The sequence below is a fragment of the Hypanus sabinus genome, chromosome 27, assembly GCF_030144855.1.
Source record: "Hypanus sabinus isolate sHypSab1 chromosome 27, sHypSab1.hap1, whole genome shotgun sequence".
In the NCBI taxonomy this organism is placed as follows: domain Eukaryota; kingdom Metazoa; phylum Chordata; class Chondrichthyes; order Myliobatiformes; family Dasyatidae; genus Hypanus; species Hypanus sabinus.
This window is the reverse complement of record NC_082732.1, coordinates 24,843,300-24,906,121: the sequence shown is the minus strand read 5'-3', so window position 1 is coordinate 24,906,121 and position 62,822 is coordinate 24,843,300. Positions and strand designations below refer to the sequence as shown.

The following is a 62,822-nucleotide window of genomic DNA, read 5'->3' as shown; positions in this document are numbered from 1 at the left end:
GGCACAAATAGATGCAAATATCATGGCAACAAAATTTCAGTTCAGTTTATGCAACAGCAACTCATCTGAGAGTCAGGATTTCTCTCTTTTGGGAACTCAGACTTTAGAACAGGCGTTAGACACTAGAAGAAAGAAACCAAAGTGTCTGAAAAAAAAAACTACTTCAGAATGGCTTAAAGAAACAGTATTGTGTTATTGAGGTCAGTTATCAATATTTGAGTGTGGATGTATACAGGCAAATATGCATATCATCTCAATATGTGACAAGAATCCAGCAACACTTTCGAAATTTAATTACGTAGAACAGTACAACAAGAACAGGCTCTTCAGCCCACAATGGTCTGCCAAACTAATCTAATCTCTTCTGCTGGCACATGATCCATATAGTTTAATTCACTGCATAAACATGTCTCTTAAACACCTTTATCATATCTGCCTCCACCATCACCCCGGCAGCACATTCCATGCATCTACCTCCGAACCTACCTCTCTCGCCTTAAATAAGTGCTCTCTTGTATTAGTCTTTTTGACCCTAGGGGAAAGAAAAGATACTGGCTGTCTATCAATTTTATTGACTTGACTAATCTGCTGGAGTTTTTCGAGGATGTAACCAGGAAGTTAGACGGGGGAGATCCAGTGGATGTAGTGTACCCCGATTTTCAGAAGACATTTGATAAGGTCCCACATAGAAGATTGGTGGGTAAAATCAAAGCTCAGGGCATCGGGGGGAAGACATTGACATGGATAGAAAACTGGTTGGCAGATAGAAAGCAAAGGGTAGCGGTGAATGGGTGTTTCTCAGAATGGCAGGTGGTGACTAGTGGGGTGCCACAGGGCTCGGTATTGGGACCACAGCTGGTTACCATTTACGTTAACGATTTGGATGAAGGCATAGAAAATAAAATCAGCAAATTTGCTGATGATTCTAAGCTGGGTGGCAGTGTGACATGTGATGAGGAGGTTAGGAGAATTCAGGGTGACATGGATAGGCTGGGTGAGTGGGCAGATACTTGGCAGATGGTGTTTAATGTGAATAAGTGTGAGGTTATCCATTTTGGGAGTAAGAACAGGAAGGCAGATTATTATCTGAACAGTGTCGAGTTGGGTAAGGGAGAAATACAAAGAGATCTTGGAGTCCTTGTTCATCAGTCACTGAAGGTGAATGAGCAAGTGCAGCAGGCAGTGAAGAAGGCTAATGGAATGTTGGCCTTTATTACAAAGGGAATTGAGTACAAGAGCAAGGAAATCCTCTTGCATTTGTACAGAGCCCTGGTGAGACCACACCTGGAGTATTGTGTACAGTTTTGGTCTCCAGGGTTAAGGAAGGACATCCTGGCTGTAGAGGAAGTGCAGCGTAGATTCACAAGGTTAATTCCTGGGATGTCTGGACTGTCTTATGCAGAGAGGTTAGAGAGACTGGGCTTGTACACACTGGAATTAAGGAGATTGAGAGGGGATCTGATTGAAACATATAAGATTATTAAGGGATTGGACAAGATAGAGGCAGGAAATATGTTCCAGATGCTGGGCGAGTCCAGTACCAGAGGGCATGGTTTGAGAATAAGGGGTAGGTTGTTTAGGACAGAGTTAAGGAAAAACTTCTTCTCCCAGAGAGTTGTGGGGGTCTGGAATGCACTGCTTCGGAAGGTAGTGGAGGCCAATTCTCTGGATGCTTTCAAGAAGGAGCTAGATAGGTATCTTATGGATAGGGGAATCAAGGGATATGGGGACAAGGCAGGAACCGGGTATTGATAGTAGATGATCAGCCATGATCTCAAAATGGCGGTGCAGGCTCAAAGGGCCGAATGGTCTACTTCTGCACCTATTGTCTATTTCCTTCCATTAGGTCTCCGCTCAGTTTCTGCCAATCCACAGGAAGCGACCCTAGTTTGTCCACCCTCTCCAAAGCCTTGACATCTTCCCTATAACGGGGTAAATGCATAGCTCCTGATGTGGCCTCACCAGAGTTTTACAAGTAAGGGAACATAATTCCCTACTCTTGAGCCCAGTGCCTCAAGTGATAAAGACATGCCTTCTTTACCACCCTGTGACTTGTGTACCCTTATTAATTAGGCACGGATGATGATCAGCTCATCTGCTGAGGGTGTTTGAAATAACAAGTAACACCTCATGTTATTGTCAAAAGTCAATAATAATGGATTTTGGTCATTGGTGTGGTAGGAGTTAACCTTGGGTCAAGATGAAACTAACCGACTCCATGTGCCTCACTGCTGTAGCTGTGCCATAATGCACAACTTGTGACTGGGACCGAACCTCAGACAGAAGATACTAAAGCCCTTCCCCAACTGCCCTGTGTTTTTTTTAAAAAGACATTGTCAAAGTCTTTAAGAAATTTTCATTGCCTCTAAAAACAACTCAGAGAGCAATTAAATTACAAAACTTAAAGATTTATCACTTTGTCATCCTAGAGTTCAGGAAGATCAAGGAAAGAATAAAATGAATCACTTAAATGTACTTAAGTTAAACAAATGACAATACTATCTCATAAACATGCTGGGTGGCTAATTCAAGACTGCTTTTAATAGGAATGGTATAATGCTTGATGATAGCAGTACACTTCCAGGCCAGAAGTTGCAGATTCTGTTCCTTGGACATAATCCAAAATGAGAAAGCATATTCATGTTGGAAAGTGCTTCACACAAGTATGACATTATTCCATGTCATCCACTGGAACAATACAAGAAAGTTAGAACTTCTCAGCAAATAAGATTGTAACATACTGCTTTCTTACTGCCTGTCGAGACAGGAATGAGCTAGTGATGATGTGGACGTGCTGCTCCAATGCTGGACTCAGGAGGTGTGTGATACCAATGCCAAATCTTCTATTTCAGGATACTTTAATACCAAGATCATAGTAAACTGCAAGATTCAAGGCATTACTGGTAGCAGTTCCAAAACTAGGGTGTATATTGGAAGAACTCCTTCAATACATCCAATTAAGCAAGCATGCCATTCAAATTGTACAAGAGGGAGGGGTTACTAACTTAAAAAAATGTTATTTGACCTTCTGAGAATTGACCACTTAAGTCAATTCTTAGTACTTAAGTGTTTACATGCTAAATTTTTAGTACTTTTCTTTTACTTTTGATAATTTAACCCTTTTGAGCTACTTTTGTCTTTGACCAAACTGTTCCCAAGCCTTTGATGGGAACTAGTTCAAGGTACATTTATTATCAAAATATGTATACATTACACAACCCTGAGATTCATCTCCTTACATACAGGCAGCCACAAAACAAGGAACCCATTAAAAAAAAAGACCATTAAACACAATGTTCAGAAGGAAAAAAAAACAAATCATGCAAACAATGAAAGCAACCAAATAGTTTTCTGAACTGAGGCCCACAAAGAAGGTCCATCCACAGAGCCCCAGTTCAGCGCAGAGCTGAGTAATCGTCGTGGAGTGCAAGCAGGACTGGCCTGTCCCTCGCCTCGGGCCCCGACACCTGGACATTTTCCATCAGGCCCAATGCCCAAGTCGTTGCTTAACCATTGGGCTCAGTCACTTCAATATGCTCCAAGGCTTGGGCCCCACATCAGTAGTCCTGGGACACTACCTTTAGGATCTGCTGTCTCCTTTATAAACTGGATTAGACCACTGCATTTTATAGGACATCCATACATCAAGGCCTTGTACATCAAGTCCCGCAGAGCCATAGGTATTCAACAATAGCAAGACAGTTTGAAACCAGTTCAGTACACAAGCATTTTGCCACATCATCTCTATGAAGTAGAAAGGGAGACTAAAATAAATGGTGAATTACTTAAAATGCTGCCTTTCAGGCACAAGTTACAATGAATTCCAAAAGCAGCAACCAATGAAACATGCACTTCATTAAAGAGGCGAAAGTCCTTATGTAAAGGTAAACAATGCAAGTTGCATTATTCTGCAATGGCATCTACACAGGAGTCCCTTCATGAGTACAAGAGGTCCTGGGAAACCAGAGCAACACACACACACACACAATACTGGAAGAACTCAGCAGGGAACCACTGCCTTTTTAAAAAAAAATACTTTTTATAAGATTTGTACTTTTTAAATAAACTCAGCATTTTTCACACACTGGCAGAATCGGTATAGCAGCTAAACTAACTGTTTATCACCTTTCTCATTTTTCATTGGCTATTAGCACATTACCCACATAATGTAATTGCTTAATTATGTAGCCTATTAATTTGTTCATTCCTACCCAAGGAATTTCTCTTATCCGATCTGTAAGTGGTAAGATTTTTCAGAAGTGCCATCTTTATTCCTTTGTCTTATACCGCCTAACATTAATTCCCCTCTTAGCTTCTCAGCTCTTTGTTTAGTTTGCTCAGTATTTGTATGTTTGTTTGTACTCTAAAATAAACTGAAACTTTGGAATTACAACTGCTCGCTATTTTGACTCAGAATGGGGAAATGATAAAGAGAAGGTGGGAGAGGAAAAGTATTACTGGAAGTTGGAGAGATCAATGTTCATGCCATCAGGTTGGAGGCTACCGAGACAGAATATAAGGTGTTGCTCCTCAACATGAGAGAGACTTCATTGTGTCAGAAGAGGAGGCCATGGATTGACATGTCAGAATGGGAATGGGGATAGGAATTGAAATGTTTGGCCACTGGAAAATTGTCTAAAACTTTTGTGGATGGAGCAGAGGTGTACAAAGTGGTTCCCCAACCTATATTGGGTCTCACCAATGTAGAGGAGGCCATATTTGAAGCATCAGATACAGAAGACGACCTAGACAAATTTACAGGGGAAGCGTTGCCTCACTTGGAAGGACTGTTTGGGGTCCTGAATGGATGTGAAGGAGGTGGTGAATCGGCAGATGTAGCACTTCTTCTGCTTGCAGGGATAAGTGCCAGGGATAAATGGAGAGGGATGAATGGGAGGAATGATTACTACAAAATGCGGAGATTGGGGGCAGGGGAGGTAAAGATCTGTTTGGTGGCAGGGTCCTGATGAAGATTGCAGAAGTTACGGAGAATGATGTATTGGATGTAGAGGCTCATTAGGTGGTAGGTGAGGACAAGAGGAAATCTATCCTTATTAACGTGGGGGGAAGATGGGGTGAGTGTTGATGTCTGGGCATTGGAGGAGAGGCAGGTGGGGGCAGCATCAATGGTGGAGGAAGGAAAACCCTATTCTTTGGAGGGGGACATCTCTGATGTCCTGGAAAGGAAAGTTTCATCCAAGGAACAGATGCACTGAAGGCATCCCACTCACACAATAATGGCCATGGGCTAATCACACTGCCAATGTGATCTGAACTACAGGGAATTAGGTGGTAATACATAAACACAAGAGATTCTGCTAATGCTGAAAATCTTAGGTAACACGCACACAATGCTGGCGGACCTCAGCAAGTCGGGCGGTAACTGAGGAGTGAAATAAACAGTGGGTGTTTCAGGCTGAGGCCTTGTTCAGGAATGGAAAGGAAGGGGGCAGAAGCCAGAATGAAGGGCCGGGGGAAGGAAGGAAGTAGTAAAACCTGGCAAGTGATAGGAGAGTGATGAGGAAAAGTGGGCAGTTGGTTGAGGGGTGATGAAGAGAGGAGGGAATAGATGGAACTAGTAAAGGGTTGAAGGAGGAATCGAATAGGAGAGGTCAGTGAACTATTGAAGAAAGGGAAGGAGAACTAGAAGGTGGTGATAGGTAGGTGATGAGAACAGTTGAGAGGGTAATCAGAATGGGAAGTGGAAAAAGAGAAGGGAGAAGAAATTTCCAACTCCAGGTACATTTCTTCTCCTCAAAGTTCAAAGTTTCTTTTCCCCGAAGTACATATGCCAAGTCCGAGATTTGTTTTCTTTCAGGCATTCACAGTAAATCCAAACACAATAGAATCCATGAAAAACTTCACACAGCAAGACAGATGTACAACCAATGTGCAAAATACAACAAAACTGTGCAAGTGCAATACATAAAAAATAAATAAGCAAAATAAATATCAAGAACATGAGATAAAGAGTCCTTGAAAGTGAGTCCATAGGTTGAGGGAACAGTTCAGTGAAGAGGCGAGTGATGATATCCCCTTTCATTCAAGATGGTTGAAGGGTGACAACTGTGGTGTGGGTCCTGAGGCTCCTATACCTCCTTCCTGATGGCAGCAGGCCTGGATGGTGGTGTCCTTGATGATGGATAGTGCATTCCTATGACAGCACTCTTTGTGGTTGTGCTCAACGGTGGGGAGGGCTTTACCAGGAAGGACTGGTCTGTATCCACTATTTTTTGTGGACTTTTCCATTCAAGGGCATTGATGTTTCAATACCAGGCTGTGATGCAACCAGTCAGAATACTCTTCACTGCACATCTATAAAAGTTTGTCAAAGTTTTAGATGACATGTCGAATCTTTGCAAACTTCTGAGGAGACATTGCTGTGCTTCCTTTGTAGTGGCACTTACGTATTGGACACAGGACAGATCCTATGAAATGACACCACCAAGGAATTTAAAATTGCTGACCCTCTCTACCTCTGATCCCCGGATAAGTACTGGCTCATGGACCTCTGTCTGTAGTCAATAATCAGCTCCTTGGTCTTGCTGACCTTGAGTGAGAGGCTGTTGTATCACCCCTCAACCAGATTTTCAATCTCCCTCCTATATGCTGATTCACCACCAGATGTGGTTTGGCCAATGACAGTGGTGCACCTTTGCTGAAGGAGATTGGGGAAATGTTTTCAACCAGAACTGACTGGGGTCTGCAAGTGAGGAAATTGAAGATCCAGTTGCACAAGGAGGCATTGAGGCCTAGATGTTGGAGCTTGTTGATTAATTTTACAGTTATGATAGTCTTAACTGCAGAACTGAGTCAATGAAAAGCATCCTGATGTATGTACCTTCACTGGCCAGATGTTCCAGTTCCGGGGTTGAGTGAAGTGCCAATGAAATGGCATCTGCTGTTGACCTGTTTTGACAGTAGGCAAACCTGAGTGGATCCAAGTCACTTTGCAGGCGGGAGTTGACATTTCATCACCAAACACTAGAAGCACTTCATCTCACTAGGGATGTTAATGCTTCTGGTACAAGAACCTCAGGACCCACACTACCATATTTTGGAGCAATTATTATCCTGCAACCATCAGGCTCTTGAATCAGAGGGGACAACTTCACTCACCCCATTTCTGAACCGTTTCTATAACATATGGACTCACTTCTAAGGACTCTTCATCTCGTGCTCAATATTTATTATTCATTTTAAATTTTGTATTTCAAGATTCAAAGTACATTATCAAAGTATGCACAAATTAAACTCCTTAAGATTTGTTTACTTACAGGCAGCCACAAAGGAAGAAACCTGAAGAACCCTATTTAAAAAAAAAGCCATAAGCATTGCAGAGAGAGAGAGAGAGAGAGAGAGAGAGAGAAAGGGAAAAAACACACACACACAAACACCACGCAAACAACAGCATTCTGAACCAGACTGTTCCCTTAGATCCACTCACTGGAAGAGCTAGAGTAGGCCCAAGCCTCAATATCAGTTTATCGTATCAGCTGGGCAAAAAAACGCCACGAAATTTGCAGAGACGACAGCCGCCATTTGGCAGTTTGCTGTCTTTGCATATTGGTTGTCTGTCCGTCCTGTCAGTCTTTCATTGATTCTATTGAGCTTCCTGGATTTTACTGCGCATGCCCACAAGAAAATGAATCTCAGGGTTGTACATGGTGACATACATGTCCTTTGATAATAAACTTACTTTGAAAGTTCTATTTTGTTTGCTGCAGTCCCTTCTCATTAAGAACTTCAGTATAGTCACTATTAAACATTTGACATACACATTTCCCTTCTAAATCTGCTGCTATACCCTTCTTTGTCTATGGTCAACATTCCTCTCAAATTTTAAACTCTCAATTTGCCGTGCCACTTATTTGGTTACTTGAACAAACCAGATTAATTTCCTCAGCCCATATTCAGCACCTAGTATATGGTAAATACGAGCTCAGAACACAAGATCTTGGGAGACATGACGACTTTCCTTCTAACAATCTGAGGTGCCCAACAATCTTTGCTCATTGCTTCATGTCATCCGATAACAGTAACAAAGACTGATTGGTGAAAAATTTGGCATAAAAATGGAACAGTTGCATTTATAGTTTTGTGTGATAAAAGAATTTATTGATTTTACAAACTGAAACACAGATCAGAACATAAACCTACCATATACTGAAGTCAACTTTTTTTTTTGAAGTTCTATATAGATCTTTCCTGGCAAGGCTCATTAATGATTTCTAGATATTTATGTTGGGGGCTTTTAGCTTTAAAAGGAAAATATCCATAAATTCATATTAATAGTTGTATGAATTAGGTAGAGGCCTTGCAAAGTATGCTTGTCAGTTTAATTAACTTGCACCATCTTTCTATTGTTCTGTTTCAATAATTCCAAAATATAGTCACCAACACTTTCTCAATTCCAGAGCAGCTTTCAAAAAACACTTTCCAAAGACTTGACAGATATTTTGCACATTATAAGGTAGAACCATAGAAACTTTATATGACAAACATTTCCCTACTCGATACTTTCAGAATAAAATCATGGACTTTACACTTACAATAACACCAATCTTGTTAGGAAATTAACTATGATTTCTGGAAGATTTTTAGGCTCTCTTCGGGTCTCTACGTATTAAAGACAAATGATACCACTAATATATTCTGTAATTTTAATTAGTCGTCATTTATAACATGGTTGCTGCAATTATGCATAACCTGCTCAATAGAGCAGAGTAGGACAGGTATATATCAATATCCAGGGGATTACATGAATTTGACAAAATTGCACTGTTCTTCAACCAAGTGAAAAATCTAATCTAATTTCTATTGCTTGCTAGAGATGAAATTTAAAATTCCAAATATCCTATTTTAACATCTAATGCCACTCATGAAAATGGAACAAGACATTTCAAAGGCTTGTCTCATTAAACTAGTAAATTGCAATTAAATCTCTAAATATTAAGCCCAGTAAAAATTCTGTGCAGGTTGTTTTGAAAAACTGTATTGCTAAATTCCAAAGGTGGTGTAGTGAGGAAAAAACATAACTATCTTCCAGAAATAACTGATTAAATAATTATTTCCATTACAGCATCATTTTCAGCAACACAAATAGTGCATTGAGCATTTCAGGAAATCAATTACAAAAATGATGGCTTCCCTGACAGTTTAGGGAAGGATTATCCATTAAACTTAATGAAGAAAAGCTTCTAATTTGCTTGTAGGAATGTGCATAAGGTCTTGATCTCTCAGGCGGCCACTTATTTTGCACTGGACGACCACAATTGCCTTTCATCATTTTATTAAAATAAAAAGTAACTATTTTAAAACTACTTAAGTTCATACCCAGTTTTACTTTGCTCAGCATTCACTTTTTATATTGTATTATCCCAGAAATACTTCCAGTATAGTCTAAATACAACAGTAATATAAATACATTAAAAAGTCATTTACGCTGGGGTAGATATCTTTAATCATTGAAGTAAACAATTAAAATCTGAAAATGTCGCTGCAAAACATGCCCCTTTTCAAAATAATGCTAGTTTGACAATCATAATTAGAGGCATACTATTGGTCACCCACTGTAAAGTACACATGACCAGCGCAGTAAATCCGAACCTTCTGCATATTCTTGAATTATTTGTTAGCTTCATTGATCCATTCACTTGAAAGAAAACCACAGGCTCTGGTTGGTCATATTTTGTACATATACAAATGTAATTTTAATTACATCACTCTAGCGCAGTCTTAGTCTTTCCTCTTCTGCAAAGTTTCCCCAAAAGGGGATAGATTTGCTTGCAAGTTTGGTCACATCGCCAGCTTTATTCTTGTGCTATGCTTCGTAACACATATTTCACTGTGTAGGCAAATGCTGCAAAACCAACAATGACGAACAAGTTTGCTAAAGCTCCCCCTAGGAGTCCATGGTTTCGGTTGGCCTGTTGAAGGCCTTGATGGTTGGCAGCTGGTAGTACTGCATGCCCATTAAGAAGTGGCATACCATTCTGGTGCATTTCTCCATCAGGGATAACATCAGGTAAAGGCAGAGCCTGCGCTCTGTTACTTAGTTCTTGTGCCCGTTGCTTTTCTTTTATTTCCTGGAGGCATAAAGATATATGTTATGCAATGATTTGGAAGCTCCTGGGTTCTTTTCATTGGTACTTCGTCCCTTGAACCATAATCTCATCCTAGAAAAATGTTGAGCAAGATTCTCTACCACCATGCATTGGCCCAAAACCAACTTTCAAGTGTGACAAACTATAGTATACCTTGGGAGAAGAAAAAACAAACAAAAACTATTGATTACAAATTATGCTCAAACACCACCCTACTTCTAAACTAGTTCCTTCAAAAAAAAATTGAAACTTTCAATGTTTAGTCTCATCATAACCTTTCATACTTGGAATCGGCTTCAAGCATTTCATAACACATTGCTAGGCTTGATTTCAAAATAATTATCAGCATTCATGTTTTCCCAGATGACAATTACAATCACCAGACTGTGTCCAGGATTACAGAATGACAACTGCCTCCCTTTGATTCTTCTTCCCAAAGGAAGGACGAGTGGAGAGTTGGCTATTGGTTACCCACCAAATGTTAGAAACTCTGCATTTGCCAGATCACCCCAAATGTGGAGTTACTAATATTTCCTAACAACATGCTCCATCCTACTATTAAAGTCATCTGTTATTTTTTTTATAACTTTCCTATACACCAGTTCCAATTCAACATTCTGATTTTTACTTCTATTAAGCCTGGATCATTCTCATAAACTTTTTCTGGACCTTAACTTCAGCACATTCATCCTTAGATGCGGGACTCAAAATGCCTCTCATACTCCAAAAGTAATCAAATTATTGTGGTCAGCATCACACCCTTGCTTTTACACTTGAGTTCTCTCAAAATGAATGCAAATGTTGCATTTGCCTTCCTTAAAATACCGACACAATCTACATGTTAACATTTAGGGAACCTTATTATTAGCTAGCTTACCTTCATACACGTCTTCATTTCTCACATCGTTACTTTTTTAGTTGCCCTAACTTCCCCGACTACAAGTTCTTTACAGATTGACATAAAATGTGTGTGCAATGAATTAAAGTATTTAAATACTTCAAAATTAAGCCATTAAGAATATTACCATTCTTAATATGATTTCTGAAACAACATTTTGTCTATATCACGATTGACTAGTTCATTTTAAAACATTTTATACATGCAAAGTCCCAAGATTAACGATACATTTAGTGCTTTAATTCTAAAGTTCCATGAATTCTCACCTCCACTAAGTCTGGGAAGAGCTCACAAAACACTTTATCCTTTAGATTAAAGGCACTGCTCTGGGCAGCAAGTTGTCTTTTCTGCCAAAAAGAAATCAAAATTAGTTCAAGGATGAGTTATGATTGCTGCTAGAAATTCTTAAAAATTGTTCCCCCCCCCCCCCAAATTAAAGCACATCAGCATTAGAGTTCTGTCATAAATAACCTTTGTAAAGAAGAACAAAACATTGGAAGCATCTCACCACTCGCCAGGCATTCACTACTGTTACCATCTACAAAAAGTAATGGATTTAAAAAAAACTTTAAATGACACTACACATCAGGCAGCAGGGCCTTCTGAATACAACATTGTCTCACACAAAGCCCAAATTCAATCCAGAGGTTTTCCCTGCTTCAGCCGTGCACATTTTATCAAATAATTCCATCTAAACATCCCTCTATTCAAACTTCACCCTTACACTCAAATAAGTACATTTTGACACTAATCTGCATCCCATGACAGATTTGAATTTCAGTTCCAATTTTTCTTCCCAGAGAATTTGACAAAAAAACTTTTCAGCACACATTGCAACTACACTCTTCGTTGTAGGGCCACACTCTGGTCTTCATATTTGATCTCCCTCCACAGAGTAAAATATTGGGACAATAAAATATTGGGTCTTCATTCCATGCCTTCCTTTCTGCAACCTATGACCAGTCTTCTCTCCTTCCCCTTGCTCATCAAAAGTACTTGACCCAAAAGAAAATTCTAACCGGTTTGATCCAGGTATGTGGATCTAGCATCATATAATATTCAGAGTTCATAATATCTAAATAAGTGGGTTCAGAAAGTGGGTTTTACTTTTAAAATTGCAATAGAATGCAGTTTGGCTAGCAAAACCTCATGACATATAGCATGCCTCAAGCTTCACAGCAGGGTTTATTGTACTTATTGAATACATTGTAGAGATCCTGCTAACTGAAATACTTTTGTTTCACAGATTTTAAACATTACGTTGATTGGAGCAAAATAAATTATAACAAACATTTACAGAAATACAATCAAAACCAAAAAACCTTCACTTAGCACTTAAAAATTAGCACAAGGTAATGGCTACTATCATAACTAGGCAACTTAGGTACAAATTAGCTTGCTTTCCCCCACTCCCACCCCATGTCTTAACAAATGAACAGGCTGCTTTAAGTTGTAATGTTTTAAGAAAACAGTGAAAAGTAACAATGTTAATTTGGTACTAATCTTGTGATTTTTAGAACTATCACATATTAATAAGCCCTTACTAAAATGGATATTAGAGAAACCTGCAAAAAAAACTCATTTACCCATCTATACCACTCAAAAGCTTTACTTTGCATAACTATGGCAGTTGAATCCTTGAATTCAGAACACTAAATGGTTTATTACAGTTCCATGTGGGCCCATTACTTTTAGTCAGTGAGATGCCAGTTACAAGAAGAACAAAAAAAATATCAAATTAAATTGCACTTTCTATCTGGGGAGAAATTTCATCTAAATTAACAAAGAAAACTAGGCAAGATTCTATTTGGAATGTCATGAAGGCCCACTACAGAGTTCAAAATGTATGAACTCAAAATCTTGAGAATATTAAGAACTCACTGTATATTCTGAAGTTTCGATACTGCCCAGTGTAGGGCCTTTCTCCACCATGAAGCTAAGGAGACCCGTCAGGATTGTGGAAACAGACCAGGCTGGGTTCCAAGTATCTGGATGGAAATCAGTGATTGAAAGACATAACCTGCAAAGAAAAATTGTTTGCTAAAGTTTATTCTTTTTCAATTTGTGCTACGTAGCTTCTCAAATCAGAAGTTTCCTTTGGCATTCTTAATCTGTAGAATCTAAAGTTTTTTTTAAATAAAAGAAAATATGTACATAACTAGCTACTTGAGGTAATAAAGTACAGTGTAAAACTTCCTATGACCAGTTAAAGCAAAATGAGCTACAAAAGCTCTTTTAATAAACAGTGCTCTGGTTTTGGAGTGAAGGTAAGGTGATGGAAAATAAATAATCTGAGAGTTTAATGAACACAAGTTTTATTCTAGAGATGTTAGAAAACTATAAATTCTGCAACAGCCTATTTCAAAAGATGTACAAGAACTAAGATGTGTGCCTGAGTCTGCATAAAAGTAATGGGAAACAGAGGTGTCTCAACAGACTGAAATCCAAATAGCTGACAAAGAGGGGAAGTTAAAAGCATTACTAGAAATCCAAATATGAAACAATGCAGCCACAGAGTATTCCTAATGACTATTATGTGGAAGACTGCATGAAACCTAGGATTTTAATTTTGTAATGAGCATTAATTGTGAATTTATAGATGGAAACTTGTAGCTATTATTTCTTCCATATATATGGAAAATATATAAACCCTTCCATATAATGCAAAACCAAAAACACTTTTTAAAACATCTAGATAAGAAGGTAATTTGTTCATATTAAAAATAAAATGAAATCATACCGCTGCAATTAAAAACATTGACTTCAGCTTTAAGTTTGGCCAAAATTCCAAACATCCAAGTTGAAAATGACAAATGGATCCACAAAACTCTTTGCAAAATTCTTTTCAATTTCATCTTAATGTTTTACCAAATTTATTATTAAGCTGAAACACACATCTGCAAAAATAACCATAACCTTGTAAAACATTAATATACAGTGGGCTCTACAAACCTCAGCTCAGTTTTGCAAAAAAAAACACCTAAAATTCTGAAGCTCCTTGCATTATTTACTTTTCTCTCCCCACCTTTAGATATTCTTCCAATCACTAGCCAAAGATGAAATAAGACCATAAGATATAGGAGCAGAATTAGGCCATTTGGTCCGTTCAGATGACTCTGCCATTTCATCATGTCTGATCCAATTTTCCTCTCAGCCCAATCTCCTGTCTTCATATCCCTTCATACCCTGACCAATCAGGAATCTCTCAACCTGTCTTAAATATACACAAAGACTGGTCCTCCATAGCCCCCTGAGACAAAGAATTCCAGATTCATCACCCTCTGGCTAAAGAAATTCCCCCTCATCTCCATTTTAAAAGGACTCTCCTCTATTCTGAGGCTGTGACCTCTGGTTTTAGACTCTCTCACCACAGGAAATATCCTCCCCACATCCACTCTATCAGACCTTTCACCATACGAGAGATTTCAATGAGGTCGCCCCTCATTCTTCTGAATTTAGTGAATACAGACCCAGAGCCATCAAACACTCTTCATATGACAAACCATTCAATCCTGGAATCACTTTTTGTGAATCTCCTTTGAACCTAGTTTCAGCACATACTTTCCGAGTTAAGGGGCTCAAAGCTGCTCTCAATACTCCAAGTGGGGCCTCACCAGAGCTTTATAAAGTTTCAACATTACTTCCTTGGTTTTATATTCTAGTCCTCTTGAAACGAATGCTAACATGGTATTTCCTTCCTCACCACAGACATTAACCTTTAGTGAATCTTGCACAAGGGCTCCCAAATCCCTTTGCACCTCAGCTTTTTTGTATTTTCTCCCCATTTAGAAAATAGTCAACCCTTTCATTTCTTCTACCAAAACGCATGACCATACACTTCCTGGCATTGCACTCCATCTGCCACTTCTTTACCCATTTTCCTAATCTGTCCAAGTCCTTCTGTAGCCTCTCTACTTCCTCAAAACTACCTGCCCCTCCACCTATCTTCATGTCATCTGCAAACTTTGCAACAAAGCCCTCAATTCCATCATCCAAATCATCGACATATAACATAAAAAGAATTGGTCCCATCACACACCACTGTGGAATACTACTGGTCACTGGCAGCCTGTCAGAAAAGGCTCCCTTTATTCCCACACTTTCCTCCTTCCAATCAGTCACTGCTTTATCCAAGCTAGAATCTTTCTGTAATACCATGGGCTCATAGATTGTTAGCAGCCTCGTGTGGCACCTTGTTAAAGGCCTTCTGAAAATCCAAATACACAATATTAACAAATTCCCCTTTGTCTATCCTGATTGTCATTTCTTCAAATAATTCCAACAGATTCGTCAGGCAAGATTTTCCCTCCAGGAAACCAGGCTGACTATAGCACATTTTATCATGTGCCTCTAAGTACCGAGACTCTGTCCCTAATAATCGACTCCAACATCTTCCCAACCACTGAGGTCAGACACTACTGGCCTATGGTTCCCTTCCTTCTGTCTCTCTCCATTCTTGAAGAGTGGAGTAACATTTGCAATTTTCCAGTCTTCCAGAATCTGGTGATTCTTGAAAGATTGTTACTAATGTCTCCATGATCTCTCCAGCAACTTCCTTCAGAACTCTGGGGTGTACACCACCTGGTCCGAGTGACGTATCTACCTTCAGACCTTTCAGTTTTCCAAGAACTTTCTCTCTCGACACCTGGAACTTTCACTATACTACTACTGTCTTCCACAGTGAATACTGATGCAAAGTACTTATTCAGTTTGTCCACTATTTCATTGTTCCCCATTACTACCTCTCCAACATAATTTTCTAGTGGTCCGATATCCACTCTCGCCTCTTTTACACTTAATGTTTCTGATGAAACTTTTGCTATCCTCTTTAATACTATTGGCTACTACATATTTCATCTTTACCTTCTTAATGACTTTTGAGATGCCTCTTCTCAAATTTCAGGGTGAAACTGATCATATTATGATCACTTGCCCCCAGGGGTTGTTTTACCTTGGTCCCTAATTAATTTTGGCTTACTGCAGAACACCCAATCCAGAATAGCTGATCCTCTGGTGCCCTCAACACGAGCTGCTCCAAAAAGCCAACTTGTTGATACTGTAGAAATTCTCCCTCCTGTAATCCAACACCAATCTGATTTCCCCAGACTTGCATATTGAAGTACCCCAATGACTATTGTAACACTGTCCTTTTGGCATGCATTTTCCTTCTCCCGTTGCAACTTGTAGGTCATATCCTTATTACCGTTTGGGGGAAAAATGAACAAGCCCAGGGCTCTCATTTACAAGCCCAGGAATGCCTTCATCTCATGTATCCTTACTTCCTATCAGGGAAAAATAAACTTACCTACATTCTGCATCCCTCAAAAGTTTAATATTTAGAACAGCAAGTTATGAATAAATTGAAAATTAAATAAAAGATAAAAATTCTGATTAACAATGAAGGAATCTTAGTAATATTCATTGGGATTCTGGTAGCTGGGGAGCTGATGACTTCACTAACTGTAACCAGCCAGTAGTAAAACTTCAATGGACAAGTTATTCAGGCACATTTATAAACAATAGATAAGGATATTAAAGTTGTTTATAGGTTGCAGGAAGCAGCTAATTGTTTTAGCTAGGGGCCTTTTAGGGTTTATCATTTCATATTGGAAACTTGTTTTGTTTCAGGTGGTAAAATACCTTTTAGTGAAAATCTGTCAGGCAGACTATTGATCTACCCGACGTTTTACATCCCAAGTATGAAAATACTTGATTTTCCAATTATTCATTTAGGCCCAAGAGAAGCTCAAGTGAAAAATGCTTTGAAAATTAATATCTTCATTGCCAAGCTTGTGCTAGTTAAACACCAAATGTTTAGTTAAAACATTTCCTTGATAGGTTTCCTAAATTATGAACATTAATAATGCTTTAAAATATTTATGATCCAACAGATCGGTGATGCATGAAAGATTTTAATGTAAACTGGTTAAATGTTTGCTTCCCCTTGTTTTACTTACAAATATATAGTATGGAAAACATAACTGGCCAGATAGATCAGAAGAGCACAGAGCAACTTTCTTTCTGCATTTCCAGTTAGTCTACCAGGCAGAATACGAGTTTATCAGCATACATATGCTGCAAGATTCTTTTCACACAGGAATAATTCTAGCTAACTTGAAGTCGGAGCTTACCAATGAAGTACCTTTATGCATTGAATGTTGGGAAAGAATCCTTGGAGAAAACTCTAATTAACAGAAAACAGCCTCAATGGCCGACGATGCACAAAAGAAATGTTTGGTAAGACTCTTTACCTTAATAAAAATTACATAGCCTTCTGGACATGCAATAGAAATAAAAACACATGTCCTTCCAGCAATACTAGAAAATGATTAAGGCTCAGTTTTGGGCCTATTTGGAAAACACAAACACCATTTTTATAATAAAAAATAACAGGTTTAATGTATATTGCAAACTACAGAGGAAAGAACAGAAACCATTGAAATGTTTTATTTTTATGTTTTATGTTAAAAAGAACTCAAGTTTCTTTTAGTTTCATGCAACTAGTGAAAACCTCAAGACTTTATACATTGTTCCTTACCGGGTATTACACTTGAATCTTCCATTAGGTGTAATCATATAAATACTAGGTGGTTTGAATGGAAATTCTCTTGGGAAAACTAGCTTCCCATGATAAAGACCACCTAGATTTGAAAGAAACAAAAGCATCATGAGACTACTGAATCCATGCATTCTAAAAGTAAAATTTATGCAACAAAATCTTGAAGGCACCATCTTCGATGAGGAAAGAGCAGAGCAGAAAACAGCAATTCAGAAGAAAATTGCACAAAGCTGTAGCTGGTTGAGTGAGAACTGCAATTTTTTTCCCTCAGATTTGGAAATTAATGCTTGCTTTAGAACTGGTTTGGAAACGTGATGGTTACAATAAAAAGAGACATTTCTGAAGTATTTTTCAAAATGACCCATCCATTACAAGTGAATGCTGTGCTTTTTTCTCATGTAGAAATATACTTGAGAACTTTCCCAAGAACTCATTTCCACTAAGACAGTAGCTGACATTTTAACCATTCAATATCAGACACTCATCAAGATTAATGTCCTTAATATACAGTATATTGGCAGTAGCGGAATTAATGCTTGCTAGATTTTTACATTCATATACACGCTTGGTTTCTTTACTCTCCATCTGCAACCAAGCACCCATATTCACTTGAAATATTTCAAAAAATCACTATTAAAAGAAAACAGTATCAATATAAGATTAATTCCCCTCTCCCCCCCCAAATTCAGAGCTTAAATCACAATCAGACCCAATTAATTTTTGTCAACATCCTGGTGATACGACCCCGGCATCTAATTATTTATCAGATTAGTTAAGATGGTGGACTTGAGTTAAAATTAAACTGGAGAAGCTGTGGCTATCTTCCATGTGATAAAGCAACAGTTAAAGGAGATTAGATGGATATATACGTCATCTTAATATGCCAGCCAGTATCAATACATACCCTCATACGGTGTTTTCTCAGGGCCTCGTACCACATAATGCCTACCAAGAGAAGATAACTATTAAACCATGGCTTCTCATTCTGAATAAACCCCTTCAATTTAGCACAGCCATTGCAAAGTCCAACTCAATACAACAAGCTACAATCAACGGTTTCAGAAACTCCATTATTGGGAATGTTTTAAAAGTTTAAGCAACATTTTTATACACAAAAATTCCAGAAAACAAACCCACAGAGTAGAATTAAAATACTGAATCAAAAATCTCTAAATTACAGTATTTTAATTCAATAGACCAAAGAGCAGAAACAATATGACATCACTTAGATGTGCTAAGTATACAATTGTGTCATATGAAAAGATGTAACCACAAATATGGCTATCTGGAGAAGACAAATCTCAAGTTGTATTCTGATTGATAATAAAATGAACTTTTGAATTAATTTACACAAAAATAAAGGGTTTCAAATTCCCAAATGCTCATGCAAACTCCAATAAGCTTCCAAAACAAAGCGACTTTCACAAACCATAGTGGAGAATTTATATAAATTCAGTGTGTCCAAAAGTTAATGATTAGTCATGTCTAGCTAATTTTGATCACAAAAGATGAGCTGATAGACTCATCTGGTCATGTAATCTAAAGTCATGTTTGCACACCTTGTGCACATGCCCTTTAATCTTGTTAGTTAAGTATACATCAACTATATTCACCTTTATGTCAAACGCTATTGGTTTTTACTAGAATGATTGCGCACAGTTACATCCATGCCACTAAAAAGCAAAGTCCCAAACCAGGGTCTGTACATTCACCCTTTCTGGATTCCTTAATTAAATCCCTACTTAAGTCTCTTTTGTTCTTAGGAGAGTAACCATACCTTAGTCTGTAAGGTAAGGGAGGGTGGGTAAGAAATTTCCAAAACATCCACCTTCCTTTGGTGAGGAATAGCTCCAATGTACTGAATATTATCCTCCCTTTGACTACTGCATTATTATGGTTAATTGAAGCCACATACTCATCATTGCATTGATGTCAAAGGCAGTCAAGCTTGCCCCATCTTTGGAATTTAGCACTTTTTCCATATTTGAACTACAGTCGTAAAATGAAATGCATTCTCCTAACAAGACCACAAGACAGCAGAACAGAATTAGGCCATTCAGCCCATCGAGTTTGCTTCACAATTCTATCATGGCTGATTTATTCTTCTTCTCAACCCCATGCTTCAGCCTTCTTCTCACAATCTTTGATTGTCCTTATTAATCAAGAGCCATGAACTTCCAATTTAAATATACCCCAATGACTTTGCCTCCACAGCCATCTGTGGCAATGACTTCCATGGGTTCACCACCCTCTGGGCTAAAGAGATTTCTCGTCTCTGTCCTGATGGGCTATCCTTTATTCTGAGACTGTGCCATCTGGTCCTAGTGCCCCCATTTTAGGAAACATCCTTTATATGTCCACTCTATCTAGGTCTTTTAATATTCAATAGGTTTCAGTGAAGTTTGCCCTCATTCTTCTCATCTCCGATGAGTACAGGCCCAAAGGCATCAAAAACCCCTCAGACATTAACACTTTAATTCCCAAGATTTTCTTTGTGATCCTCCTCTGGAGCCTCTCCATTGCAGGCACAAGCACATCTTTTCTTAGATAAGGGGCCAAAAACTACTCACAATACTCCAATTGTGGCCTGAGCAACATCTTCTAAAGCCTCATCATTAATCCTCTTTTATATTCCAGTCCTCTCCAAAAGAATGTTAACATTGCATTTACCTTCCTTATCACCAACTCAACTTGCAAGTTAGCCTTTACAGAATACTGCATGAAGATTTCTGAATATGCTCCCTGATTAGAACATAGTCTATACCTTTATTCTTCTACCAAAGTGCATGACCATATACTGTGTCCCATCTACCACTTCTTTGCCCAGCCTCCCAATCCGTCCAAGTCCTTTTGCAGACTTCCTGCTTCAACACTACCTGCCCCTCCAACTATCTTTGTGTCATTCACGAACTTGGCACAAAGGGGTCCCAACACTGATCCTTGACAGCCAAACAGAAAAGGCCCCTTTATGTCCAAATATTTGCCTCCTGCCAGTCAGCCAATCATCTATCCATGTTGGTATCTTTCCTGTAATACCATGGGCTAACATCTTGTTTAGCAGGCTCACATGCAGCACCTTGTTAAAGGGTTTATAAAAATACAAGTAAACATCATCCGAAGACTCCCATGTGTCCATCCTGCCTGTTATTTCCTCAAAGAATTCCAATAAATTTGTCAGGCAAGATTTCCCCTTTAAGGAAACCATGCTGGCTTCAGTCTATTTTATCACTGCCTCCAAGTAACCCTGAAGTCTCATCCCAAATAACGAACTCCAACATCTTCCTATTTCCCTTTAGATCTTTCAGCTTCCCAAGGACCTTCTCTCTAGCAATAGTGACTACACTCACTTCTGCCCTCTGACACTCTCGAATTTCTGGCACGCTGCTGTTGTCTTCCACAGTGAAGACTGACACAAAAACCTTAAGCTCACCTGCTATATCCTTGTCCTCCATTACTACTGTTCCAGCACCATTTTCCAGCGGATATCCACACTTGCCTCTCTTTTACTCTTTAGACATTTGGGAAAAAAACTTGTGCTACCCTTTAACATTATTGGCTAGCTTACCTTCACAATCTCCTTACTGCTCCCCCCACCTCCCAAAAGTTGCCTTGTTGCTTTTTAGAATTTTTCCAATCCTCTAGTTTCCCACCAACCTTTTGCAATGTTATATGTCCTCTTTGGCTTTTATGCTGTTTTTGACTTCCCTGGTCAGCCATGGTTACCTCATCCTCCCTTTAGAATACCACTATTTCTTAATAATGAATTTAACTTGCATCTTCCAAACTGCTCCCAGAAACTCCAGCCACTGTTGCCCTGCAGTTCTGCAAAGAGTTCACCCTAGCACACGGGCAAGACATTAAACGTACAGGAAGGCAATACAGGAAAATATTTAAAATTAAACAGAATTAAACATAGGGGGCACATTATTAAGAAAAAGACAAATTTAGAGTTGACAGTTCTTCATGGGTTATCAATATACATGTAATAATTTGTAGTGAAAACATACAAATCAGTTGAGTCACTGAATGCATTGAACACAATTTCAAGATCATTCTGCTTGAACGGTTACCAAGGTATGTAAAATATACAGTAACTGGCCGATCGTTTGTACTGCTGTAAACTCACTTACCATTCAAGAATATTAGATGGGAGAGGTTCAGCACAGATATAAGGCACTGGGTCTTTCTTTATTCGAAGATAGTCCTGTTTAAGTCTCTGCGTTGCTGTTGTTGGAGCTCGTTTGTTACTGTTGCTGCTCATCTATTTATGACAGGAAGAACAATTTTAAAAATCAAATAATTTGAGAACTAGCTCAGACTCCAAGAACAGTTACAAATCTAATAAAACCATCAAGCCATTTCTCACAAAGACCTGCTTGGGTAGCAACCCATGAGAATGGCGGCATACTGTTCAGTTTGCTGAAAGCAGGTCATTTCCTGTTATGGATGTGTTTTGTCCCAAACTCTTCATAGCCTGAATAGTTTGCAAGATGAGAATGTGACTGTGAACTTTGCTCCCAGGTGGCAGAAGATGCCTACAGCCCCACAGCAGCTGGCAAATCCATCCTGCCAATTCCAAAATCCTCATAGAAAAGGATTATACAATTGTAATCTGGGGAAGACCTGCAATCAGATTATTGGTCCAGGAGTGCAAGGTCAAATTCAACCATGGCAATTGAGCTAATAGCAATTAAGTAAATTGGATAAAAAGATAACATCAAAAATGACAAAACTGTCATAAAAACCCATTACATCTCATGGATAAATTTTCACCATCTTACTCAGACTGGACTATACACAACTCCAGAGAAACCAATGTGGTTGACTCAGAGCCTAACCCACCCAATCAATTAGGGAATAAATGACAGCAAATAAACAGAACCAATACAAATGCTTCAACATTTACAAAATTCAAAAACTAAAACTCAATCATTTCAATGTCAATTATTCTTTTTAATCCCACCATTTCACTTCAAATTCTGCACAAGCTCTGCAAATAATCACAAAGCTGACGGCACAGGAGACCTTGGGGCTTATCAAGACTGCAGTGGTTCTGTGCAAGTGCAAACCAGACAGCAATCCTCATATGTCCCCTTTATCCTGCCCAATGGCAGGTTATTAATGTGTGGTAATGGATGTGGTGGTAAAAACCATGAATCAGTTCCCAAAATGATGTTCCTCCACATTGAAGCAACTATGAAACATCAATTAAATCCACCTGCACTGCTTGCCCTGATAGTGGATTCCAGATTTTCAATGCCTACTGTGGGGAAAGGCCACAGTAAGAGTAAGATGGTAACATCACTGGTTCCTTGGCAAATCTTCCATCCACTGACCTCTGGTTATTCACTGTCACTAGTGGGACCAGTTCCCTTAGTATTTATTATCCCCACACCCCTGCCAGATCCCCTCTCATAGGTCAGAGTTAATTTATTATTAAAGTACATATATGTCACCATATATAACCGAGATTCATTCTCTTGCTGGCAATCCACAGTAAACACGCAAAACACAACAGAATCAATGAAAGACAACACCCAACAAGACAAACAACCAATGTGCAAAAGTCAAACCGTGCAAACACAAAAAAAAACAATAAATATCGAGAATATGAGATGAAGAATCCTTGAAAGTGAGTCCAAAAGTTGTGGGAACAGTTCAGTGATGGTGACAAGTGAAGTTAACCCCTCTGGTTCAAGAGGCTGATGGTTGGGGGGTAGTAATTGCTCCTGAACCTGGTGATCTGGATCCTGAGGTGCCTGTACCTTCCTACTGATGGCAGCAGCAAGAAGAGAGCATCGCCCGAGTGGTGGGAGCCCTTGATGATGGATGCTGCTTCTGCATAGGGGAGATGCTGTTGCCAATCAGAAGTGACTGGGGCTTGCAAGTGAGGAAATCAAGGATCCAGCTGCACATGAAGGCATTGAGGCCTAGGTCTTGAAGTTTACTGATTAGTTTTGAGGGGATGATGGTATTGAATAAATGCAATGGCGAGCACCCTGATGTATGAACCTGTGCTGTCTAGATGTTCCGAGGTTGAGCGAAGAGCCAATAAAATGGCATCTGCTGTTGACTTGTTGTGACAGTAGGCAAACTGGAGTAGATCCAAGTTGCTTCTCAGCCAGGAGTTTGTAGGTTTCATCAGCAACCTCTCAAAGCACTTCATCACAGTGGATGCAAGTGCTACTGGATGATAGTCACTGAGGCAGGTTACCATGTTCTTCTTGTATAATTGAAGCCCACTTGAAGCAGGTGGGTACCTTAGACTGCCGAAACGAAGGGTTAAAGATATTGGTGGAACACTCCAGCCAGGTGGTCAGCAGAGGACTTTACTCGGCCAGGTTTCCCGTCTTGGCTGGATGTTTTCTGGTGGTTCACCCTCTTTAAGATGCTCTTACGTAGGCCTCAAACACTGAAATCACTGGGCCAACAGACTGTGGAAGCTCATGAAGGTGTTTCTGTGCTTTGATGGTCAAAAAGAGCATAAAGGTATTGAGCTCACCTGGGAGTGTAATCTTGTCGTCACCTGTGCTGCCCGGTTTCACCTTATGATGGCATTCAATCTCTGCCACAGCTGTCCAGCAACCTTCAGTGATTCAAGTTGAGTCCAGAGTTGCTACACGTGCAAGGTAGCTTTCCAGAGATTTTTCCTGGACCACTTGTACTTTACTTGGTCGCCAGACCTGAATGTCATTGACTTGGCTCTCAGCAGACTGGGGATCTCATGGTTTATCCAGGGCTTCTGGTTAGGTAAGACCAAATGATCTTTCGAGGACACACTCACTTACAACTGTCTTATAAACGCCGTGACAGCTTTGGTGTCCTCATTCAGTTCTTCCAATGAGTCCTTGAACACAGCCTAGTCCTCTGACTTGAAGCAATCCTGCAACCTCCCCTCTGCCTCCTGTGACCACTTCATTGGCATCCCTATCTCTGGAGCCTTGCCCTGTCCTCTGCCTGTATGCAGGCAGGAGGAAGACAGCCAAGTTATCAGATTTCCTAATATGCAATGTAGGCATGGAGCAGTAGGCACTTGTAATCATAATATAGCAATGGTCGAGTGTGCTGTGACCTCTGGTGCTACAGATGATATGTTGATGATAATTGGGCAGAGATTTCTTCAACAACCCTGATTAAAGTCTCTCAACTTCCTATATTCCAAGAACAGCAAATCCAGCTTCTCTATGTAAATAAAGTCCTTTACATCACTGGAATCATTCTGATAAAGCTCTTTGGCATCTTCTCAAAGGTTTTCATATAATATGAAACTCTATATTGATCCCAAGTGGGAAATTCTTTCGTTACAGCAGCAACATTTAAAAACACACTTAATAATAAAGTACAGAATAATATACAGTCGGCCCTCCTTACCCGCGGATTCCACATGCGCGGATTGGGAAAACCCAGAAGTTCTCTCTCCAGCATTCGTTGTTTGAGCATGTACAGACTACTTTTTCTTGTCATTATTCCCTAAATAATACAGTATAACAACTATCTACATTGTATTACGTACTATAAGTAATCTAGAGATGATTTAGAAGTACAGGCAATCTCCGGGTTATGAACGAATACCATTCCTGAGTCTGTCTTTAAGTCGGATTTGATGTCAGAACAGGTACTTCCGGTATTATTTAGCGTTAGTCAGTCAACCATTTGTCTTTATATATAGTACATATTTTACCTTTCTATGCAAATAAAACACAAGAAACATATGTATTTCAATAATTAAACCACTGCGTTGTTTAGTTATAATTGTAGCTTTTACCAGGGCAGGGCCTTTCACGTGCTCTATTAAAATTGTTCTGATCATTGACCGACTGTAACCTAACGCTTTTCACCTCTTTCCGATTGCCTTATTACTTCTACTTTATTTTAAAATAGTGATCGTGATTATTTTTGTGAACAGAAACACTGTGGATTCAGAGCTGCGCTGGGTCCTAAAGTCCACTCGACTGAGACGAGTTAAATAAGGTCCAGGGTTCCGCTGGGTCCTAAAGACCACTGCACTGAGACAGGTTAAATAAGGGACTTGAGCATCCGCGGTGGGGGGTCGTCCCAGAACCAATCGCCCGCAGATAAAGAGGGCCAACTGTACACAATTATTACCAATGTGTCACAATAATGTACAAAATAATAAAACAGATTGTACCATGATGTGTGTTCTCTTGCACACAGATGAACTGATATATATGCTTATTGCATTTGTAAAGATTTTTTCTGTAACGAGAGCAGAGCTGAATGAGCCTGTTTGAAAGGGTGCTCCACTGCTTATTCAGTCAGTCATGGAGAGGACGTGCCTGATTGTCCATAATGGATAACAGCTTGTTTAGTGACCTCCTCTCCACCACTAACTCAAAAGAGTTATCTTCCCTAAAATGTTTACCCAGATCCAGTACCAGAATTGAAGGCAAACCCATGCTTTTATGAAAAGCTCATCATGATTTCATTGTTAATGCTTTGATTTATACAGCTCTGGATCTAAATTTAATTAAATATCTTCAATGATTTATAGACACATACCCATCAATTGCTCAGTTCCTGTCATTAGTTGTGCTCCACAATTTATACTGCCTCTCTTTGCTCTGCCCACTGAAGTGCCACTCTTCACCTTTTATTCTGTGATCATTTCAGCTACCCTGCCGTCTCCCCTCCTCAACGACATACCTGAAGTCATCTTCTACCCTCCTCACACTTATGCTTCCAAGTTTCACACTGCCTTGAAGTTTGAAAACTGTATCCTGTACATTAGAGTCCACATCTGGACAGTGGAAAGAATAAGCTCAAGGTAAAATTAATGAGCAGAGGGACTGCACTGTGAGCTGGCATAGGCCTGATGGACTGAAATAAAAACCTGCCCATGTCATCAGGAAATATAAAACTTGGAATTAAGCAAACTCAGTTTGGTTTTATGACATGGAAACTGCTTAGCAAATTTACTAAGAGTTCTTCAAACTTTGCTAGCAAGACAGGTGCAGTGTATTTGGATTTCCAATAGGAGCCTCACAAAAGATTACCACATAAAATTATTACTGAAGATATCAGCTGAGATAAAGGATTGGCTACCAAAAAGGGGGGGGGGGGGGGGGGGAAATCAGTACAAGTAGGGAAATCTGAAATTGGGGCAGTGGCTTCCTCGTATTAACAATTAGATTAAAAAAACAGTGCCACATAGCTAAACTTGCCAAAATTGTAAAGTCAGAAAGCAAGTATGATGATTTTGTTGGACCAGAAAAGTTTGGCCCGTGGTCTTAAATGAAATGCGAGGTTATTCACTTTGTGAGGAAGAACAGAAACACAGAATTAAGTTTGCATGGAGGACACAAAGCTGACGTTGAGACAGATGGGCGTGCATGTATAAGTAACACAAAATTAGCATGCAGATTAGATTCTACAGTAATTGAAATAAAAATGGAATTTTGGTTTTATTGAAAGATAAAAATTAGCTTTGTTACATGTACATCAAAGCATACAGTGAAATGGGTCACTTGCACTAATAACCAACACAGTCCGAGTATGTGCTGGGGGCAGCTTGAAAGTGATGCCATACGTCCAGCACCAACGTAACACAGCCACAACTTACAAATCTGTATGCCTTAGGAATGTGGGAGAGTTATGCACTCTTTGCATATGTACAAACTCCTTACAGAGTGCAGTGGGAATTAAAACCCAATCATTGGCATTGTTACATTAGCCATTATGATGGGAAACTAGTGAGTTTACTGCACCAGAATACTACAAAGAGCTTTGGTCTGTTTATGTAAGGATATACTTGTTGGCATTTCACGTAGCTTCACTGGGGTGATTGCAGGAATGAGGGGGCTGCCTTAAAAGGAACAACTGAGCAGGCTGACCCATTTTCACTGACGCTTAGAAGAAACAGAGTCAACTTTATGGAAATGTGTAAGCTCCCGGGAGCGATACGTCTCAGGGCAGATGCCCTATGTTTCCCATTGTGGAGAAATCTAGAAAAAGGGAGTCCAGTTTTGGAAAAAGGCTTAGCAATTTAATGTGGAGAGAAAGAAGAATTTCACAGCCAGCCATGAATCGTTGGAATTTTCTATCCTAAAGGCTCAGTTGTTTTATACAATCAAAGACATGATGGACAGTTATTTGGAATACAAAGGAGTCAAAAGGATTGGGAACAGGCAAGGAAGTGGGGCTCATGCCTACATTAGACTAGCCATGATCCTACAGAAAAAACGGAACAGGCTCAAGAGACATGTGATCTCCTTCTGGCTTCATTCTCGCAACATTTCCCCCCAGTTTGAACAAATTCCTTATGCCAGTTGGTTACACTTCAGAAGTTCAGCACATTTGTATTATATTTCTTTATTTAGAGATACAGCACGATTACAGGCCTTTCTGGCCCAACAAGCCCACACTCGCCAGTTACACCCACGTGACCAATTAACCTACAAACCTCCATGTCTTTGTCACAGGGAGCTGGAACAAACTCCTTACAGACATCAGTGGGATTGAACGCAGGTCACTACCACTGTAGTAGGTCTAGAACGAACCACTTCAGGACATACATCCAAATCAGTAGTGCATGTTTCTTCCTTTCAATACAGGCAAGTGATTTGAAAATTACTATCCTCCAGCCCCGTTCTTTAACCTGCTGCTCTTTGTGCTCAAAAATGTTGTTTTTTTTAGGACTCCCATTTCTGTCCCTTATTACTTCTAATGTGAACCACATTAAGGAAGCAATCCCTTATTCCCCATGTGTGGGTTGGTTAATTGGCTTCTACAGATTAGCACTTGGTACACTCTGGTGGCAAAAGCTTCAGCGGCAGATGAAAGATGACAAGCCGCAGGACTAAGAAATATGGAGGTGGTGGGTGGAAAGTGGGATGAATGCAGATAGTCTACTGGGAACCAGCATGGACTGGATGAGCCACCTCCTCTCTCAATACACTAACTACAGGGATGTATTTAAAAGTTGTTAGAACATGAAGGAAACAGAGGGCAGAAAGTGCAAACACTTCAACTGGTGCTATATAGAATATGAAGCAAAACAAAGCCATTCAATACTAGGATGAATTAAAATGTGGGACTAATTGAACACATTGTGTCCCAAGTGTGAGAGCAGATGGGCTCATTCTGCAATGCAACACTCTCGCATCCCATAAACTCTTGTAAGCCTTCCCACTCAAATCTCAATAGATGAAACCTACTTCCTAATAATTATAATTCAACATTCCTGTCATTGTCCCGCTGAATTACAGCCTATGACCATAAGATATTGGAGCAGAATTGACCCATTCAGCCCTTGTGTCTGAGCCACCGTCCGACTGTGACCGATTTACTCTCCCTCTCAACCCCAATCTGCCTTCGACCCTGTGCCCCAAAGCTCTGATGTACAAGTACATTCAAGTCTGCAAATAGAACATCTGTGCCACATTCACTGTGTAGAAATTTATTACTTTTGCACCTGTTTTCCTCTCAGTCCAGTACATTCCAATATCTAGTGTTTCCTCAAAACTTTTCTGAAAATTTTCTTCCAGTTTATAAACTTGCCATTCCTGGGTTACTGATGCAAGTATTTTCCCTACATACAGCAAATTGGTTCCAACAGCCATCACCCAGGTACAACAGCTTCAATCCTTCAGTCCGAGCAAATATTAACACTACTTCCTTCAAACACTCCCCCACCTTACTCACCAGTTACATTAAAAATCCAGACACTTTGCTTCAACAAATCTATTCTATTTGCTCTCAAACGACTCACATTTCTAAATGTTCATTAACTTTCATCCGACTAATGACAATAATTACCTGGTTTATCCTTCTCTCCCTTCCTGTAGAGAGGTGTTACAATGGCTATCCTTCAGTCCGCCGGTAGAATTTGAATATCTAAGGAAGATTGAAAAATTAAAGTCAGAACCTCCAGCTTCCTTCGTCAATCTTGGGGCTTTAGGTAACTTTTACACCAAAGTCTACTAACAACTTTTCTGCCGTTATCTCAAAGTACATCCAATGTTCTGGTACATCTACAGTCACATCAACACTTTAAAAAAATAGGTCCAACACCAAGCACACTTTCATCCTGCAAATTTAAATTGCCATCTTACACTACTACTTTTCAACCATGTTTCTAATACTCTCACTGCCTTACTCTTAAATGCTATCCTTTTTCCATCCTCCCCCGTCAATCTGATTTCCTTACAGCTTTTAAATCACAGTATGCACGGTAACAGCCCCTTTGGCCCAAAATGTCTGCAGCAAACACTGAATTATACAAACAAGAGGAAATCTGCAGATGCTGGAAATCCAAGCAACATACACAAAATGCTGGAGGAACTCAGCAGGTCAAGCAGCATCTATGAAAAAAAAAACCAGTCCTGATGTGAAGGGTCTTGGCCAGAAATGTCATCTGTTTACTCCTTTCCATAGATGCTGCCTGGCCTGCTGAGTTCCTTCAGCGTTTCATGTGTTTTGCTGAATTATACAAATTCTCTTCTGCCAGTATTTGATCCTTATCCCACCATTCTCTACGCAATTGTGTGCCTAACAGCCTTGTAGTCTTGTGCACTAAAGGGAATTCACAGTGGCTGATTTACCTAGCAACATAACCATCTTTGGGATGTTGGGAGGGAACTAGAGTATCAAAAATAAATCCAGACTGTTACGTAGAAAACGTGCAAACTCCATAAAGGCAGCAGTGAACCCACTTTGCTGGAACTACGATACTTGCCATAATAGCATTTGAAGCGTTGAATCTAGAAGTATGCTGTTTAACATGTGAACAATCCAGTGAAACCAAATAGAAGGAATTAAGACCTCAATGCTGGGATGTGGACAGAAGAAAGGACTTTCATATTGGCTCAAGTTGCCAATGGATTTGACAAGATCAGTTGTATCTCTCCTGTTTTGAGATGCCTCCTGCTGGCAGACCACATCACAGAAGCCTACAGGTCACTACCACCCAGTTGACCATGGGATTTGTGCTGGGATCATGTCTTGAACTTTAAATGACCTTTATAATCCATTTACCTTTTGGAACAGGGATTCAAAAACACAAGATATATTGGGCCTATCAAGCTCTCAGGTGATGGAACTCACTGCAGGGGCATGTTACTCTAATAATGTGAACATCACTGCAGGCAAGAGAGTTGGTATTATTAGAAAACTTCTTGCTAAATATTGGTGGAGTGACACTAAGAGTAAATAACCCCTTGGAATGTAAGAGCATCAGGAAATTCGGAACGTTATTTAGTACCTCCTTCCACGGTTCCATCCCCATTAACCCCCAGATCAAAACCGTAATCACATCCAACACAATGCCTCAAGTATGTGTAGTAATCTTAAATGGGGAGTGGGGGGAGAGAAAGCTTTATGACAACATAGGTGTAGGACCGAAACCCAAACAGGTCCTCACTTATTCAGGTGCTTTAGGATGCTGGACGCGGAACTTCTACTGCCACTGACAGGATTATTGTTGCAGAACCAGTGTAAGTCAGACACTATAGAACCGGCGGAAGGTTAGCAGGCCTTCTCCTATTGCCACCGCCTGACTTGCAGCTGATTGTTAATGGGGATTTACCGCCTATCTACTGGGCACATCCCCAGCCCCCAGCCCAGGCCGGGCTCCGCTCCCGAAAGTGTCAATAGGTAGTGCGGGGTCGGCGGTAGCCCCAAGGCCCGGACCCCGCGCCTGCCTCCGAACCGGGCCTGCCCACAGGTCGCGCCATTTACCTCGTCATGAAAGCCGTCCAGCTCCTTCCGAACGGGCCTCCAGCTCCTGGTCGAGCAGCCGAACGACGCTCCGACTGGAATCCGCCCGGCACTCCCTCCCCGGGTGAAGGAACCGAACCGGGCGGCAGTAAAAAAACACCAAGCGGTGAATATGGCGGCCGCAGAGCTTGCTGGTGCATCACTTAAATACTTCCGGCTCCGCGTCCGGCGGCGCCCCCTGGCGATGGCTCCCGGAACGTCAGCAGCAGATCCCCCGGTGTCCCTGCAAAGGGATCTCAGTGAGAGAGCGCATGGAGACATCATGTGGAGTTCCTGCTTACCGGTTCTTTGCATGATATTATATAAATAAAAAACAAAGCATAGAGTATAGGAATACCTCGTGTAAACCATGCCTCAATAGGAATTTCATTCAGATTAGATTATTGTTATGCATTGCAATAAAATTCCCTGCTCATAAATTTCACTTCTCGTAGGATCGAACAGCACAGAAACAGGCCCTTTTATTTGGGTACTTCTCTATGACGGCCCACCATTTGGATTTCATGTTTCAGTACTCTCTTTTGGGTAGTCCTGTTCCAGGATTCCTTTTTTTTCCCATTCTTGTTTATGCCCCTACTACTCGACAGCAACAGTTTTAACGCTATTGTTGGAACGCTGGTATCTGTGGCACTAACTCAGTGGAAGTGATGTGGCATAAGGGTTCCTGCTTCAGTTCCAGAGACTGAATCAATCCAGAACTTAGGTGGCATGGAGTTTGCATGTCCTCCCTGTGACTATGTGTTTCCTCTAAATGTTCTGTTTTCCCTCACAAATCCCAGAAGTTATGCCGGCTGGTGGATTAGTAGGCCAATATAAACTGTCCCTGGTATCTAGCTGAGTGGTGGAATCTGGGAGCGGTTGATCGGAATGAGGGGAGAATAATGGAGAGGCAGAGACTGCAACAAACAACCTAGTTGCCTTGCCCTCTGCCCTCAGACCAGATGCAAAATGTTGACCTGAAATTATGACAATTCCTCCTCTCCCACAGGTTCTGCTCAACCTGCCAAGTTGCCACAGCAGATTGTTGTGGAGAGAATAATGGGATTCATATAAGATCAGTATAAATAAATGGTTGATGGTTGGCACAGACTTGGTGGGCCAAAGGGCCTGTTATCATGCTTCCAATTAGGCACAGCCACCATTAAATAATCTAGTGGGGCAAGAAAATTTCTACCTTCTTAGAACACATGCACTTCATGGATATAATCGCACCAGTTTCAAGCTTTGAGTGAGACAAGTGTCATGCAAAATGGAAATGGCAAACGGGGTAAAGTAGATTGAAAGATATAGCATGTACAGTATGTTATTGTGGACAAATGGCCGAGCAAGGCACCCCTCGTCCGTGCCCCTGGATGATGCATCCTTCTACCCACAGAGAGACCCAGGGCCCCAACTTGTATGGTTAATTCACAAAATGCACTGCAGATGCTGTGGTCAAAGCAACATGTACAACACGCTATATGAACTCAGCAGGCCAGGCAGCATCCGTGGAAATGAGCAGTCTATGTTTCAGGCCAAGACCCTTCATCAGGACTGAAGGGTCTCGGCCCGAAACGTTGATTGCTTGTTTCCACAGATTCTGTCTGGCCTGCTGAGTTCCTCCAGCGTGTGGTAAGTGTTGTATAGTTAATTTGCATGTTATACTTTAAAAATCTAGTACTTATAACAAAAGTGTGTATTTCTACGCTTTTAAAAAACCAGGCCTGATTTTTACAGCAATATGGGATAAAAATATGGGGTATGTTTTCTGTCATTTTTTTTTTCTGTTCCATGGATGCCTGTGAAGAGTAAGAATTTCAGGTTGCATATTGTATACTTTCTCTGATGTTAAATTGAACCATTGAAAAATAAGCACATCCCCAGAAGATAACCCCCATCATCACAAGGAAGCTACAGATCTTTGTTGTGATAGCAGGGATAAATAGAGATGTCTCCAAGGATGTCTTTCTGGTGACCAAGCATCTCCATTAGAAAAAGGAAATATCATGAATCAAGATAGGCAAAGAGTACTCTTAACAATATATTGTGAGGCGATGATGCAGCGAGTCAGTGCAGATGCTGAGAACAGTTAATTAACATCGATAAAAGATTCACCAGACCTCTGGAGGTCTGTGCTAAGCGCAGAAACTGGGTCCATCACTCCTCAACATCACCTTTGTATTCTTGGTCAAAATTGAACAAAGGGATTCTTTAGACACCCTGATCGTAGGCAGGAACCTACCAGGCACATGATGAATATGCATTGAAGGTATATCAGAAACAATTAACCACATGCTTTCTTGTTGGGGCAGTGAAGGATAATTGAATATCAGTATTATCGGTGAAGGTGCTGTACCTTGTGTTGGAATATCTACAAAAAGCTGTGCTTTGTATAAAAGGAGTACGTAGACCTCACCAAGGTGAACGTGCATTTCCCCCTACTCAAAGAGAGATGTCAAATAAATGTTATTTGACCTGGGTAAGAATTTGTGTATTTCTCATGCTCTGCAGCAGCTTAATATGGGATCAGACGCATGTTAAGGACACACCATTATTCAGTTTTTAAACCACCAAGCTTTGAGTTTCTTCTGCTTCTTTATCAATGTACTTGGCAAGAATGAAGAGCTCACACTTCAGGTCCACAGAAGACTGATGTCCCAAATGGGAACCACAGATTTATCTGCAGATGAGGTAGGAGATGCTGTCTGAACATGGGTGGGTGGTTTGGGAAAAGTTCCTTTTGCCACTTAGGTTGGGTTTTAGAAACATAGAAACCTACAGCACACTACAGGCCCTTCGGCCCACAAAGCTGTGCCGAACATGTCCTTACTTTAGAACTACCTAGGCTTACCCATAGCCCTCTATTTTTCTAACCTCCATGTACCTATCCAGGAGTCTCTTAAAAGACCCTATCATTTCCGCCTCCACCACCGCCACTGGCAGCCTCTTTTCACACACTCACCACTCTGTGTAAAAAAACTTACCCCTGACATCTCCTCTGTACCTACCTCCAAGCACCTTAAAACTATGCCCTCTCATGCTAGCTATTCCAACCCTGGGAAAAAGCCTCTGACTATCCAGATGATCAATGCCTCTATCAGGTCACCTCTCATCCTCTGTTGCTCCAAGGAGAAAAGGCTGAGTTCACTCAACCTATTCTCATCAGGCATGCTCCCCAATCCAGGCAACATCCTTGTAAATCTCCTCTGCACCCTTTCTATGGTTTCCACATCCTTCCTGTAGTGAGGCGACCAGAATTGAGCACAGTTCTCCAAGTGGGGTCTGACCAGGGTCCTATATAGCTGCAACCTCTCGGCTCATAAACTCAATTCCATAATTGATGAAGGACAATGCACCGTATGTCTTCTTAACTGCAGAATCAACCTGCGTAGGCAGCATTGAGTGTCCTGTGGACTCGAACCCCAAGATCCCTCTGATCCTCCACACTGCCATGAGGCTTACCATTAATACTATATTCTGCCATCATATTTGACCTGCCAAAATGAACCACCTCACACTTATCTGGGTTTGACTCCATCTGCCACTTCTCAGCCCAGTTTTGCATCCTATCAATGACCCGCTGTAACCTCTGACAGCCCTCCACACTATCCACAACACCCCCAATCTTTGTGTCATCAGTAAACTTACTAACCCATCCCTCCACTTCCTCATCCAGGTCATTTATGAAAATCATGAAGAGTAGGGGTCCCAAGAACAGATCCCTGAGGCACACTACTGGTCACTGATCTCCATGCAGACTATGACCCAGCTACAACCACTCTTTGTCTTCTGTGGGCAAGCCAGTTCTGGATCCACAAAGCAACGTCCCCTTGGATCCCATGCCTCCTTACTTTCTCAATAAGCCTTGCATGGGGTATCTTAATGCCTTGCTGAAATCCATGTACACTATATCTATGGCTCTACCTTCATTGTCTCCTGAGACACTGGATTTTCCTTATTGTGTCTCTCGAGATTCTCAGTGCTGTCCCGATTGCTCATTCACCACTTCACCCAGAATTTTGAGAAATCCATGGGAATGTTGCATTTGCCCCCTCTGAAGCCACAGATCTATTAATTTGCCCACCTAGTAATGTCTTCATTTGACAGAGCTTTGAATAGAGCAGTAGTTATCCAGGCCTGGCATTCGGCAGGCAGGCAAATAACATGGTTTGCTTCACGGAGCCATCTCAGTGCAATTAGTGCTGGAGATAGAAACTGCTTTGCTTTACCTGCTGGTGATTAATTCATGTACATGATTCAGGCCCTGTACTCCCTGGAGTTTAGAATGGGGGTGGGGCGGAAGAGATCTCATTGAAGCCTACCTAATTTTGAAAGACCTTGATAGAGTAGATCCGGAAAAGATGTTTCCAATAGTGGGAGAGTCTAAGACCAGTGGCCACAGCCTCATAAAATCAAGGATATCCCTTTAGAATAGAGATGAGGTGGAATTTCTGTAGCCAGACAGTGGTGAACTTGTAGAATTCATTGCCTCAGACTGCAGTGGAAGTCAAGTCCAGGGGTATACTTAAAGCAGAGGTCACTAAGTTCTTGATTAGTAAGGGCATCAAAGGTTACCGGAAGACAGGGGAATGGGGCTGAGAGGGAAAATAAATCAGACAAGACTGGCAGACCAGACTTGGACTGAATTATTGCTTATTACTGCTATGTCTTATGGAATATGATGCCTTTCTATATTTTGGAATGTTGCTCCAGTGCCTTACAACCCCCGAGTCTGAAAAGCAAATAGGAGGGCAGAAAATACCATGGGCCAGTGTACTATGTTTGGTGCCGGGGTGAGGTCTTCATCTTCAGAAGCCCTTTTCCTCAGAGGGCCGAGGACTATACTGGCACACTTTATCGTCAACATTTGCCTTGGCTGGGACACTTTTGTCAGAGGGTGGAGTTGTACAGCAGCTCACATTGGAATGAACCTCTTCTAGGTTTTGCCGATGTCCTGAATAAAGCACATCCTCTTGCATACTTAAGGAATTAGAGCTCAGCATCAAGACAACTGAGATTGATTCATTGAGTGGAGGCTCCATAGGATGAACAGTTTCCCCATTAGTCCTCTAGTTCAACTGCCTTCTAGAAGGGCCTTTATTGAAAGGAGGTAAGACATCCATTCACTTGTTGGCATACAGCTAATGCACATTTGCACCATAGGGCATTTCTCCAGCTTCCAGATACAAGAAAAACACACAGCTCAGATAACCAAATGGACCATCAGATTTGAATCTGAGTCAAAGAAGCTTCTAGTCATCGTTGATGAGCTCCTGGAGACCTCTCTGTGAGCAATCTATGTCAACACTGATGAGCGTGAGATAACCCAGTATACAGGCAGAGATTTTATTGTTGAGAACCCTTGTCCCACCAGTCCAGGGTTCCTACCTTTTTTTATGTCATGGAGCCTTCCCGTTAACTGAGGGGTCCGTGGACCCCTGGTTGGGAACCCTTGCACGAGTCAAAGGGAAGCAGCCTTTCCGATCTAATGCACTTCCTATGCACAGGTTGGGGGGGGGGGGGTAGTGGAAGAAAAAGTGGATAAAAATGTGAAATACAAAAGACAAGGGAGCATTGGAAAGTAAATGCCAAGCAGCAGTAAGAAACAGCAATAAGCCAAGGTAGGTACAGCAAGAGATGCACATGCATGTGGATGGCAAGAGGGAGAGTAAACATTCAAACCCATTTGGTGACATGGGAAAGAGGCATAAATAGAAAGTGGCAGGAACAGCTGAAGGAAGAGAAATTCAGCAATTGGTTTGGAATCATTAAATTCCCTCCTCCCCCATACAAAAGGCAATCAGATCCACTCCATCCACACCAACAGTTCGGAAGAGCTGATTAGCAGATCCGTAAGTATGTGATCAATTGCAATATTAAAAGCTGGATCTGCTTTCAGTACAGGCTTCTGCCAGTACTATAAAGCTATGTATTAGTTCCCTCATTGTTCCATTATGAACATCTAGACTCTGGTTACTAATCTACTTGAAAGGACATCATGATGGGTAATTGCTGAGACAAAACTCAGCTGTACCTCTCTGTAATAGAAAGCAAACTATTTTGAGACAGCATGGATCTAGGTCATCTTACAAGTTATTCTGGCGACATCTTGAAAAGCCTCTTGGGTAATGATTAGAGCACCACTCCATTACCCACACATTTATCATAAATAACTTGTTATCTCCACAAAACCATACTAAGATAAGATATTCTACATAATAAAATAGCATTAAATGATTTATTGGGACAGAAATAAATTACAATTTGGCCCAGTACACTGGAAGCAATATTGGAACGGAGAAAAGAGCAGAACTTAGGCAAGCATCCCAGTGATTTAAAAAAAACTGTCCTCTTCTTCTTCATTGATGTACAATGAGGCCTCGTGCCAAAAACTATAAGTCCCATTAGTACAATTTTCACAAGACTGGGCCCAATTATCTTCTCTTTTAAATGTAATCAAATATATTTAAGTATTCTTTAGTACATGAAAATTGGATGGTCAAAGCTGAGGAAGCCAACATGTACTGATGTTTTCCAGCAAGCAGTTTTTCTACCCCAGCCTGTCACATTTTCCACGTTACCAAAATCTTATTGAAGAATTTCATATAATCATACTTGGATTCAAGTATGCATCGTAATAACTATTTCTTGTCAAAGTCCACACAGCAATGCCAAAGATTTTTGGACAGATTTGAAGTCTGCTTCAAGTGTTTTGTTAAATTGCCAGCAAAACTCAGTTACAAAACAGATGAAAATTATTCACAGTAATTATTCACATTTATTCCTTTAGTCACGGTGCACAATACGTGAAAATATTCCATTGGGTTCTCTGCCATCGCCTAACGCATCAAGGAAGCCTTCTTCCCTTCTTCGCTTCGCTAGTGCTGCCAGGGATTTGAATGTCTTTGGTTCGTACACAGCCAAATCGGCAAGAACTTTTCTATTTAGTTCCACTTGACTCTATCAAAACAAAAACTTTAATTATTAAAACATCTCATACAATTTTCAGAACTGTTTCCTATCAAATCTAAAGCATAAAAATTACAAAAAAATGCCAGTTAAACAACACGCTTATCAGAGTGGAAAGCAGCATTTAGTCAAAATCTACAGTTGCATGGACTGACCCAGCTGCAGATTTCTCTGAACTTGATCTTCCACTTCAACATTTAATACAGAGGCAGTGTGCAGTACCATAGGCTATGATATAACTTTCTATTGTCAACACAATGGGCAAGAAAATAAAATTTATATTTATTTACATAGTTATACAACCCAATCTCCCAGCCAAGCCATACAAATTTTATCACCCCCATGGGACAATTGACCTATTCTTTCTGAATGCTTCTATAAAACTAACCAAAAGTGTAGAAAAACTGAATTTATTAATTCATTTGGGACCAATTATTAATCTTAAATATAACAATCTCACATAATAGGAAAATAAACTATAATTGACACAGCATTTACATTTTGAAGCACTGTAGCAACTCAATTACTTTATTCCTATTAGTGATTATAACTAGTTAGACATCAATCTTCTTCTAAAAAATAATATTCCAGAACAGTAAATTAGGTAAGGTCTAGCTGCTGGACAGAACACTACAATAATTCGTGTTCTCTGAATCATATCGTCCAGCACAGCCTGCTTTCATATTTTATGCAGGAGACACCATGCTCTGGCATGCCTTCGTTGAAGCATCAGTTTAGAATGTGTTAAAAGTTCTCAGAAGAGCACATGTCCACCAGGTTCTGGTTCTGAGAACTCAGCCAAAACTAATTCACAAAACATGAGAAGCCCTCATAATAGAATACAAAATAAACCACCCGCTCACTGCAACATGATCAAGGCCATTAATCCACTAAATATTTATAAGCTGCAAACTCACCTTAATCAAATTACCAATTAGTATTGGATATTTCAGCCCATGCTCCCTGGAGGCTGCTGCTATTCTGCTGATCCAAAGCTGAAAAAAAAACACAATTCATCATCCTTTCTTTATTCAATCATGAATTTTATTACAAGAACCAGGGATGTCGGCAGGTAAACGTCTAAGGAAGTAGAGCTACTGAATGACTTCAGTACTATTGTACCATTTAAAAATCAAGTAGAGCTTAGCATTTTTTAAGAAATAAAATGCTCATGTAGTTTGGTCCTTCATATCAACAAACAAAGTAAAACATTGGAGAGGGACACTTTCTTACACCATTTATTGCAGAATAAAATAATTAAGGGAAACTGTACTACAGGTAGGCAGGATATATGTATGGGAAAGATGCAGATCAGGATACAGGAATGGTTAGTCATTCTAGGACTATCTTGGAAATGGCCTCTGAAATGGCCATTTTACCATCTAAGCCAATTGGCATTTAATGTAGCTGAGGACTCAAACAACTGTACTCTCGAAACAATGATCAAAAAATAAACCGTGTGGCATTAATTTCAACCAGCATTTTTTTTTGCTTATTAAATAAGTTTTATTTCAATAAACAGATTTAGCCAGCTAGGTACCAAATACTACATGAACATCCCCACTTACACACAACCCCATATTGTATTACATTTTATCAAGGCCACAAGATAGAGCTGAAGGAAACCACACGACTGACGTAGTTCACTCTGCACGAAAGTTTAACACTTCACCATGTAGCTTTCAATTCTTTCAACTGACCTTCCTAAAATTACAAGTGTATACACAAACAGCTAATCAAAAGACCCATATTCAAGTATTTCCCCAAATCATGACTAATAATAAACTGACTTGGGCACAAAGTCACAGCGACCCAATACTCGAATAACAAATAAAATGTAGCTCAACTATTCGTGCCTGTTCCACAATTCAGTAAGAATTAATCTTGTACCTCAGCCTCATGTTCCTGTCCTAACATGGTCATCCTTGAGTCAATGAATATAGAAAGATCTGTGAGCTCAGTCCAGAAATATTTCTAATGGCCGAGCGTTGAATAGAGTATTCCAAATATTTACTACCATCGGGGAGAAGAAATCTCTTCTCACCTCTGCCATGACAGACTAGCTCCTTATTTTGAGACTGTGACCCCTCTTCTTAGATACTCCAGCCAGGAGAAACATCAGCTCCACATCTGTCCTTTCAAGTCCCACAAGCTTTACGCATTTCAACAAGATTCCTTCTTATTCTTTTAAAATCAAAAGAGTATAGGACCAGCCTGCTTACTCTCTTTTCATAAACCAGTAGTAAAACTGGAGAGTCTGTGCCGCAATCTGTCTTGCAAGTAGAGCGAATTCCAGTTAATTGGGCCATCGGTTAATCGGAGAAGCTGCCTATTTGGGACAGCTCTTCAAGGACAAAAACTAATTGAGAAAATAGTGAGTTTCCCTTCAGTTATTTGGGATACTTTGCTGCCAAATTGGGAGAGGAGACTGTTGCCACAGAGCTTCTAACCTGTTATCAGTTGTGCGCATGTCTACAGCTGTTAATTCCTACACCATGCTTAAACAGTTTTAAAATAATATAAGTTGTGTGTGTTTGTGTTCAAATAGCAGTGATTTTTGTCACTGATAGTTGGCAAGAAATAAGCAGCAAGACAGTTCAGAGATGTTTTGCTTACTGCTGTTTGCCGATACATGCTAGAAATGGCCAGGAATGAAATGATTTCACTACTGAAGCAAGTTAGGTACTACAAAGAGTTTAAAGGTATCAACAATGTTAGAACAAAAATGAAGAATTGGAGGATGCAATTGTCAAAAGCATTGTATGAAGGCAGTCCATTATCTGCACTAGGTGTCTGTGCTGATTTTGTTCATTTACAATCAAAAGAACATGTCACTGTACACTTATTAAGAAGTAACATTGTTTTATAGCACCGTACTAGTATTAGTAGTGTTCTAATTTGCTCTGAACTTCATTTAATGCATAATTTACTAATCAGTCTTTTTTATACCTTAACTATTTCCATGAAACTTCGGCTTATTGAGGGAGCCATTTAACTGTACCAAATGTAGGGATCCTGATGTGCCTCAGTTAACTAGAATTCACTGTATTTCCTTCCTCGATTTGGAATACCATACTTGTTCACAGCATACATGCTGTCAGGTTGACGCTGGAACTAACTAGCAATTCTTAAAATAATCACTAAATAAAAACATCAATAAGCAAGAAAGTTCCTTGCACCTTGCGAACAATAAACTAGTCTAATCTTACAGCCCATTAAAATGCTGCTTGCTCCTGTTAAATGTTCTGAGTTCTCATGCCAAATGATACCACTTTCTTAATACTTAATAAGCACTGGCTCTCCCATTCCATATTTACAAGCAATCCTTCAGAAGCACTATTGTCATTCAATTCATTTCACGTTTCTCCATAACTTGAGATTACAGCTGCACATCTGGCCAAATGTTTGCAACAGCCCTCCCGTTGCCGACCAGCCCCGGCAGTTGGGCGCTTTACCGTCCTCATGTTCCGCTTCTTCAGTTTCCTGGCTTTGGTGGAGTAGAGAAAGGCTCTCCGCACGGCCCGCAACGCCAGGCTGTAGCATCGATTCTTCCGCCCGCGGAAATGCTGCGTAAACAAAGAAATGATAAATGAGAACCGACCCTTGGGGCAGGTCATAGGTCCGAGGTGAGAAGTGGAAGAGTTAAAAGAGAACTGAAGGGCAACCTCACGCAAAGGGGTGGCGAGTACCTGGAACGAGCAGGGACATCAGCACAGGAGGTGATGGATGTGATGGGACTAGGGTCACATGGACGAAGGGCCTAGTTCCCTGCTATATGACTGATTCAATAACCTGCACACGGAGGGGTAGCCGATGCCAGGTCACGGCCTTTCGGCCCACCAACTCCATGCCGTCTACAGGGTTCCCATTGCCAACGTTATCGCTCCCTACTAAGCCCGAGCTTGTGCCACCGGGCCCCGGAGCCGGGAGACTGGCGGTCTCACAGCAGCCCGGCCTTCGGTCCCGATCCTCCTGCCCGCCCTCACCCGTGCGTGCTTCAGGACTTCCTGGACCCGCCAATATCGATCGGGCCCGCGGCTCCGGATCCAACGCGAGAGCGTGAGGAAAACCATCGGCGGTTCGAGTCCCCGCCGCCAGCTGCGTGGAAAAGCCGACCCCTCGGCTCGGGGGCGTCACAGGCCCGGCATCCGGCGGGGAGGACGAGCCCTGTGATTGGGCGCTCCGATCTGCGCATGCGTGCCACCTCCCCGGGTGGGCGGGGCTACAGTTCCGCCGGAGTACGCACGTGATTTTGAGTTAACTCTGTCATTGAAAGGGTGTCTCAGTTCAGGGAGATGTTTGTGTCCTTTTAAAAGTCGGAGACAAGGTCTGATTATTTTAAAATTAAAATTAAAACATTGGAAACATTTGCATATTTTCAGCACAGTCAATTAAATCAGTAGTATATGTATTTCTCATTCTTCCCGCGTACTCAGGAGATTTAGCCTGTTGCAATTAAAAATGAGACCAGAGAAAATGGAAAATCTATAGTTACTGAACTTTGTACACCGAATAAAGCTGATTGAAACTTAGCTTTCATGAATTATTGTTTTTCTTAATGGTAAAGTCGAATTAGCATAATTGAACTCAAAGAGTTTTAAACTTTCATTGAGAAAAAGGCAGTGAAAGAACAAGCACCGGAGATTTCTGGTTGCAAAGCCTGAAACTTGTGAATTAAAGGACGGAAGTGCTGAATATTTGAAAATAAAAATAGAAAGCGCTGAGGACTCAGCAGGGAGGTGGCATCTGTAGTGAAATCACCAAATGCATCAAAACATTACGTAACTAATGTTTCCGGTTGGTGATTTTGCATGCGAGCAATTAAATATTTTAATTTTACATCAAAAATAATAAAGATAAACATTTACTACTTCAAGATTTTCCCTCAAAATCTGATGTTTATCAGTTTCTATATTAGCTTTCCTGATTACAATATGCCATGTATTTTTTTCCTCGTTCTAATCCCAAACATTCAGGGTGCGTTAGAATTATATTTACCACCATACTTTGTTCACAAGTGAACTCCATGGGATTTGTGGTGATAAGCCATTGAACAATTTATACAAGGAACATCTGGATTTGATTTTGTCACTGAAAGCTGTATGGGAAAAGATGATTACCTAATTAGCTTTGAAAATACTTTTAGCAGAGGGCCACAGCGATACAGTTAGGCCTATTGAGTCTGTGCCAGCTATCACCACCTATTTTTGATGGACTGTTCACATGAATCAGTGGGATGTTAGGTTAAAAGAAAGATGTCATAATCCAAATAAATGTCCAAAAAGAAACTGGGCCTGAAAGTATTGGCTGGAGTAACAAAATATTGGAGCTTATTTGATGAGATGGTGGTGAGTTCAGTAAGGCGGCATTATTTTCTTCTGCAAGGGTTCCTAAAGCTACATAACTAGTTGGGGATGGTTCTATGCTCTGTGATGTTAGGATGCACCAGAGTCAAGTAAAATGTAAATGAAGACAAGAACAGGAGTCAGCCAAAAAGGCCTTTCAGTTCAAGAAGATAGGCATTCCACAAAGATCTGCCGGGGACATCATTGGAAGATCTACTTTTATCCAATTCCAGGCACATTAGAAATGTTTTTATTGTTGACTGTGCACAGTATATATTTAAAAAAAAACTTAAAATTGTAAGCCTGGCCTCAGTAATTAGTTAGAAAGTGTTTCAAGGACAGTATCAAAGCCTTGTGAAGCAACCCATCGTAATTCTGCGTGAACGCTGAGCAATGCCCGTGAGGCAGCTGCAACAAACTCGTTCACGAGGGCCTTAAATTTACAACGTCAAAACGTCTCGTTGATTAGCAATTGAGAAAGCCCGCTGACAAAATCAGCGGTTAGTTTGCAAGCACCATGGCCGCGCAATGAAACTGTAAATTTCTCTTTAGTTATAATTTTGCTATAACCTTAGACTGCTCTATCATAAGATGGTGATGGAATCTTTCTCCTAATACCGTGAGTGAACTGCAAACAGACATCAACACAGCACCAAAAATCTTAAAGGATGCTGCTCCTAAGTGTTAGAATTGGTCTTTCTTTTAAATACCTTTTATAAAATATCAATTGAACTAATGCAAGACCAAGATCATAGTTTCCTTTTTACTAACATAATTACTAGTTTTAATAATTTGTATATTTAAAAGAAACTCTTGTATTTTTCACAAACAAGAGAAAATCTGCAGATGCTGGAAACCTGAGCAACACACACAAAATACTGGAGTAACTCAGCAGGCCAGGCAGCATTTATGGAAAAAAAGTACAGTTGACATTTTGGCCCGAAATGTCGACTGTTCACTCTTTTCCATGGATGCTGCCTGGCCTGGTGAGATCCTCCAGCATTTTGCACCTGTTGCTTTTATTTTTCACAGTATATATGGTGGTTCATCCCCACCTACTGGCCAAAGGTGGTATAACAGTTACATATACAGTACCCTTTTATCTCTTAATTGGCTAAACCTTATTTATTGATTGATTGAGATACAGCGCGGAATAGGCCTTTCGAGCCAGGCTGTTCAGCAATCCCCCGATTTAATCCCAGCCTAGTCACAGGACAATTTACAATGACCAATTGACCTATCAACCAGTACGTCATTGGACTGTGAGAGGAATGTGGAGCACCCGGAAGAAACCCACGCAGTCACAGGGAGAATGTACAAACTCCCTACAGGCAGCAGTGGGAAGTGGTCGCCTGTACCAAAAAGCGTTGTGCTAACTATCACGTTACTTTTCCACCCCATATATGTTATAATTGTCATAAATATGCAGCCTTTCGATTGGATTCTGTTATCTGAGTAATTTCTGTTATCTCGAGAATAAAAGTGAGAGGTTTTTTAAAAGCACCATGTTGAATCTAGTTCATCTCTGCTTCTCAGCTCCTCACTTAGTTTCAAATGCTCTGTATCTTTGCTTGAACTTTAAAATAAGTGATTGTGAAGAATCAACATTTTTTTTGCTCGTTCCTGAACTCGTATAAGAACCCAGGTGTCGGAAGACCTGACATCAGTTCTCTGCATATTAGACTAGAAAGGAAAAACAGTAGGAGTAGATGTAACACAGGAACTTATAAAATTTACAAAATGATAAAATTCAGCAGTACAATCTTGCTAGGTAGGCAGTAAGTGCTGCTTTTTAATGGGAAGATCATTGTGGTATGTTAGATTATACCTCAGAAAGAGACGACTTTAGCCATCAAGACTATGCCAAATCTCCTCTTTTCCAATTCAAAAATAATGCTATGGCCTTTTTCTCTTGAGCTGACTTTCCCAACCATTTCCTCTTTGTCACAACAGCACCAATTACATTGAAATAGGATTTGGACTACACCTTTCAAATCTTCCCTTCTTTCTCCCTCCTCTTTCAGCATTCCAATGGAATGGCTGACTCCACAACTTCAGGGTTTGCTCTTGCATTTCCACCAACCACTCCCTTCTCGTGGTATCTTCCCATGCCCGCCCAGCTGCCCTTTGTACCACCTCCCTTCCTGTGCTCCTAGTGGTCTTTCCGGGTGAGGCAGACGCTCGTTTGCCCCTGTGTCAGCTTAGTGTATCCAGTGCTCATGATGTGACCTCCACCACAGTGGGGAAGCCTAATATAGATAACCACTTTGCAAAACATTCATTTAGTACACAAGGTTGCCCTGAGCCTCCCGATCGCTTAATTGTCTCTGCCCTCTGACCTCTCCCATTTGGTCTCCTAGACTGACCCAACAATGAACTATGCTAGCTTGAGGAACAACTGCCTGGGCATGTGATAACACGGAGAGTCGTTACTGCATATGGCATCTCATCAGGCTTTTTCTGTTTGGCCAATTCTATTGTAAGATTTTTTCTGTTTTTTCTCTGTTCACGGGGAGCTGTCTGATCTGCTGGGGACTTACAGTCTTTCTTCTGTTTAAGTTTTCCAGCAACTGCCAAAGTTGTAATAAGTTATTGTGTTTCTTTTCACCTTCATTCATTTATTAACCAGATGGGACTATAAACAACGACATTACCTGGACAACCTTAATCCCCACCCTATCACAGGTATTCCTTTTGTTCCCTCCATGCCTCCAGGTCTCTGCTATTTAAAACGGGTTGTTTTCCCAATTTTCCTGTTCTAATGAGGAGCCATTGACAAGAAACCTTTCCTTTCTCCTCACATACCACCTGACCTGCCACGTGTTTCAGCCCAGCAACACCCACACAAAATGCTGGAGGAAACTCAGCAGGCCAGGCCGCATCTATGGAAAAGAGTACAGTCGGTGTTTCAGGCCGAGGCCCTTCAGCAGGACTCACTGAAGGGTCTTGGCCCAAAACGTTGACTGTACTCTTTTTCCATAGATGCTGCCTGGCCTGCTGAGTTTCCTCCAGCATTTTGTGTGTGTGCTGCTTGGATTTCCAGCATCTGCAGATGTGTATGTGTGTCAGCCATTTTGTTCTGTTTCAGACCCCACATTTGGTGTTGGACTATTTAGCGTAAGGTACGTTGTTGTCACTGTTTCCCCCTGAGGTGCACAGTAAATGAAATGCTCCCGCGCAGATAGGCTTTGTTGCTGCACGGTTGGAATATTCTTTTGTATAATGTTAACTTAAAGTGTTGTACAGTTTTCAGGCAATCTAAAAAAAATCCTGCTTAGAGCAATGGTTGGTCTGCACAGTTGTGAAAAAAAGTAGAGGGAACATGTTCGGAAATGAACCTGGTCAGGTGTCAGGTCTCTCAGTGGGAGAGCATTTTGGAGACAGTGATCACAATTCTAATTCCTTTACCATAGCATTGGAGAGGGATAGGAACAGAGAAGTTAGGGAAATGTTTAATTGGAGTAAGGGGAAATATGAGGCAATCAGACAGGAACTTGGAAGCATAAATTGGAAAAGATGTTCTCAGGGAAATGTACAGAAGAAATGTGGCAAATGTTCAGGGGATATTTATGTGGCGTTCCGCATAGGTACATTCTGATGAGACAGGGAAAGGATGGCAGGATACAGGAACCATGGTGTACAAAGGCTGTTGTAAATATAGTCAAGAAGAAAAGCTTACAAAAGGTTCAAAAAACCAGGTAATGATAGAGATCTAGAAGATTATAAGGCTAGCAGGAAGGAGCTTAAAAGTGAAATTAGGAGAGCCAGAAGAGGTTATGAGAAGACCTTGACGGACAGGATTAAGGAAACCCCCAAGGCATTCTACAAGTATGTGAAGAACAAGAGGATAAGATGCAAGGGAATAGAACCAATCAAGGGTGACAGTGGAAAAGTGTGCATGGAACCGGAGGAGATAGCAGAGGTACTTAATGAATACTTTGCTTCAGTATTCACTACGGAAAAGGATCTTGGCGATTGTAGGGTTGACTTAATGTGGACTGAAAAGCTTGAGCATGTAGATATTAAGGAAGAGGATGTGCTGGAGCTTTTGGAAAGCATCAAGTTGGATAAGTCACCAGGACCAGATGAGATGTACCCCAGGCTACTGTGGGAGGTGAGGGAGGAGATTGCTGAGCCTCTGGCAATGATCTTTGCACCAGCAAAGGGAACAGAAGAGATTCCAGAGGATTGGAGGGTTGTGGATGTTGTTCCCTATTCAAGAAAGGGAGTAAGGTTAGCCTAGGAAATTATAGACCAGTGAGTCTTACTTCAGTGGTTGATAAGTTGATGGAGAAGATCCTGAGAGACAGGATTTATGAACATTTGGAGAGACATATTATGATTAGGAATAGTCGGCATGGCTTTGTCAAAGGCAAGTCATGCCTTACGAGCCTGATTGAATTTTTTGAGGAAGTGACTAAATACATTGATGAAGGTAGAGCTGTAAATGTAGTGTATATGGATTTCAGCAAGGCACTTGATAAGGTACTCCATACAAAGCTTATTAAGAAAGTAAGGAGGCATGGGATCCAAGGGGACATTGCTTTCTGGATCCAGAACTGGCTTGCCCACAGAAGACAAAGAATGGTTGTAGATGGGTCATAGTCTGCATGGAGGCTTGTGACTAGTGGTGTGTCTCAGGGATCTGTTCTGGGACCCCTTCTCTTTGTGATTTTTATAATTGACCTGGATGAGGAAGTGGAGGGATGGGTTAGTAAATTTGCTGATGACACAAATGTTGGGGTTGTTGTGGATAGTGGAGGGATGTCACAGATTACAGCTGGACATTGATAGGATGTAAAACTGGGCTGAGAAGTGGCAGATGGAGTTCAACCCAGATAAGTGTGAAGTGGTTCATTTTGGTAGGTCAAATGTGATGGCAGAATTATAGCATTAATGGTAAGACTCTTGGCAGTGTGGAGGATCAGAGGGATCTTGGGGTCTGAGTCCATAAGACACTCAAAGCTGCTGCGCAGGTTGACTCTGTGGTTGAGAAGGCATATGGTGCATTGGCCTTCATCAACCGTGGGATTGAGTTTAGGAGCTGAGAGGTAATGTTACAGCTATATAGGACCCTGGTCAGACCCCACTTGGAGTACTGTACTCAGTTCTGGTCACCTCAGGAAGGATGTGGAAACCTTAGAAAGGGTGCAGAGGAGGTTTACAAGGATGTAAGTCTGGTTTGGGAAGCTTGCCTTATGAGAATAGGTTGAATGAACTCAGCCTTTTCTCCTTGGGGTGTTGGAGGATGAGAGGTGACTTGATAGAGGTGTACAAAATAATGAGAGGCATTAATTGTGTGGATAGTCAGAGGCTTTTTCCCAGGGCTGAAATGACTAGCACGAGAAGGCACAGTTTTAAGGTGCTGGGGAGTAGGTACAGAGGAGATGTCAGGGGTAAATTTTTTACACAGAGAGTGGTGAGTGCATGGAATGGGTTGCCAGCAACGGTGGTGGAGGCGGATACAATAGGGTCTTTTAAGAGGCTCCTGGAAAGTTAGATGGAGCTTAGAAAATTAGAGGGCTATGGGTGGCCATAGGTAATTTCTAAGGTAAGTACATGTTGCACAACTTCGTGGACGTGTATTGTGCTGTAGGTTTTCTATGTTGTTGTGAAGCATAACTATAACTCAGGGTCCAGTGAAGTACAAGGGATAGGGTGCATTTTATGGTGTTAGATAAAGTACATTGTGAGTACATTATACAAAATCAGCAATTTCAAGCTCCTTGGTGTCAATATCTCTGAGGACCTAACCCGGACGAAGCATCTTGATGCAGCTATGAAGAAGGCTATGTTTCATTAGGAGTTTGAGGAGATTTGGTTTGTCAACTAAAACACTTGGAAACGTGTACAAATGTACCATGGACAGCACTCTGACTGCCTGCATCGCTGTCTGGCACGTGGATAGAAGCAACTGCTTCTGCACACGTTCGAAATAAGTTGCAGAAAATTGTAAAATTGGTCAGCTCTATCATGGGCACCAGCCTCCATAGTATCCAATCCATCTTCAAGGAGCAGCATCCATCACTAATCCATCCATCCTGACGAAGGGTCTTGGCCCGAAACGTCGACAGCGCTTCTCCCTATCAACGCTGCCTGGCCTGCTGCGTTCCACCAGCATTTTGTGTGTGTTGTTGTTTGAATTTCCAGCATCTGCAGATTTCCTCGTGTTTGATCCATCACTAAGGATCCCCAGCACCCAGGACATGTCCTTCTCACGCTGTTACCGTCAGGAAGGAGGTACAGAAGCCTGGAGGCACACACTCAATGTTTCAGGAACAGCTTCTTCCCCTCTGCCATCCGATTTCTGAATGGACATTGAACCCATGAACACTACCTCACTGCTTTCTTATTTCTGTTACTGAACTGAATTGAATTTATTGACTTTCTTAATTACATCTTTCAAATAGGCGAGGAGTAAAAATCTTCATGTTATGCTTCAATTCAAATGTGCAATGCGCAATTATAGTGATTTATAATAAATATTATGTACAACAGGACAGTCAATATAACATAGAAATACGTTTGTGTCAGCATGAATTAATCAGTCTGATGGCCTGGTGGAAGAAGCTGACCCGGAGCCTGCTGGTCCTGGCTTTTATGCTGAGGTACCATTTCTCAGATGGTAGCAGCTGGAACAGATTGTGGTTGGGGTGACTCGGGTCCCCAGTGATCCTTCGGGCCCTTTTTACACACCTGTCTTTGTACATGTCCTGAATAGTGGGAAGTTCACATCTACAGATGCGCTGGGCTGCCCGCACCACTCTCTGCAGAGCCTTGTGATTAAGGGAGGTACAGTTTCCATACCAGGCAGTGATGCAGCCAGTCAGGATGTTCTCAGTTGTGCCTTTGTAGAAAGTTCTTAGGATTTGGAGGCCCAAACCAAACTTCTTCAACCATCTGAGGTGAAAGAGACGCTGTTGTGCCTTTTTCACATTTTTACACTACTTATTTTAACTTAACTATTTAATAGACATTTATAATGTAACAGTTTATTTTTCATGTATTTCATTGTACTACTACTGTATAGTTAACAAATTTCACCAGATATGCTGGCAATATTAAATCTAACTCTGATTCTGAGCCTGGCTTCAACGTACATATGTTGTCACTCTTTGTGTATTGTGCAAGCATATAGCATTGTTAAAAGTACAGTGGCCACTTTACGGTGTTATAAAAGGGCATATGATTATTTTAAGTTTATACACAAATAGAGTTAATTCTGTTTCTCAAATGCACAAAGATCATTGTGACAGTCTCGTGCTGAGGCAATGTCAAGGGGCATTTCGTACCACAGGTTAGTGGCGTACATGTTGGCACCTTTGCTCAGCAGTAATTGGATGGTCTGCTCGTGGCCCCTTTTGGTAGCGAGGTGGAGAGGAGTATCCATTAGCCAGCCTCTTGCCTCTACGTCAGCTCCACGCTCTATCAGATACCCTGCAACATCAGTATCGCCCCTTTCCGCCGCCCGATGAAGAGCGGTCATGTTCAGGCCATCTCTGACGTCTACGCTGGCCCCCTGTTGTGTGAGGAGGTCCATTATTCGGAAGTGGCCTATCCCTGCTGCGGCCTGCAGAGCAGATGCTCTGTCACTGTCCACAGCCCCGTGTGCGAGTAAATCTGCCAACACCTGTCGGAAAGGATGCAAATCGTGAACTTTACAAATGATTCCTGCTGCTTTTATTGAAAATGATTATATTTTGAGCTTTTCCTTTAAGCAGGGTGTTCCCAATCTGGGGTCCGTGGATCCCTGGCTTAATGGTATTGGCTCATGCCATAGAACAAAAGATCGGGAACCCCGGATTTAAACTAACTAAGCACCTACCAGTAGCAGACACAAGGAACTGCAGATGCTAGAATCTGGAGCAAAGAAAGCTGCTGGATGAACTCAGCCGGCCAAACAGCATCGGTGGAAGGCGATGGGCGGTCAATATTCTACGCTGTTCTATTTCCTTGCTTAGTTCTTCCAGCAGTTTGCTTGTCATTACCATTGGCATTTCACTAAAGACCTGTGGCTGCATACAGTGAATGGGTTGACATATCAGATAATTAATCCTTTATTGGAGTAAGTCCACGACAGAGATGTATTGGAAATCCACTGTTAGTTAAATTGGTAAATTGGTTTATTGTTGTCACACGTACTGAGGTACAGTCTTGCAAACTCTTCATGAAGATCAGAAGACCATCTGACATATTGAGCAGTATTAGGCCATTCAGCGCATCGAGTCTGTTCTTCCATTCCATCATGGGTGATCTATTATCCCTCTCAATCCCATTTTCCTGCCTTTTCCACATACCCTTTCATGCCCTGACTAATCAAGAACCTATCAGCCTCCACTTTAAATATACCCAACGACTTGGGCATCTGTGGCAATGAATTCCACAGATTCACCATCCAGTGGCCAAAGAAATTTCTCCTCATCTCTGTGGAAAGCAGAAAGTGGAGGGGGAGGAAGATGTGCTTGGTGGTGGGATCTCGTTGAAGCTGTTGGAATTGTGGAGAATTATGTGCTGGATGTGGAGGCTGGTGGGGTGGTGGGTGAAGACAAGAGGAACCCATTCCCTGGTGGAGTGGTTGGAGAATGTGGTGAGGGCAGATGTGAGGAAATAGAAGAGATGGGGTTGCGGGCAGTGTTGATGGTGGAGGAAGGGAAGCCCCTTTCTTTGAAGAAGGCGGACAGCTCCTTTGTTCTAGAATGAAAAGCCTCTTCTGGCCTATAGTTTCCTATCGTTTGCCTTCCTCTCTTCTTAAAGAGTGGAGTGACATTTGCAACTTTCCAGTCCTCTGGAACCATTCCAGAATCTAGTGATGGTCGAAAAATCACCACTATTGCTTCCACAGTCTCTTCAGATACTTCGTTCAGAACCCCGGGGTATAATCCGTCTGGTCCAGATGACATATCTGCCTTCAGAGATTTCAGCTTCCCAAGCACCTTCTCCGTAGAAGCAGCAACCGCACTCACTTCTGCCCCCTGAATTAAGTACAGCAGTGCATTGAGATAGTACGGGGTAAAACAATAGCAGGGTGCAGAATAAAGCATACAACAGAGAGAGGGAGAGCAGTGCAGTGCAGGTAGGCAGTAATGCACAAGGTCATAAGGAAGTAAACTGTGAGGTTAAGAGTCTATTTCATTCATACTAGGGGACTGTTCGACAATCTTATAACAGCAGGGTAGAAGCTTTTCTTGAGCTTGGCTGCACATGGTTTCAGGCTTTTGTATCTCCTGCCTGTTGGGTGAGGAGAGAATACCCGGAGTGGGTGAGATCTTTGATTATGAGGTAGGGAGAAGTGTAGGCAGAGCCCATGGAAGGGAGGCTGGTTTCCACAACTCCCTGCGGTCACGAGCAGGGCAGTTACCACACCCAGCTGTGCTGCATTCTGACAGGACGCTTTCAATGCTGCACTGATAAGGGTCAAAGGTGACACGCCAAGTTCCTTTAACCTCCCGTGAACGTTCAGGCACTGGTCAACTTACTTGACCATGTTGTCAACAGGGATGTACCAGGACAGGCCATCACTCTGAAGAACCTGAAGCTCCCAACTATCTTGACCTTTGATGTAGAATACTATGCAAAAGTCTTAGGCACATGTACATAGCTAGGACAGCGAAGACTTTTGCACAGTACTGTAGTAATTTTACGTATTACTCTGTAGTGATGTCAAAGAAAAAACAAATTTCATGACTCATGTGAGTGATGATAAACCTGATTCTGATATGGGTCTCCATTGTGGACTGAGAGTGGGAAGGGGGCAGGGAGAGGGGAATCATGGTTGGGAAAAGGAGAAAGGAGAGGGGAGGGAATGGGAAGCGACAGAAGGACATTTTGTAATGATCAGTGAAGTAATTGCTCGGAATCAAATGACCTTGCCTGATGTTTCAGGGCTGGGTGTGTTTGCAACCATGTCACCCCCTGCCCCTGGTATTCCTTCTCTGCCACCTGTCCCACACCCCTCCTGTGGCGCTCTACCCTTATCATTCCCAAATTCCTTTGCTCCCACCAGATTTATAAAATCACTCTGCTCCATATTGACAAAATCCAGTACCGTCAATCATCAGTTGGCCTAAAGCCTGGAACTCCCTTCCCATTGGTGTGCCGTGGTTCAGGGAGATGAGTTACCACCACTTTCTCAAGGACTCTGAGGGCTGGGCGAAAAATATTAGCTTTCCTTTAGTGCTGAAATTAAAAAAAACAAATAAAAAGAAAGAGTTTCAAAATGTTGTATGATAGGCTAAAACGTTTTATTTAAGGAAGCCAGCTTTCTGAAATAGAGGAAGCATTGTGTGTTTTAATTTGGTATTGCCTTTGAACGGAAAATCCTACAAAAAGTAGTGGATTCTGCCCAGTAGGCAGAAAGCCCTCCCAACCGTAGAGCATCTACATGAAATGCTGTTGTAGGAAAGTGGTGTCCATCATCAAAGATCCTCACCACCCAGGCCTCAAGACTCACACCACCATGTTCAAGAACAGTTACTACTCCTCAGCCATCTGGTTCTTGAACAAAACAGAACAACAATGCTTACCTTTTGAGATGTTCCCACACCCAATGATCTAATTTTAAGGAATCTTTATCTTGTTATCTCATGTTCTCGTTATTTATTGCTATTTATTTACATTTGCATGTGCACAGTCTTCTATGCTCTACTTGATCTTTCTTTGATCTTGTTTACAGTTACCATTCTATAGATTTGATGAGTATGCCCACAGGAAAAAGAATCTCGGCTGTATGTGGTGACATGTATGTACTCTGATAATAAATTTTACTTTGAACTTTAAAATTTGCACCGGATTAACTAATTGAGTGAACTTCCTTCCATGGAACTTTCAGCTTGCTCTGAAATGAAACACCTTCTCATTTGAATTAAGAGCAATTTCTCTTTTTAAAAGATGAACCAAATCCACCTCTGGGGAGATTTGAGAAACACACATCCAAATGGCAGGAGCCCCCACCTCAAGGAGAGGATGCTGTTATATCTCTGGGATTTGTTCCCACAAGCTTGGCATGAGGACACTTCCATACGGACACCCGGTGTACAGACAGTGGATGGGTTTTGCCACTGCGCTTCAACCTGAAGTGAAACAAACTTCGCGCATGCTGTTTTCCCAGCCACAGTCTGTTCGGAGCACAATCGATTGTGACCCGAAGAAGAACGGTCTACATATAACTTGTATCACAGCCAACTGCTCTTTAGTTGATGCCATCAAATCCACCAAGTCAGTTATAAAGAAGAGGCTTCTTCTAAAAATAAGCAGCATCAAAGAACTTGTCCAAACACAGAAAATTCATCACTTGCTATGAAGTAGCAACTAGCTGACTGTTTCATAAAGAAGGGAGCTCCAGCTCTTGTGCTCTTAAAGTGAAGGAATTTGGTACCTTAAGAATCTTATTAACTTAAAGAGTTAGAACTAATTACAAAATCCTTATGGACATTTGAATTGTCTAAATTTTTTCAAATTTAGTTTTTTTTATATATACATGAAAACAACAGGAGAAGGTTGAGTTCGGTTCATTTGGACTATGTATGCATGCACACTCTCCCTCTGTTTTGGGTGTGTGGGAGGAGGGAGAGGACTTGTGGGATGTAAAGTTTGTGGCCCTCAGGTATTGAAAGGAGATGTTAGAAGTGAAGTTGCTTAAACAAGAAAAAACTTTGCGCGGGAAGGGGGCGCTTGGTTTGTGTAAGTATGACGAAGAGAGCCAGCCCGTTTGGGGGTGCCGCACCGCTGCAGTGGCAAGTCTACGTGACCCAGAGGGAGCTGAGTGAAGGTGTGCTTGGGGAGAAGGACAAGCGGGAAGTGTATGAGAAAACCAAGAGCTTGCTGTTCAATGGAGCCCAGTCTTTTATGGGAGATTTATGGATTGGTAACTTGGGTGAAAAATATACACTGGTTGAGGATAACTACGTGAAGGAACCTGAAAGTATTTGTGTGGAGAACTACATATACCTGTCTGGACACGATTGGAGGCATTGCTCCTCCCTCAGTCTCCAGGATGTTGTGTGGTGGTCTCTTGCTGCTGACAGTGCTCCCTTCCAGCCAATAAAAGCCTATCTCTCGCCTCACGTCTCCGAGAGTTATTGATGGAGCATCAATTTGTAACAATGATCATGACATGCTCCAAGGGCAGACATTTCTAGGACAAAATGGACAACTTCTAAAGGGTTTACCATATCTGCAAAAATCGTCCATCAAGGCAGCAGTTACAAACTGATTTATCTGTCTGAAGCCATCCAATTTCAAGAAACCTTCTTCACGGTGTGATCACTTACTATGGCAGGATTACATCAAAGTGTGTGATCACTGCACGAAGAATTTCTGCTCAATATGTTCATTTGCAGATTATGATGATGCTGAGGACTAAGTGTTCTGCTATGACTGTGCCTCATAAAAGCAACATTTCAGATTTGTGGGCTCTTGTATGGGAATTTTTCACAGTAAGTGATTTCCACTTGTGTACAAATGGAAATATACCGTTTTAATTTTGTATTTTGTAATAAAGTTTTTAACTGTTTGCAAAATAAAAACTTTAAAGTGATTTAAGAGTGGCGACTTTTACATTTTGGCTTTGTTGTTGATGTACAGATTGTCGGGGAGCTTGGCTGTGGAATGCTATGTGCTTGGCATCTGGGACATTGTTTACAAAGAGAAGGTCTGGTATGGTCTGTGTCTCTCTCAGTGTATCATGCATTTCATTGTTATTTATTGTCCAGACATACCTCTTCTTGGCCGTTAGCAGCAGCAATCGATAACGCGGTCCTTCCCACAGCATCTTCAGCATTGATGCAGGTTCCAGTTTCCAATAGCATTTCAATTACTTTTCTGTTTCCGACCTCCACGGCCAAGTGCAGGGGTGTCATGTCACCCCGTGTTGAGCATTGCGTTGAAGCGCCTTTCGAAAGGAGAAATTCGATGATATGCAGCCGGTCACTCACGATAGCCCAGTGCAGCGGGGTCCAGTGCTGCGTGTCAGCTGCATCGGCGCTTGCGCCGTAGCTCAGCAGCTGCTGCGCGATCAGGAGGTGCCCCCCTATGGCTGCGCAGTGCAGCGCTGTAAGTCCGCTCCCAGTCGGCACGCTGGCCGAAGCCCCACGCCGCAGGAGGAGGACGGCGGTCTGGGTGCGTCCGTTCCACGCCGCTCGGTGAAGAGGGGTCCAGCCGTGCCTGTCTGTGGCGTCGACCTCTGCCCCACGGTGAATGAGAAGTTTAACCAGTGATTGGCAGCCCTTAAATACTGCGTAATGTAGTGGGGTGCAGCCAAATTCATCCCTGCATTTAACGGGACAATGGTATATCAGATAGTTATTATTCAGCGTTATTAGTGTTTTAGCTTGTCCTAACTCTGTGCATGGTGTAATGATTTGATGCATATGAACAGAATGCAAGAAAAGATTTTCACTGTATCTCAGCACATGCAACAACAATAAACTGACTCCAGTTCCAAATACCTGACTGTGCCCTTGCACTTTTCAATCATACGGTTAAAATGAAGAGCACGAATTCATAGATATATACAGGTTGAGCACCCCCTTAACTGAAACTTCAAAATCTGAAAACCTGCAAAATCCAACATTTTTTTGATCGTTGGCATGACACCACAAACAGAAGGGGAAGGGGCTGGGGAAGTTTCTAGGCGATGCACAGATCTCTGCCTACCACAGATAGTTCAGAGAAGTTACCTCGCACACCTAATTTTTTTTTAGCGTGTCGCACCTGACAGTCAGCCATTCTTGGCTGACATGTGGTGTCAGGTCACGATATGAACGTTCCTGACTCGACCCTAAAGGCCAAGCGGCTAGCTCGATACTCAACCCGGCACAGATGGAAAGTGTGCTCGGGGGTGGCCCAACTCGGGATTCGAACTGGGGAACCTTCGCTCTGGAGTCCGGCACTGATGTCACTGCGCCACCAGCCAGCCTCCATGATCAGGAGTTAATGAAAAATAGAAAAACACCGCATAAAGTGAAAAAGGAAGATCTCGATTGTGTATTGAAAGAGTGGATTTGTCAGCATCGGAGTAAAATATTACCGGTAAGCCGATCATGAAACAAGGAAAGATCTGTCACAACAAACTAAAAATTGAAGATATTTGTGACTATTCAGCAGGCTGATCGCAGAAATATAAGGACAGACAGGGATTAATTTTTTTTAAAGATTTGTGTTTGGCTGATCACAAAGCAGCAGCGAAATTCACTGATGAGTTCTCTAAGATCGTCGCTGATGAAAATCTAACACGCTGATCGGCTGTATCAGCACATATGTGTGATGAACAAGTGTAAGACAAAGACTGCGTACCGGTAACACACAAATTCAGAGTCAGGAATGATTGTGATGCCAAACAGCCACTGACTGTCCACCTGGTGGCTGAGGTGGTGATAGCTTACCTTTCTGATGGTTCAATGTACACATTGTTTCATGCACAACATTTAAAAAAATATATTATAGAACTACCTTCAGGGTGTATGTATAAGCTGCATATGTAATGCAAATGGATTCCATGTTTAGACAAGGTAGCTCTTTATATAGGTGCAAATATTCCAAAGTCCAAGAAAACCCCCACTGAAATCCAAAACATTTCCAGCCCCAAGCATCTTAGATCGGGGTGCACAACCTGTGCATTCAAATGAATTCTGGATGGTTTAGGCTGGCTCCTGTGCTAATAAAACAATTCAGGATGAATAAAGTGGAAGATTTGGATCGCGGACCGGTGAGACAGAATCTCTGCAGGGATTGGACCCAATGTATTTCATGTTCAGAAGGTTTCTGCAAAATTTCCTCCTTTTATGCTCTCAACCAAAACACTGAGAGCTGTGATTTGCAATTGATCTTTGGGAGTCTCCGCTTGTGACGTGCTTCCTGCGGAACTCCTCCCAGTCATGACAATCTAATTCTGACCTCATACGGAGATTATATTTTTATTAATATGTACTGCAATGTCTTGCTGCTGGACAATAACGAATTTCACGACAGTGACAAAGATAAGCCAGTCCCAGCTCCACCAGGGATATCTCCAAGAATGGAAGGGATTTGAAGGAATACAGTTGTTAATCGCCCCATCGTTCCTTGTAATGCTGAGGCGGTGCTGGTGAGGTCTCACTTGGAGTACGGTGAGTAGCTTTGGGCCCGTGATTTAAGGAAGGACATGCTGACATTGGAGAGGGTGCAGAGGAGGTTCATGAGAATGGTTCTGGGAATGAAAGTGTTAACATATGAGCAGTGTTTGATGGCCCTGGGCTTGTACCTGCTGGAATTTAGAAGAACGAGGGGGGGATCTCATTGAAACCTATCGAATGTTGACAGGCCTAGATAGAGTGATGTTAAGAGGATGTTTCCTTTGGTAGTGAGTCTAGGACTAGAGGGCAAAGCCTCAAAGTAGAGAGATGCCCATTTAGAACAGAGATGGAGCAATTTCTACAGACAAAGGGTGGTAAATTTGTGGAATTCATTGCCACAGGAGGCTAGGTCACTAGGTGCAATAAAGGTGGAGGTTCTTGATTAGTTGGGCTGTGAAAGGTTATGGGGAGAAGGCAGAAGAATGGGGTGTAGAGGGAAATGGATCAGTCACGATGGAATGGTGGTGCAGACTAGATGGGCTGAATGGCCTAACTCGGCTCCTATGTCGCATGGCCCTAAGCTCAGAAGGCAAACTCCTTCATTCATCAGCCTATTCCACTGACCCTTGTGTTAGTCTATTTCATATTGTTGTTGTAGTTGAATGCAGTTTCTGCCAAAGGCAGCACCTCACCTGGAGTCTACGAGACTGCCGTGCTGTAGATATGTCCTCACCAGGTGGATGTCACCACTCCAAGCTGCCCGATGAAGGTCAGTCCACGTGCTGAGGTGGGCCCCATCTTCTGCTCTCTGTTGTGCCTCGTGAGGCTCCTCACTGAGATCCACCAGTCTCCACAACGGTTCTGCTGTCATCCCAGATACCTCGTCATGTCTTCTTAAAAAGTAAAACTGGTACAAGCAAACCCTTTGAGAGCTTTGTGGGGTATTTTTGCATAAATAAAAACATGAGTTGTAAAATAGGAAGATCTGGGACAAGCAGACTCTGAAATTGGGAGGGGCTTTGCTCTTATCTGCAGATCCATGTTTAGTCAACTTACGCAGCACCCAATGGGCGGCACTGAAGTATAACGGTTAGAGTAATGCTTTACAGTACCAGTGACCCGGGTTCAATTCCCACTGCTGCTTGTAAGGAGTTTGCATGTTCTCCCCATAGCTACCTGGGTTTCCTCCGGGAGCTCCGGTTTCCTCCCACAGGCCAATAACGTACGAGTTAGGGTTAGCAAGTTGTTGACGCCAGAGACATGGAAACACTGGCGGGCTGCCCCCAGAACATCCTCAGACTGTGTTGGTTGCCCTCGCAGATGATGCTCTTCACTGTATGTTTCAAGGTACACAGGCAAGTAAAGCTAATCTTTAAGACGTTTGCTTACAAAAAGGATGTTGCAGACGGGTTTGCAAACATGAAAGCTTTATGTCAGTTTATAAATAACCAATCGTCAGAGAAATGGGAAAACAATTAGCAAAAAAACAATGCAGAGGCCGGAAACCTAAAGTTAGAACAAAATGGTCATTCTTTTGAACTCTCTCAAAGCTTTGACTAAACAGTCGGCTTTCAGACGTTTAAGAACTCCACTGTCAGTAAAACACAAGGTAGCTTGGAAACTGGTAAATATTCTGAAACATGACTTGCAAAAAGCAGAGGAGTTTACAGCTTTCCTGTGTTTGCACCTCTGGCTACTGCATATTGCGGAGCATATCCAAGGCCACAAAATAAACCTTTAGTTTCAAGAGTCAGGTGTGGCTATTTCCTGATTTAGAATGCCCTGGGCTTAATCTAATTTGCTTGTCCCACCCACTGAGGTTGGGGGGGGAGGTGCAGACTGCTACCAGAGGTCATGGGTCAAGGGTGAAACTTTTAAGGGGAACGTGAGGGGAAACTTCTTCACTCAGAGGGTCGTGAGAGCGTGGAACGAGCCGCCAGCACAAGTGGTGCATGCAAGCTCGATTTCAACGTTTGAGAGAAGTTTGGATAGGTACGTGGATGGTAGGGGTATGGAGGGAATCTGGCCCCAGTGCAGGTTGATGGGAGTAGGCAGTTTGAATGGTTTCAGCATGGAATAGATGGGCTGAAGGGCCTGTCTCTGTACTGTTCTTTTTGATGACTCTAAATCCTGATTAACAAGTACAAACATCTGATCTGAAGCTCCTGCACCACACACAAAATGCAGGAGGAACTCAACAGGTCAGTTGACCCTTCGGGTCGTGACTCTTCATTAGGACTTTCATTGACAAGTCGGCTGACTGTTTACCCTCACAGATTCTGCCTGACCTGCTGAGTTCCTCCAGTATTCTGTGCTTCGCTCTAGATTTCCGCATCTACCGCTTCTCTCGAGGCGCACTGTACCGGGTGAGGAAGTGCTGGTGATAATGGGAACTGACTCCCCACCCGATCTCCATATTCCGTGGAGATCCCGGGCCCTCACTGGGAGGCTGAAACAGGGAGGTAATCACCAGTCAGCTGACCTTTATTGTTGCCTCATTCAATTAGGCTGCCCTATCATTGTTACACTGCTCTGCACAAATTGGTATTTTACTTGCTACGTGTCTGTCCCTAAGGCAGAGTCGAGTTTATAGTCATATGTATCAGTGCATGCATGAGCAGGTGCAATGAAAATCTTCCTGCAGCTGCATCACAAGCACATAGCATCAGCTAACCAGCATTTGTTTTAATACTTCTTGAAGAATCTTCTGCGTCTCCTAATCGTTTGTGGGGCACGAGAAACCACGACAAAACATCCACAAGAAAATAAAGCATGAATTGCCATAAATTGTACACATTTTTACAAGGAGATACACAACACAATCACTGTGTAGTACAGAAGCTGCAAGGCATCGGGCCTCAGGACCTTCCAGGGGTCTGCAAGAACTGCCGAGAGGATCACGGGGGTCTCCCTCTCCTCTGTTTGCGATATTTACCGGGACCGTTGTAGGCGAAGGGCCCAAAGCATTTTTGAAGATCCCTGTCACCCATCCCACAAGCTCTTTGACCCACTACAGTCAGGAAAGAGAACTGCCAGACAGGGTAACAGCTTCTTCCCCCAGGCTGTGAGAGTAATGTGCACCCTGTCACCAGGACAGCGAGCTGTTTACTGTTTACCTGTGCTGCACACAACACGGATAGTTTATTAACTTATGTACGGTAATATCTTGTTTCATGTGTGATACATGTTTTGTCTGGTCATGTATTTGTACAGTCAGATGACAATGAACTTGAATTTGAAAAAAAACATCCATTGTAGGGCAAAGTGATTCAAAGTGGCCATAACATTCTTACGCTAAGTTATTGGATTAGGGTTGTACAGAATTGAATGTCTGAAGGGAAGTAGCTGTTCTGGAACCTGGCGGTGTGGGACTCGTATCAAAAGTATTTTATTGGTGACTGAGTACCGTGCTGCAAAAACTTGAATGGAAGGAAGTTTTCCATATTCGTGATTTTAGACTGCTGTGTTGTGAATGTCATGTTGGACTGGCTGAAAGGCCGGCAGGACACCTGGAAGGGAAGGGGCCTCACTCTTTGGTGAGGTTTCGATCCTTCGATGAGATTGAAGCATCTCGGGCAAACAACAACCACGGAGTCCAGCCAGCTTTCCCGGTTGCTTTTGCCACATGCAGTCCCTGACACAAGTATTCCTGAACATCGGACTGAAATAAAATGCTCTGAACATCCTTCTTAAAAAGATCCAAGGAATATGGTGAAGAGTGCTACTTACAGCTGGTTGATCAACGGTTCCAGGTTTGGTTCCTGTTGGTGGGGAAAACAAACGGCAAATTAGTTTCATATTAAAAACAGAGAAAATCTGGAAAGTGTAAGACAATGTTTTAAAGTTTGAGAGGTCAATTCAGAATAGAATCATTAAACGGATTTAAAATGGAAGTTACCGCGTGAAGAATATAACAATATCAGCAACTTACTCCACTTTTATTGTGCTCAACTTGTCCAATAAAGAATTGCCACCTCTGGTGTGTACACAGCAAGTGCGGACGTTTAAATCTTCATCGATTGAACTGGTCGGCTGCACTCCCGGAAACATTATCCAAGACACACAAAGGTCCCATTGTGTACCCTCATAATCTCGACAAGTAGAAACTTGCTGAGCCTTTTTTGTGAAATAATATCCTTCAATTGCTGCACAAGCCTTTGATGGGACCAGTTCGATCTCACT

General features: G+C 41.7%; 3 protein-coding genes and 1 pseudogene across 5 annotated transcripts; 1 reads left to right on the top strand and 3 right to left on the bottom strand.

Moving 5' to 3' along the window:
- Positions 1 to 8,075: 8,075 nt before the first annotated feature.
- Positions 8,076 to 31,452, bottom strand: ube2j2 (ubiquitin-conjugating enzyme E2, J2 (UBC6 homolog, yeast)). Of its 2 annotated transcripts, XM_059952002.1 has the most exons (8): positions 31,259 to 31,452; positions 29,339 to 29,416; positions 21,694 to 21,824; positions 18,468 to 18,508; positions 17,543 to 17,645; positions 12,886 to 13,024; positions 11,271 to 11,351; positions 8,076 to 10,088 (listed from the first exon to the last, which is right to left on the bottom strand). In XM_059952002.1, exons 3-8 carry the CDS (start codon positions 21,822 to 21,824, stop codon positions 9,813 to 9,815), a joined length of 771 nt encoding a protein of 256 aa, XP_059807985.1. In that variant the 5' UTR covers positions 29,339 to 29,416; positions 31,259 to 31,452; the 3' UTR covers positions 8,076 to 9,812. The 2 variants fall into 2 exon arrangements, with proteins under 2 accessions (XP_059807985.1, XP_059807986.1); XM_059952003.1 differs by lacking the exon at positions 29,339 to 29,416.
- A 6,048-nt stretch (positions 31,453 to 37,500) lies between these two features.
- On the bottom strand, positions 37,501 to 42,430 carry mrpl20 (mitochondrial ribosomal protein L20). The gene is made up of 4 exons (XM_059952005.1): positions 42,232 to 42,430; positions 41,701 to 41,811; positions 39,163 to 39,240; positions 37,501 to 38,236 (listed from the first exon to the last, which is right to left on the bottom strand). Exons 1-4 carry the CDS (start codon positions 42,316 to 42,318, stop codon positions 38,063 to 38,065), a joined length of 450 nt encoding a protein of 149 aa, XP_059807988.1. The 5' UTR covers positions 42,319 to 42,430; the 3' UTR covers positions 37,501 to 38,062.
- Positions 42,431 to 50,651: 8,221 nt separating this feature from the next.
- Positions 50,652 to 62,612, bottom strand: LOC132381935 (ankyrin repeat domain-containing protein 65-like). 2 transcript variants are annotated; one of them, XM_059951647.1, is made up of 5 exons: positions 62,572 to 62,612; positions 62,370 to 62,401; positions 59,333 to 59,547; positions 56,307 to 56,856; positions 50,652 to 51,220 (listed from the first exon to the last, which is right to left on the bottom strand). In XM_059951647.1, the coding sequence occupies exons 3-5, from the start codon at positions 59,509 to 59,511 to the stop codon at positions 50,807 to 50,809; spliced, it is 1,143 nt and encodes a 380-aa protein (XP_059807630.1). In that variant the 5' UTR covers positions 59,512 to 59,547; positions 62,370 to 62,401; positions 62,572 to 62,612; the 3' UTR covers positions 50,652 to 50,806. The 2 variants fall into 2 exon arrangements, with proteins under 2 accessions (XP_059807630.1, XP_059807629.1); XM_059951646.1 differs by lacking the exon at positions 62,572 to 62,612 and having other exon boundaries at positions 62,370 to 62,535.
- Positions 55,276 to 55,978, top strand: LOC132381934 (apoptosis regulatory protein Siva-like; annotated as a pseudogene).
- Positions 62,613 to 62,822: the final 210 nt, after the last annotated feature.

Excerpts from the sequence above, each read along its gene's own strand:
- LOC132381935 (XM_059951646.1), bottom strand. The coding sequence starts at position 62,438 with ATGAAACTAATTTGCCGTTTGTTTTCCCCACCAACAGGAACCAAACCT. Across the intron at positions 59,548-62,369 it reads GAACCGTTGATCAACCAGCT|TTTTACTTTTTAAGAAGACA; the intron begins GTAAGTAGCACT and ends TGCTTGTACCAG. Across the intron at positions 51,221-56,306 it reads CTGCTAACGGCCAAGAAGAG|GTGTTGGCAGATTTACTCGC; the intron begins GTATGTCTGGAC and ends CCTTTCCGACAG.
- mrpl20 (XM_059952005.1), bottom strand. The coding sequence starts at position 42,318 with ATGGTTTTCCTCACGCTCTCGCGTTGGATCCGGAGCCGCGGGCCCGAT. Across the intron at positions 39,241-41,700 it reads AGAAGCGGAACATGAGGACG|CTTTGGATCAGCAGAATAGC; the intron begins GTAAAGCGCCCA and ends TTTTTTTTTCAG. Across the intron at positions 38,237-39,162 it reads TAATTGGTAATTTGATTAAG|AGTCAAGTGGAACTAAATAG; the intron begins GTGAGTTTGCAG and ends TTGTTTTGATAG.
- ube2j2 (XM_059952002.1), bottom strand. The coding sequence starts at position 21,824 with ATGAGCAGCAACAGTAACAAACGAGCTCCAACAACAGCAACGCAGAGA. Across the intron at positions 18,509-21,693 it reads CCATCTAATATTCTTGAATG|GCATTATGTGGTACGAGGCC; the intron begins GTAAGTGAGTTT and ends TTCTCTTGGTAG. Across the intron at positions 10,089-11,270 it reads TCTTCCCAGACTTAGTGGAG|GAAATAAAAGAAAAGCAACG; the intron begins GTGAGAATTCAT and ends TTATGCCTCCAG.